The sequence below is a fragment of the Erpetoichthys calabaricus genome, chromosome 12 (assembly GCF_900747795.2).
Source record: "Erpetoichthys calabaricus chromosome 12, fErpCal1.3, whole genome shotgun sequence".
Lineage (NCBI taxonomy): Eukaryota > Metazoa > Chordata > Cladistia > Polypteriformes > Polypteridae > Erpetoichthys > Erpetoichthys calabaricus.
This window is the reverse complement of record NC_041405.2, coordinates 30,938,277-31,010,365: the sequence shown is the minus strand read 5'-3', so window position 1 is coordinate 31,010,365 and position 72,089 is coordinate 30,938,277. Positions and strand designations below refer to the sequence as shown.

At 39.5% G+C, this 72,089-nt stretch overlaps 2 protein-coding genes across 2 annotated transcripts in view; one reads left to right on the top strand and one right to left on the bottom strand.

Moving 5' to 3' along the window:
- Positions 1 to 36,969: 36,969 nt before the first annotated feature.
- pane1 (proliferation associated nuclear element) lies at positions 36,970 to 47,929 on the bottom strand. Its single transcript, XM_028816995.2, has 6 exons — positions 47,668 to 47,929; positions 46,593 to 46,672; positions 40,280 to 40,378; positions 39,970 to 40,049; positions 39,359 to 39,450; positions 36,970 to 37,208 (listed from the first exon to the last, which is right to left on the bottom strand). Exons 1-6 carry the CDS (start codon positions 47,722 to 47,724, stop codon positions 37,050 to 37,052), a joined length of 567 nt encoding a protein of 188 aa, XP_028672828.1. The 5' UTR covers positions 47,725 to 47,929; the 3' UTR covers positions 36,970 to 37,049.
- Positions 47,930 to 64,236: 16,307 nt separating this feature from the next.
- LOC127529865 (uncharacterized) overlaps positions 64,237 to 72,089 on the top strand; it is a 30,365-nt gene continuing 22,512 nt past the window's right edge. Inside the window, exons 1-2 of the mRNA XM_051934926.1 lie at positions 64,237 to 64,491; positions 69,619 to 71,295. Of these exons, the coding sequence (XP_051790886.1) occupies positions 69,624 to 71,295 (1,672 nt within the window). The 5' untranslated portion in view covers positions 64,237 to 64,491; positions 69,619 to 69,623. The remainder of the gene's footprint in view (positions 64,492 to 69,618; positions 71,296 to 72,089) is intronic.

The window sequence follows — 72,089 nt, the reverse complement described above, 5'->3', positions numbered from 1 at the left end:
GGCTGGGCTGGTACACCACTAATAAATTGCTGAACTACGGACAGTTGAGGACAGGCCATTCAGCCCAACAAAGCTTGCCAGTCCTATCCTAACATCAAGTCGAGTTTTGTAAGTCGCTAAAGTCTTACTGTCTGCCGCACTACTTGGTCATTCATTCCAAGTGTTTATGGTTCTCAGAGTAAAGAAAAACTTCCTAATGTTTGCGTGAAATGTACCCTTAACAAGTTTCCGACTGTGTCCCCGTGTTCTTGATGAACTCATTTAAATATAACAGTCTCGATCCACTGGACTAATTCCCTTCATAATTTTAAACACTTTGGGATTTGGGAACTTTCCAAGTCTCCTAATAAAGAAATTGACCGATGAGATCTTGCCATTATGTTTGACTGAACACTTATCTTATTGAGGATCACACAAATAATCAAGTGTCATGTCTAAGCCAAGTTTAGAGACTATACAGGAGATCTAAAGAGTGTGTCAGGAGAAGCAGGTTTCAGGAAGGATTTGAACCTTCATGTTTATCATCAAGTTAGGTGGCACACCGTTAGGGGGTGGATGGCCAGTTGGCCGAGGTCTCACAGGACTGTGACTGTGTCTGACTTTGTCCATTATAACAGGGATGTCGCTGGATGCACAGAGAGTCATAGACACTTGAAATGAGCTGCCAAGTAGTGTGGTGGACAGGAGGACTGTAGGGCCTCTCAAAACTCAAGTGGATAGGACTGGCGAGATTTGTTGGGCCTGTTCTCAGCTGTTGATGGGCTCCATTTATGTTACTCAGTTCCAAACTACTTTGATTTCCAGTCTGTTTAAACAAGCCTGTGTACTCTTTATTTAATTAGTAATTTGTAAAACTTTTAACCTGAGCACTTCATACAACGCCCTGCACCCGTACTCAGTGAAGCGTGCTATACAAAAATAAACTGAATTGAATTGAAGCTTTGTAATTGGAGCCTTGGTGATGTTTCCCACCAAGAGAAAAGAGTATCATTGTGAGTTTTCCAGTGGAATGTTGCAGTAGCAAAAAGAGGTGAAGGTCAAAGTCCTGTCATTAGTTTGTTCAGCTCAGATCAAATATTTGGCAACCATAATCAGTCCAGCATAGCTGGCAGACAGCTTCCTTAGCCCTTAGGGCACTTGAAAGACCACTGCGCCACTATAATCCACTCAAAACTAATTTAGTTCCTCCAGAGCCTGTCAATCCATTGTGCCGCCTACAGCAGCATCGCCTGAGGGGCACCATTTATGAAAGTGAAGGATCGCTCACTCCAGACACCGAGAGAGAGAGAGGTTGTCTAATTCTGATGCTACTGAGTGGTCGCTGTTACCCGCTGGGCAGCCTTTTATGAAGGTAACAGTGCTCTCCTAAAGGTCAGTGGTATATGTGCTACTGAAGGGGCACACGCTCCAGACACCAAGGGGGGATACACAGGTCATTGAAGTCTAATAATACAGTTCCATATAGCATGACTCTCATGTGCTATTGACACTGACTCGCTGGTGGATAGCTCACACCAGTTCATCTCAGAGTGGTTCAAATGCTTGAACACAGATGACTAGGGAGCTAACGTCATTAATCTGAATTCACTCTTCTGTTCCTGTCACCATTTAACAACTTCCATTGAGGCTGTGGAACTTTATTGTGAAAAAGTTCATCTACTGATTACTATACCAATGCCATAAAGGTGTACACTTGAAACCGCACATAAAGGGACCTCACGAGACATACCACACAATATTACTACACTGCCATTAACTATAAGGATGGCTATGGACTTACTGATATTTCTCCAGATTTGGTCTTTTCATCAGCACGACTTACAAAACTGCTGATTTTTCTTCCCAGTCCCTTAATGCCCACTGTTTTTGTTCTGTAGCCAACATGCAATCACACTTTCTTTAATCCTGTGTTCCCAAACCCCACCTATCAATCTTCTGATGTTCCTCTTTTGGCTCTAACGTTCCCACACAAGTGTCGGCCTTTGCTTCTTTTCACAGCCTGTTTCTTTGCATTGGCCTCTCAAAGGCTGCATGAATGTTTTGCAGTGGACCATTCAAGCAATGTGTCATGCTAGCTTGGTGCCGTGCCATATTCAAAGCCACTTAAATCTTCACTCATGCTCGTTTTCTCCCTCTGAACTGCACATAATCTCCATTCACTGGTAGTCTTCTACTTTCTTTAAGGTGCTCATAATTATTATTAGTGTGAGAGTGTCACTAACTGAATAGTCGATTAGGTGGGCTGTTCAGTGTATACACACACACACGCACACACACACTGAGAACAGCTCAGAACAAACTAGTTTTTAAGGTAAGACCCTAAAAAATCAGACAAACAATGGGAGACCATTGAGTCCATCGGGCTTGTTTGTTTAGTTAATAGCTAAGCTGTCCCATTAGCTCATCCAGATCCTTCTTATGTTGTTATGTTGTCCAGATTTCTGCTTCAGTTCCATTACTGGGTAGTTTGTTTCAGGCTCCCATAACTCAGAAGACTGGACTCCTTCAGTACTGTGTCTCTTCGGAGAATCCTTGGGTACCGTTGGTTTGACTTTATGTTGAATGAGCGGTTGCTCGTGGAGTCCGAATGAGCCACATAACCTGCATTGTGAGGAAGTTCCAGTTACGGCACTAAGGCTATGTGGCACGATTCCCTGCGGGTGATCTGGCATGCAGGATCCTCATTGTTGGGGACCCGAGCATCTGAACCAGGCCAAGGGGACACCCATGGCAGATAGATGGTTATCTCCGGAGGGTGGGACTGAACCGCATGTCTTCCTCAGGGGGTTGCCAACTGGGATCCTGAGCTGTTTTGTCCCCCCCATCCTAACTGACCAGACCTATCCACAAGTATGCGATTCAACAGTTGAAAGAATTCTTCTGTATTTATTTTATCAATGTCTTTGAGGATTTTGAAGACCTGTATAAGGTCCCCATGCAGTCTCCTCTGCTTGAGACTAGACAGTGTAGGAGACGGCCGGCAGCTCAACCCGGCCAGGACTCCCCTGCAATGGAAGGAAGGAAGGGGGAAAGCATCTTTTGTAGGACACTGCCTCCCCCAAGACACTAGATGACAGCTCCACTAGACTGCAGTGGTGACCTGGATTCCCGCAGGGCACTATGGGACATGTAGTGTAATAAGACAGCCCTGCTGGGTACCGTGGGTGCTGCCAGGGGATGCTGCAAGAGGATCGGAGGAGTTGTGTTTCTTCCATAGCCCGTCTTGAGGACAGAAGCTCCGAAGTACTTCTCCATCCAACCCAGAAGTGCTGGCAAGTCACGTGGGAGGAAGAACAGAAGCACTTCCGGGTGAAAGACTATTGAAAGGACTGCTGAAGACCCAACTGGTGAGACAGAGTCGGGTGGTTGGTGGATGAAGCTTGCTGGGAGGTGTGGAGGAGAGAACAGTGATGTGTTTAATTGTGTTTATTGATTGTGTATTGGCAGCTGTGATGATTTGGGAGCACTGTGGAAGACAAAATCTTATTTATAATTCGCCAGCCTACTCACTCACTCACTCACTCACTTACTCACGTCTGTCCGAAGCCGAATGCACAGTCGCCTTCTGCACAGCTGCCCGAAAAACCTTACGAGACCGACATTGCGGCAGGCGGCGGATTTACAGCCGTGAAAATTCAAAGAGAAAGGCAACTTCGATTAAAGCTCTAGAGGCCTGAAAGGCGATTTCGACCACAGCTCAAGGCCTAATTACGCATTCATTCAATACACCTATATCAGGTTTGTGGTGCTTATACTTATTACTATTCCACTCGTGCCCGTTTCATCTTACGTTGTTGAAACGGGGTCTTTGTCTAGTATTTAATAAATATCTTGTGGGTGCTTTTAACCTGTGTCCTGTGCATCTGTCTGTTGGGTTTAAGGGGCAACAGCGACCCCTAGTGTCCACAACAGGCTTAAATCTCTAAGGAATAGGACGTGTCCTTAAGTTCTGGGATGTACCTGGCTGTTCTTGTCTGCACAACTTCAAGTGTTGCTATGTCTTTCTTGTAGTGTGGTGACCAGAACTGCACACAGTACTCCAGATGCAGTCTCACTAGCGTATTAGGGTAACGCACATGATTTATATTCAACAGTTTTAACAATATAACTTAACATTTTAATTTTAATAGTCTCTGCACCTTTTAAACAATGAAAATGTTGCGTCAAGATAAACCCCTGAATCATTTTCCTGCAGGACAGTGTCTTCAATCTTGTATCCATAATTGATGTTCCTGTTGCCCACAAGTAGCTCTTTGCACTTTTTCTACATTAATCTGCATTTGCCAAGTGTAAGCTCTTTGAATTTTAATTTACTTAGGGCGACAAAACTTCATAGAGTTCACTCTCAAGCTTTGACTGAAAACCTGCCTTATTCAACACAAACATATGATGCAAAAGTCTTACTCCTCTCTAGATTTTAAAAGGTAGGTAAATGAACAGTAAGAGCTCTTTTGCTTATGAAAATATTATATAACATTAGCATAAATACAAGGGTAGATCAAAAAAATAATTGCAATTTGAAAATTATGCGGTAACTGCAACAGATAAAAGCTGACACAATACAACATGTTCATGATGATGTACACAGTGCTGCACTCTGCTATTAGTCTACTTGAAGCCAAGTTCAAATGAACATGGACACTCACATGCCGGACTGGACCCTTTAGAACAACTTGACATAGTGAGACCTCTTTGGGCCGAGGCAGGGAAGCCTGCTGAAATTCACCAAAGGACGTTGGCTCAGTAGAGAAGTGAAAATCACATGACTCACCGAAAAGTTTATGCATGTGTAGAAAGGTTTAAAGTGGGAAGAACAAGTGTAGCCACTGAAGCTTGACCTGGTCAGCTGACAACATCATGCTCACGAGCCCACATCAATATGAAGTAGGCCTTCCTCGGAGATGACTGACAGATTACGTTGTCCGCATTTGCTGCATATCAGCTAAGGGTCTGCACATGCCATTTTGCAGGATGAGTTGGGGTACCGTAAAGTTTGTACAAGATGGTTTACTGATCTACACAAGTCAACATCCTTCAGTGAATTCCAGCAGATTTCACTCCCTCCTTCACTTTGGTGGATTGCTCAACAATGGTGTAATCCCACAGTGTTCATCTGACCATGGCTTCTACTAGACTGTTTTGTCTTGGTAGAGTTCTATATTACTCCACTTTCCCCTTTTGTATTCTTTATCAGAATGCCTCACATCCCATAGACTTATCTCTGTTTATAGAGTATTGTACCATATAACTTCACCCCACCTTCCCTTCTACATCTATAACATCAGGCAATGAGATAGAGTAAAAAGACAAGCAGGAGTTAACTTACAACTTTAAATCACCTATTATTGATAATATTCATAAAATAACAATAAGCAAAGTACATGAGAGTATTGGCAAACCATACAACCTGATAAATACTGCATGTGTAGTTTCAGGCAGCACACTGACTTGTAGTTACTTAAATGTCTCTGGTCAAGTCATCATTTCTAGTCAGCTTTCTTCAGGACAAGCCTCATGTCTGTCACAACATGGCTGTCAAGTTGTGCTTTCCACTCGTGTTCTTCTCTTCATGGCCATGGTGTGAGAGAGGGAGAGAGAGAGACCAAACTTATAGATTCTCTGTCCAAATCCTTACACCAACAGGGCATTCCAAATCAATCTCAAACAGCCATACTACAGAAGAATGGGTGCCCACACTGCCATTCCACACCTGCACCTAAGACCATTTGTTGAGCTGAAGCTTCTCGGCTACTGTAGGTTTATGGCCTTCATGTGGGGGTTGGCTTATTAAACTGGTTTTCATGTGCCTTCCCTAACTCTACCATAAAATTCACATCCTGAGTCACTCCTAAACACTCGGGGCTCTTGGTTGGTTAGACATGAAAACATTGCTGTTCTCATCAATGACATAAAACAATTCTCCTGAAACACTAATATTACATTTGCTTTGTCTGACATTCAAATAAAGACATACAAAATATTCATCAACTCCCCTGTACATACAAAATTTCACACCACAGCATTGACTAACAGCAGAGCACTGAGTTATGCGAGTTCAAACTACCCATAAGCCATCGCAAACGTGTTGTACTGCATCAGCTTCCATCCATTGAAATTGGCCTTTTGATTTACCCTTTGTCACAGGAGGTTGGGGGACAGACCTGGCCGGGACACCTGGAAGGACCGAGAGGTGGCGCATTCGTCCTCCGAGCCACGAGGGGGAAACTGCCCTGGAGCTAGAGAGGTCCACAGGCGAGGAGCAAAGAGGCTCAAGCCCATTGGGGCCTCTGGTCATCGCCAGGGGGCGCCCCGAGCCTCAGAGAGCCCAGGAAACGTCTACTTTCGCCACACCAGGGAACATGGACAACGATCCTTCCAGGGACACCCGGAGTGCTTCCAGGTGCTCTCCTGACACTTCTGCCACACCAGGAGGTGTCGTCAGGCAGAGCACCTGGAGCTCATCTGGGTGAGAATAAGAGGGGCTGCCTCCCTCCGATCAGTGAGCTGGAGTCGGGAGTGGGAGCAGAACTAAGCTCCCGTGGAGAGAGGAAAGGCGGCCCACGGACAGTGAGAGAAAGGCCTGTGCTGTGCTGTGCGGGACTGTGTATGATGGAAAAGAAAATAAACGTGTGTTTTATAAAGATGCGGTGTCTGTCTGATGGTGTCCGGGCTTGTCTCACATCTTAAACAAATAAACACTGACACAATAAAAGGTAACAGGAATGGCTTGTGCTTTAAAACAAGTCAGTATCCTGTGTGGCCTCACTTAGAATTCAAAACCACCACGCCTCTTAGTGGAAGCTTTTGATGTTTTGGGTCCATCTTTACTCGCCATTATCAATGGTTCTATTAGTGAGGGGGCTGTGCCCTCATTTTTTAAACATGTTAAGGTGCGTCCCTGTCTAAAAAAGGTAGAATTAGATCCTGGAGTTTTAGCCAATTTTCGCCCGATTTCGCAATTGCCATTTCTGGCTAAAATATTAGAAAGAATTATTTATAATCAATTGGTTGATCACCTTAACTCCAATAATTTATTTGAGATCTATCAATCTGGCTTTAGGCGTTATCATGGTGTTGAGACGGCCCTCCTGAAAGTATTCAATGACATCTCTAGTATTACTGACTCGGGTGGCACTGCAGTCCTTGTCCTCCTTGACCTGTCCGCTGCCTTTGACACTATTGACCATGAGATATTGCTGTTGCGGCTTGAACATCTTGTTGGGCTTAAAGGGGCTACTCTTAACTGGTTCAGGTCATTTCTAACTGGTCGACACTTTTCAGTGACTTTAAATTCCTCGTTTTCGTCTACTGCTCCTCTTAAATGTGGTGTTCCTCAGGGATCCATTTTGGGTCCTATTTTATTCTCCATATACCTTCACCCTATTGGAGCCATTTTTTAGGAAATTTAACATTTCTTTTCACTGCTATGCTGATGATACACAGGTTTATATTCCTGTCTGCAACTCTGCAATGAATCAACTGCACAACTGTCTTTTTGAACTAAGATCTTAGATGGCTAATAATTTTCTTGATCTGAATCAAAATAAAACGGAGGTGCTTATAGTGGGTCCATCAGCTAAAGCCCAAATTGGTCTTGGACTTCTCGGCTCTTTCGCTGTCTTTTGCAAACCTCAAGTCCGCAATCTTGGTGTTATTACTGACAGTAACCTCTCTTTTGAGAAACAGATTAATTCTGTAGTCAAAAGTTGCTTTTTCCAGCTTTGTCTTTTAGGTAAGATCGAGCCTTTTATTATCTTCTAGGGATCTTGAGAAAGTTACTCATGCTTTTATCTTTTCTCGTCTCAATAACTGCAACTCGCTGTATTCTGGGATTAACAAATCCCTGATACGCAGGTACCAGTTGGTCCAGAATGTTGCTGCTTGCTTTCTCGTTGGGGCAAAAAAGTCTGATTTTGTTTCTCCAATATTAGCTTCTTTACACTGGCAGCCTGTTAGTTTTTGAATTGATTTTAAAATCTTGTTGCTAGTTTTTAAATCTTTACATGGGCTTGCTCCTGCCTATTTATCTGAATTGTGTGCTTTACACCAGCCATCCAGAGTGCTTAGATCTTCTGGTCAGTTGTCTCTTGTTGTCCCTCGCATCAAGTGTAAAACTAAGGGAGACAGACAGGGCTTTTGCAGCTGCTGCTCCTCGCCTTGGAACTCTTTACCTCATCACATAAAGGAGTCGTCTACAAGTCAAAACGAGATTAAAGACTAATTTCTATTCACTTGCTTTCCGTGACCTTCAGTAATACTGATGGTTTCCTCATTGTGATTATGTAATCTTACTTCTGTTTATTATTTATTTTATTTATGTTCATTTATTTTATTTCTATTTATGTTGTTTATGTTAATTGTATGCTTTTTTCTTCTTTTATTGTAAATCCCTTTGGCCACAGCATTCCTATGTTGTTTTAAATGTGCTATATAAATAAAACTGAGGCTTTGTTGCACTGCTGTGACATTTTTCAAGTAGCCCTGTTGTAAACCCTCTGGCTGGTCTTACCATGACTCTTCTTTTAATTTTAGCTGCTTCTTATTTTTTCCCAGTCAGAGTGTCCCCAAACAGCCTTTATGGCCATATAATCACTTACTGCCTGGATAACAAGCTTTAAAAATGCTTTACTTAGGTGGCAAAAGATTTTGGCACAGTACGATATGTACTGTATATTACTGCGTGATCATAAAAATAAAGATCTGCGTAAAAAATAAACTAGGAAAGAACAAAACATATAAAAAATAGAACAGACAGAAAAAGAAAAAAAAATCAGTATTACGTAGCTCAGGGCCTGTGTGGATTAAATTTAATTAAAAAGGAAGCTGTAATGACGCTCTTGCTTGCAGAGTTATCCACCCCTGATAAATAACAAATTGCTTCTATAAAATGGAAAATAAAGTGCACAAGCTGTATTCTTTAACAATGTAACGTGTTTTGAGTTGAGCATAAAAATGAACAAACAGCACACAAACTCCTAAAGGGATAAAAGAAATCATGTAACATTGTCAAACCAGTTTAATCCAATTCAAGGACTTGGGTGGCACAAGGCAGGTGCCATCTTTGGATGGGGTGCTAACGCACTGCAGGGCACACTCACACCAGGTTCGGCTGTGGGGCATCTGTGGGTGAAGAAGGGTTCACTGATCTTGACTTTGCTGACGATGCTGTGATCTTCGTGGAGTCGATGGAGGTTCTGATTGGGAAACTCGAGAGACTGAGTGAGGGGTCTGAGTGTCTGAGCTTGTGAGTGTCCTGATAAAAACCAAAGAGCCAGACCTTTAATGACCTCTTTGGCACAGCCATCATCAGCAGTGTGTCTGTGTGCGGTGAGAGTGTCGACCTTTACTTACCACGGCAGCGACATTCATGTCTCTGGTGACTCTACCAATGAAGCCAGTGGATGGATTGGGAGAGCATGGGGGGATCATGAGGTCGCTGGAAAGGGGTGTGTGGCGCTCCTGATATCAATGCAAAAGGACGAGGGCCCAAGCCTCCCTGTTTTGTTATATGGTTACAAGACATGACCATGACCTTAGATGAAGACTGGACTCCTTTGGTACTGTGTCTCTTCAGAAAATCCTCGGGTACCGTTGGCTTGACTTTGACTGTAATGAGCGATTACTCACAGAGTCCCAAATGAGGCACATTACCTACAATGTGATGGAGCGTCAGTTACGGCACTACGGCCAAGTGGCGCGATTTCCTGAGGGTGATCCATCTCACAAGATCCTAACTGTTGAGGACCCAAGTGACTGGACCAGGCCAAGGGGATGCCCCCATAGCACATGGCTGCAGCAGATAGAGGGTCATTTCTGGAGGATGGAACTGGTCTCCCCGGGGGGTTGCCAACCGGGATCCCAAGCTATTTCGTCATGTGGTGAGTGCAGCAACGTGCTGTACCAGTGCATGCTCCCCAACCTGACCTGGTATTTCGGTCTCTGAGACCCAATTTCAATGTTTACTAAATAAAAACAGAAACAAAAACGTATGAGATTCAATGTCCCAGACTCATTTTCTTTCCGAAGGACATGTTAAGGGTCAAATGCCCCTTTCCCTTTCACTCACAATACCTAATAACCATCAGACCAATCATTCTAGTTTCTTTTCAAAATGGAATGATGGAGGGAGATGTATATGTGGCTTCTTCCCAAACCCAACCTCTATCACAAAGAAAATCTCTCCTCAAATGGCCTTACAAATCATTTTTGAAATGGGAGAAGCCCATGTGGAAGGAATGTCCACTTTGGAAGATTTCTGTCAGTTCGGGGTCTGACGGGGAGAGGATTGACTCTCAGACTGGAGAAGAAATATGGATGTCAAACTGAATGATGAAAATCGAATGGTATTCTTGTCAAAGAATGGAGCCACCCTGCCTTGCTGCCAATGTGCTAAAGATGCAACTGGGGACAACTGTGCGAAACATCAGGTGTTCTTTTGAACTTATTATTCCAGACGCCATCGGCAGCTTTGTAAAGGAGGCATGTTTTTGGAGAGGGGTAGAACGAAATTGACCAAAATTAAACTACAAGCCAACTTTGGGCTTTCTTTACACTAGCCGGTGTTTTCAGATCCCACGGGAAATCCAATGAACTCCTGTGGAACGCATGCAACAATTGAAGATGTGAGTTCCAAAATCTGCTAATTACACCTTATGGTAAAATTTAGTGAACACGTGATTGTGACTTTTCATGCAGTTGGTCATGCGCCGAAAATATGTTTGAGCTTCAAAATCTGCTAATTGCAACAGTGTAGCACTATAGTTTTAGGGATTTAGTTTCAAAATCTGTCTTACGGACCCAGATTTTCCTATTTATCTCCAAAATTTATCTTTTGTACTTAGCTGATTTTGGAACTGAGCTCTTCAATTTCTCTGAAACTTTTTCACGGTATTTCCAGGGTAGTCCTCTGTGATAACCGTGGCACCAGATCGGCTCGATGACAGAGACACAAGCCAGCTGCAGTCACGTCCTCTGAGTGACAACCCTTGGATTTGAATAGCACTTTCATTACTAAACGTGACCTAGCCTGTCAATGCTGTTTGTCAGTGAGGTTAAGGCAACATCGGGTAAGAAGTTTGAAATGAACCCCAATTAGCTGTGCTACCCATCTGAGATAGGTTGAAACCTAATTAATCAACACAGACCTCGGCGTTAATGTGTGTAGTGGACCATGCAATGCGTATGTCCCTGTTGTGTGCCATTTGGCATGGGATTCATAAAAGCAGTGTTAATGTTTATGATGCACCGTCTGTTGGAAAGCAAATGCAATTCATTGTATTACTTAAAATGTATGTGATGTGGAATGACCAAGACACAGCAGCCGGACAGGCACTGATCTTTATTAAGGTAAATAATGTCTTTTTTTTTTTTTTAATTCACCTTATACAATTTCATGTATTAAGAATTTGTTATTTTTTCGCATACCCCTTGGGATCAGAGTGCAGGGCCAGCCATCGTACACTGCCCCAGGAGCAATTGCAGATTAAAGGCCTTACTCAAGTGCCCAATGGAGTAGGATCCCTTTTGGCAGTAATGGGATTTGAACCGGCAACCTTCCAGGTACCAGAGCCAGCACTTGGGATCAAGAAGACCCATGAACACCACCTGAGCAACAAAAATACGAACTCCACACAAAAGTGATGCCATTGGGATGTGGGAGGAAAAGTAGAATATCCAGAGAAAACAAAAAAACATAACTGAAACCCAAGACGCTGAATCCTGCTGACCACGGCACAGTCTGCAATGAAGACATTCCATTGAAAATGCTACAAATAGCAATATTTTATAAAAGTTACAGAATTATAGATAGACAGATAATTCTGCCTTCTCATTTACGTCAGACAGCAGAAACTGTCCTTTAGTATCATTTAGTTAAAAGAAGGGAGGAAGTACTCAGTTTCTATTTAAGGCAGCAGACAAAAGACTGTGAGCGTCATGAAGGAAGCGCGCTGTTTTTACAAGACTTCAGACTCCCATTGATGGAAAAAAACACTTTGATGGCCAATTCCCTCGTTAGCACAGGGAGGACGGGCGAGGGTGACACAATCAGCACGGACTCTTACAGTTGAATAAAACAGACAGAATGCTGAAAGGTTCACCTCCTGTTTTCATTTTTTTTTTGTAATCCTTGTGTGTTTCAGGAGGGTTTGATCTTTCCATATTTCTTGAACTTCTGCAAAAGATAACTTTCCCTTTGGGAAAAACAAGATGCCTACTACGTGCATAGAGCGGATTCACAAAGTGTGCACACTTCTTCACTCCTTCCATACTATGTTATGTTGCAGCCTTGCGCTTAAATCATTCAGATTCATTTTTCCCTGCACTCAATGTCCCAGAATGGCAAAGCAGAAATAGGATTTTAGAAATTTTTGCAAATTTAAAAAAATTAAAAACACTAAATCTTCCTGAAGATTTTTTTTTTTTTTTTGCCGTCAAATGGGGATTTTTAATTTATCTTCCTAACAATCTAACTAGCACTTCTTTCAGAAGGTTTTTTTGGTCTTCCAGACCTCAACTTGACCTCCACTGTTCCTGTTAACTGCCATTTCTTAATAACATTACAAACTGAGGAAACAGCGACCTGAAAACACTTTGCTATCTCCTTGTTGCCTCCTCCTGCAATTCTTTTATTTTTCAGAGTGCTTAGAGGATCCCATGGCTGCTGATTGTTGAGATGAGGAGTGAGAAGTCAGAGAATTCAATTAGCTTTGACATTTGCGTCCCTGGGGTTTCCTAATGGAGACTGTGAACAAGCCAGAGCCCTAAAGAGCTGATGAAGATCTGAGACCTTAGGAAAAGTTATGAGACCTCAAATGTCTTGGGGTACCCAACCCTTTAAATGGTGCTCACTATACAAAAACAATATGCTAATCTTGCATAAAATGCTGAAAAGAAAGGTGTCATCTTTCACTTTATGCCTTTTGGTGTTTAGTTCATTTCTTGCTCACTTAAATCTTCACAGTAACAGACATTTTAAGTGAAGGGTATGTACGTCCCTGCGTTGGGTTGGCACCCTGCCCGGGATTGGTTCCTGCCTTGTGCCCTGTGTTGGCTGGGATCGGCTCCAGCAGACTCCCGTGACCCCGTGTTCGGATTCAGTGGGTTGGAAAATGGATGGATGGTATGTATGTCCACAACGCATCACTCTGCAGCACTCTTGCTTAGCCCAACTCAACTCTCTGAGAGACTGGAGGCCTCTGCCAAGCCTCGCTTTATAATAATCGACTCTCTGTAGCCACACTGAATTGTCAGAGGGCTCGGCAAGCCATGCATTGCCTGTGTCTCAGGGACATGCGTCATGGGAGGCATCATGAAAAGTTAAAAAACTAATAATGATGACATAAAATAAATGTTTCCACTGATCTGTCTTATACATTTGTTTTCTGTATGATTCCAATAATTTTGATCATTTTTATAGTCAAAATCACTGAATTGGCACATTTCCTGTTCAAATACAGGGGAGAAATGTGAGGTGCGGCAGTGACGAGCCTCACCTCACCTCGGACTGCGCTCTCCCTCACACACGGGGTTGAGGCCTGTAATTGGCGTGTGCCTGTTGCCGTCTCTCTGTATGTAGCCAATATAAGGTTTTCAGACACGTTTATTATACACCCTGACTTTCTAATATCTTTAATGAATGTGTGGGACATATTCAGTCTTGCTGATCAGACATAAAACCGCAGTGAAAAGGCACAAGGTGAGGCAGACAGTACCGTGCCGCACTGAAGGGGACGCATGTGAGCCCAACAGGTGCTCATTGCTGCTGTTCTTCTACGCAGAGGTGCCAATAAGTTAGCGATATCAGAAAGTCAAGTGCACTGCAGCAGTCCTTTTTTCAATGTTTTGTTCCGACTGACTGCCAAAATGGAAGAGTAAGAAAACACTGAAGGAAAATAAGGAGGACTTTAACAAGAAAGTGAAGGAGATTTTCATGGATAAGGATAAGCACACGAACTTCATTTACAAATAAAGGTAAGACCTTAAACAGTTTTCAATTTTATAAAAAAATGGGATCAGACTAAGAAAAAAAAATCCAATATTTAAAAACTAAATTTTTACCTTAAATAATATATTCTTTTGTTTTTCTTGTTATGCATTTGTTCAACTGTCTGTATTAAATTTGATCAAAACGTCATAATTAAAAGCTTTTAAAAACAACTAAATATTTCAATTAAGGTCAAAACTGAAATCCGTTTTTCTCGTACACCTCTCTATACTTTCATTTGTATTGAATGAGTACGAATTGTGGAATTGCAACAGCAAATTTAGAACACATGGAGGGTGAGGAGCAAATGCGCTTTCTATAAATGTAACGTTCTTTCTTAGCCCAATATGTACCTTAATTATGTGTGTGTGTAAAGAATGCTGATGAGATATGAAACATAACCAGTAGTCAATGTGCATGCTGCCAGTTCAATAGTGAATCAGCTACACTTTGGGGTTCATATGTTTCTAAATCTGACTCTGAAGGAGTCCGTGCCTCACCAGCCATGAACCTCACCACACGTCACTGCTGTGTCTGTGTGTCCATTCAGGTCCTGCAGAGGGCTTTAGCACATCCAAGATATCTAGTGGCATATGAAGCATACAATTCCATTTTTATTTTCTTTATAAAAGCAACCACAAAGTATCAGATTGAGATGAACATTTCAACGGAGATTCGCAGGACTTGCCTGTTTTAAGTCTCCCGAATGCCATTGCACTTTTTCCAGTGTGACGTCCGTGTGTTGTACCTTCATGGTGTAAAGCTCAGGCGTGGATCCAACAAGCATGGTCAAATCTTGTGATCTTATTACATTTCTGAAAGGGAACAACTATATTACTTTAAAACAAAATTGATTCACAAGACCTTTTGTTTCAATAAATGCTATTTTTCTGGTTTGCTTTTTTATTTTTATTAAAAATACGCTGTAAAAATTTCCTGTTGAAAAAAAAAATGTAGACAAATGTCAAAACAATTTTGTTTGAACCGTTTTACGGTGTTTCCTGCTAGCCCTGATCTGCCATCACTTCACATTTACGTCAAAAAAAAAATAAGGGTTGCTGTCAACTGCCTCATGGCTTCATTTTTAGGAAAGAAGCACACAACGCCTGTACAACACACTGATTCCCTCGGAAGTTTTCGCATTGTTATACAAAATTGAAAGGCAGTGGATTTCATTTGGCTTTTTCCTACTAATCAACAGAAGATGACTCTGTAATGTCAAAATTAAAACATACTGTATCTTTGCAAAGTAGTCTAAATTAATTACAAATATAAAACACAAAATAACTGATTTCATAAATATTCACCACCTTTAATATGACACACCTAACTCATCACTGGTGTAACCAACTGGTTTTAGAAGTCACACTAGTAGTCACCAGTCTGAGGTTTCAATTGACTGCACTCCTTACCTGGAAGACCCAACGTGTCAAAGACAAAAGAACACTCCGAGCAACTCCGTGCCAAGGTGATTGAAAAGCACAAGCCAGGGGATGGAGACAAAAAAATATCTATATACTGCTCAAAAAAATTAAAAGAACACTTTTTTAATCCGAGTACAGCATCAAGTCAATGAATCTTCTGGGCTATTGATCTGGTCAGTTAAGTAGCAGAGGGGCTTATTAATCAGTTTCAGCTGCTTTGGTGTTAATGAAATTATCAACAGGTACACTAGAGGGGCAACAAAGAGACGACCCCAAAAACAGGACTGGTTTAACAGGTGGAGTCCACTGACATTATTCCCTCCTCATCTGTTTTCTCACTAGTTTTGCATTTGGCTACGGTCAAGGTCACTACTGGTAGCATGAGGAGATACCTGGACCCTACAGAGGTGGCACAGGTAGTCCAACTTCTCCAGGATGGCACATCAATATGTGCCATTGCCAGAAGGTTTGCTGTGTCTCCCAGCACAGTCTGAAGGGCATAGAGGAGATTCCAGGAGACAGGCAGTTACTCTAGGAGAGCTGGACAGGACTGTAGAAGGTTCTTAACCCATTGGCAGAACCCACCGGTATCTGCTCCTTTGGGCAAGGAGGAACAGGATGAGTACTGTCAGAGCCCTACAAAATGACCTCCAGCAGGCAAGCCACTGGTGTGAATGTATCTGACCAACCAATCAGAAATAGACTTCATAAGGGTGGCCTGATGGCCCGATGTCCTCTAGTGGGCCCTCTGCTCACTGCCCGGCACCATGGAGCTCGATTGGCATTTGCCATAGAATACCAGAATTGGCAGGTCCACCACTTGCACCCTGTGTTTTTCACAGATGAGAGCAGGTTAACCCTGAGCACCTGTGACACACGTGAAAGGGTCTGGAGAAGCTGTGGAGAACGTTATGCTGCCTGTAACATTGTTCAGCATGACCGGTTTGGTGGTGGGTCAGTGATGGTCTGGGGAGGTATATCCATGGAGGGACGCACAGACCTGTACAGGCTAGACAACGGCACCTTGACTGCCGTTAGGTTTCGGGATAAAATTCTTGGACCCATTGTCAGACCCTATGCTGATGCAGTTGGTCCTGGGTTCCTTGTGGTGCACGACAATGCCCGGCATCATGTGGCGAGAGTATGCAGGCAGTTCCTGGAGGATGAAGGAATTGATACCATTGACTTGTCCCCACGCTGGCTCGCCTAACCTAAATCCAATAGAACACTTCTGGGACATTATGGTCCAGTCCATCCAACGCCGCCAGGTTGCACCTCAGACTGTCCAGGAGCTCAGTGATGCCCTGGTCCAGATCTTAGAGGAGATCCCCCAGGACACCATCCATCATCTCATTAGGAACATGCATGGAGTTGCTGCAATGAAATTTCGGCAAAATGGATTAGCCTGCCGCATCATTTTTTCACTTTGATTTTCGGATTGTCTTTGAATTCAGCTCTGTGTAGAGTTGATCATTTTCATTTCCATCAAACAATGTGGCATCCTTTTCTTCCTAACACATTACCCAGTCCACATCAGTATAGATATTCAGCAGGAATTTTTTCCCATTGAGATCTGATGTGTTTTCAAAGTGTTTCTTTTAATTTTTTAAGCATTTTATATATATCCAAGTCATGGAGTATCCCTTGGAGTCCAGTTAAACCAGTCATTAAGTAATGGAAAGAGTAGGGCACAGCTGTGAATCTGCATGAGCAGGCCATCGACAAAAACTGAATGAATGCACAAGAAAAGACAAGTGAGGGAGGCCACCAAGAGAGCTTTGGAAGATTAACAAGCTACAGCAAAGAGACTGGAGAGAATGAGCAGACAACTGCTGCCCGGGTGCTTCACCAGTCAAGCATTACGAGAGAGTGGCAAAGAGAAAGTTACTATTAAGTAAAACTACTGTACATCGAGTGTTCCATGGTCTGATATGACCCAAATTGAACTTTTTGGCTATATGACTAAACCTCATAGTGGGCATAAGCCAAACACTGCACATCCTGAAAAGAACACCATCCCCACAGTGAAGCACGGTGGTGACAACAACATGTTGTGGGGATGCTTCTCTGCAGCAGGCCCTGGAAAGACTTGATAAGGAAGTAAAATGAATGAAGGAAAATTCAAGGAGATCCTGCACCTTGGAAGAATATGTTTTCCAGTAAGATAACAACCCCAAGCAATAAGCCAAGGCTCCAAATGAACAGCTTAAAAACAACAACGTGAATATCCAGGAATGGCAAAGTCAGAGTTCAGACTTCAGTCCACTGGAGAATTTGTGGCTGAACTTGACAAAAGATGGTCACTCACAATCATCATGCAACCTGACAGAGCCTGAGCAGGTTTAAAACAAGAACGGGGAACAACTGCAGTGTCCAGATGTGCAAGACTGATAGAGACCTGAGCACACAGACTCAAGGCTGTCATGGCTGACAAATGCACATCTACTAAATACTGACTTGAAAGGGGTGAAGACTTATGGGATCAGTAGTTTAGTATTTTATATATGTAATTCATTCATATCACTTTGCAGAGATTTGTTTTCACTTCGATATTAAAGAGTCTTTTTCTGTTGATTAGTGTCAAAAACGACAAATAAAATCCACTGTGAGTAAATGTTTTGTACCAATAAAAAGTGGAAAAGTCCAAGGAAGTGAAGACCTTTTATATCGCTGCATTAATATGAATTTTTTTTTTTATCTCAGTCATTTTCTTGAAGTTTTTTTTTTTTTATATTTTTATTTTATTAATTTTCATTGTAATCATTCCATACAAACAGATCCATTTATAACCCAACAAATTTGAAAACAAATCAAACCCCATCCCTGAGAAGGAGAGCTTAGCTAAAGGAAAATTTCTTTAAGCTTTTTAATAAGGCAACATTAGACAAAAGAAGGGGAGAAGTAAATATCTATATAAATAAGAGATGGAGAAGGGAGTTAAATACAATAATAGTTAATTCTCTTATTCTAAAATAATATTGATTAAATCCTGCCAAGTTTTGAAAAAGTTTTGTACAGATCCTCTAACTGAAAATTTGATTTTTTCCAATTTCAAATAATATAAAACATCAGTTTCCCACTGACTTATAAGAGGAGAATTAGGATTCTTCCAATTTAACAAAATAAGTCTGCGTGCCAAGAGTGTAGTGAATGCAATCACCGTTTGTTTGTCCTTCTCCAATTCAAGTCCATCTGGAAGGACACCAAACACAGCTGTTAGTGGGTTAGGAGGGATTGTGATACTAAGGCTGTCTGAGAGGCACTTAAAAATCTTTGTCCAAAATGATGTTAGTTTGGTGCAGGCCCAGAACATGTGACCCAGTGAGGCAGGAGCTTGGTTGCAGCGCTCGCAGGTCGGATCCTGGCCTGGAAACATTTTGGACAGTTTTAAGCGAGACAGATGAGCTCGATATATAATTTTTAGTTGAATAATTCTATGCTTTGCGCATATAGAACTCGAGTGAATTCTCTGCTTTGCTACCTTCCACTCCTTTTCTGATATATTGATTAAGAGATCTTCTTCCCAATGTCCTCTTGGATCTTTGAAAGGTAGGGACTCTAATAAGATTTTATATATTGCGGAAATAGTGTTTGTTTCCTCGGAATTGAGCAGTATTTTTTCCAGCATTGTGGAGGGTGCAAGGTGGGGGAAATCGGGCAATTTCTGTTTAACAAAATTTCTAATTTGAAGATAGTAAAAGAAATGTGTAGCTGGGAGGTTAAATTTTGAACGTAATTGTTCAAAAGATGTAAATATGTTGTCTATATAAAGATCTCTGAGCATTTTAATCCCAAAACTTTTCCAGGTATTAAAAACTGGATATACTTGCGAAGGTTGAAAGAGGTGGTTCCCTTGCAAAGGTGCCACTGATAAAAGATTTTCCATCTTAAAATGCTTCCTAATTTGGTTCCATATTCTGAGTGAGTAAAGCACAATTGGGTTATTAGTATATTTGCGATAACTTTCATTTATTGGAGAGCAAAGCAGGGAATATAAAGAAGTACTACAGGATTTTACTTCTATTGCAGACCAAGCCTGTGTATGTGCATTTATTTGTGTCCAGGTTTTTATGGCTTGTATGTTTGCTGCCCAGTAATAAAACTGAAAATTAGGTAAAGCCATGCCACCTTCTGCCTGAGGTCTTTGTAGGGTCGCTCTTCGGATACGTGGGTGTTTTGAGTTCCAAATGAATGAGGTTATTATTGAATCTAACTGTTTAAAAAACGATTTATTGATATATATTGAAATGTTTTGAAATAAAAAGAGAAGTTTAGGAAGGATATTCATCTTAACAATGTTAATTCTTCCGGCTAGAGTGAGATGAAGGGTTGACCATCTATGCAAGTCTTGCTTAATTTTTTCCATACAGACGCCAAAATTTTGTTGATAAAGAGCTTTATGTTTACTTGTGATATTTACCCCTAGGTATTTAAACTGATCTGCTATGGTAAAAGGTAGGGTGTCTAATTTAATATTATATGCTTGTGAGTTCACTGGAAAGAGTATACTTTTATTCAGATTAATTCTAAGACCAGATATCTTTTGAAATTCTGTTAGTGCTGTTAAAACAGCAGGGACAGTGTTTTCTGGGTCCGATATATATAAGACCATATCATCTGCATATAGAGAAATTTTCTGTTCCAGTCCTTCTCTGACAATCCCCTTTATCTGATGAGAATTTCGGCAGTGAACCGCCAGTGGTTCAATAGCGATTGCAAACAACAGTGGCGACAAGGGACATCCTTGTCTGGTACCACGTTCTAGTTTAAAGTAGTCTAAGCAAATTTTATTAATACAAACTGAAGCTTCTGGACTGGTATACAGTAGTTTAATCCAAGCACAAATATTCTCTCAGTCATTTTCTTGAGGAATAGAAAAAAATTATTAAATTACCTGCTACACGACTTAGCAACAGATGACAATCTCTCATCCGTTTATAATATCCTGTGCATAAGAAAACTTCATAAGTTTAATTCTGCCACATGAGCTCTGATTTTGGTTTTTCTCTTTGCAAGTTTAGACCATTGAGCACAGATGTGCAGAGTATTGGGAAAGCTACCTGACCCCGAGATTATTTAGCACCCAACATATGCAGGTGTGATGAATTGTGACTTCAAGTTAGAAGTCTGCACTCCTCCAGGACTCCTGTGGGACCCATCACCCCATTGCTTGTGATATGGCATTTGGTTTTCAGTATTGTAGGTGGTCGACACCCATGTGCAGGCGAGAGTAAGAATCTGGGAAATTAAAATTACATTTAAAACAAAAGATACATTCATTCAAAATGATATATATATACTAGCCATCCCACAGCAACTCCGCCAGCGTAGGAATGAAACAGAATAGTGAGGAGGGCCCTGCCCGGCTCCCCACACCTGACGTCACGCTTCTCCCTCCCCTCAGTCCGCAGCCTCTGTCTCGGGTTATTGCGAATATGTCACTCCTGGAAGTAAACTGTGTTTGGTGTGTGTGTGTGTGTATGTGTGTGTGTGTGTGTGTGTGTGTGTGTGTGTGTGTGCGTGTGCACTCTGCGGTGGGCTGGCGCCCTGCCCGGGTTTGTTTCCTGCCTTGCACCCTGTGTTGGCTGCGATTGGCTCCAGCATACCCCTGTGACCCTGTAGTTAGGTTATAGCGGGTTGGATAATGGATGTTCATGCAAATTCTAGAAAAAAAAAAGTTCTAAATCCATTAAGTAGTTCTCTCATTCGCTAGCTAAGTGAAGGTAAGGTATGCCCTGATGCTGGCATGTGAGTGAAGAGGGCACCACCCCCCTCCCCTTGGCCCGCTGCAACTCTCTCAGAGTTGCGCAAACAAATTGGTACCGCAAGTGAACTATAATAGTTAGCAGAATGGGAGAAGTCGCAAAATCAACCGGAATGTTCAAGAAAATTATTGAAAAGAAAACTATCTAAATCCATTAAGTAGTTCTGTCATGAAAAGTGGACAGACATATTTTATATATATCCATCTATCCATTTTCCAACCCGCTGAATCTGAACACAGGGTCACGGGGGTCTGCTGGAGCCAAACCCAGCCAACACAGGGTACAAGGCAGGAACCAATCCTGGGCAGGGTGCCAACCCACTGCAGGAAACACACAAACACACCCACACACCAAGCACACACTAGGGGCAATTTAGAATTGCCAATCCACCTAACCTGCATGTCTTTGGACTGTGGGAGGAAACCGGAGCGCCCGGAGGAAACCCACGCAGACACGGGGAGAACATGCAAACTCCACGCAGGGAGTACCCAGGAAGCGAACCCAGGTCCCCAGGTCTCCCAACTGCAAGGCAGCAGCGCTACCCACTGCGCCACCGTGCCGCCCTTTTATATAAATATATATATATATACACTAACTGTGTAAGCCCGTGCTGTAAAAAGCCTGGGGTCCTAGAAACTATTGAAATTGCCAGAAAAACAATTGAAATGATGAGATGTCGGGTAGTTGAACGGAACCACTCTGGGCATCTCTCTCCTAGGAGGATTCATTTTGCCGACATGCTTGTATCGCTTGTGCATTAGCGGCAGGAGGAAAAGTAAAAGGGAGACCGTTTTGCTGATGTTAGCAGCTAAGCTAGTTTTCTGTCTCCTCGGAGGTGGAAGCCTTACCCCGACTCCACTTCTCACTTCCGAGCCAGACAGACACACACACTTTCATGCATAGATGTTTATATATAAGAAATATATATACTGTATATATATATACTAGACATTAAGCCCATTACAATAACGGGAGCTAGAATAGTAGTGCATAAACATTAGTGGGAACAGTCTATATTAAATGGCAAGGGACCGTCTATTTTCTGTTACAGTAATACTGGCTTGTATGTGGCTGTAATATGCATCACTCTATTGTGTGCCTTTAATTTTCTCTCGCAGTAATACGTCTCTCCAGCAAGTACTGTGCAGTTCCCCAGCAAGTATTTTAATCTGTGCTGGCATGCAGCTGATTATTGTATGTGTGGCATCTCCCCAGCAACGGATTTTTTTGTGCGCAAATATAAATCTACTTTAAAAGTCATCCTATTGTAATATCATCAAAATTCATATATTTAGGAAAACCGCTTCAACGACTGACACTTTACACTTTACCGGGCCAAGTTTGTTAATCGCAAATCTGACATCCTCAGAGTGAACACTTGCACAACAACAAACACTAATCCCACCTCTTTGGGGAAGCTGGTCTCCGCGTCTCAGTACCTGATCGGATTTTTTTGTGTTTTATGTTTTAGGTCTTACCTCATTTACCTAAATCCGATTGGATCGGCTGTGCGATATTTTATAGGTCCCGCCCTCTCTGTCTTGTGTGACATGTCAGGCGGTCTTTGAAGCATCTGCTTTGAAGCATCGCACCGTGCTCCGCGCATGCGCACTTCACCATAAGACACCCACACACGGACACATGGACGCACACAGGAGTTTTATTGAAGAGGATATACACACACAGAGTATATTTATTTGCCTAAGAAGTTAGGACACATACATATACTGTCAGTTTTCTCAAGTTGGCAGAGCATGGAGACACTCTTATGGGAAACAGCGTTAAAAAAGAGAGTACAAGACTGCAAGACTCACTAAAGCAAAGTCTGACATTTGGCACTCATTTTCAATTATTATCGATGCTGATGGCAATGATTTCACATTTATTTGCTGTAAATGTACGAAAGTGCTAGCATGCAATGGACTGGCAGCAGTGATGGAGAAAACGCCCGAGGTTGCACAGCTTCTGACTAATGTAAAGTCAGGTTAGTCAGGTATGGACAACAAAGCAAGCTTACAAGGCCACTCAAACAGCCCATGGAGACAAAATGGAACTCTAATTTCGATATGCTGGATTCAGTGTTGTACCAATTTGACGAATGGCTGCATCAACAAAAAGATACAACTGTAGTCTTGTGTCTGAAACCGTTCAAAGATACGAAACAGATGATATGTCAGTAGACTCCAGGAACACTGAAAGGCGGTGACAACCGAACCTGTACTCAGTGAAGTCACATCCATTTGTGCACGACGTGATAAAACTGCTGCCAACTAACTCTTTGAAAGTGGGGAGTGTTTGTTAACGGTAATATGCAAACTTGAAAGGCTATTGTTTTAAGCCAAACTAATATATATATGTGCAGCTTGTATTGTATGTAGACAGCACCTACGTTCCGGGTCAGAATGTTAGATTTTTGTGGGATGAAAAGCAATTATGAACATGTACTTTATTTCTATATGAGATAATAAATGATTACCTACTTACAAAGCTATAACAAGACATGTTGCTTACACTACTGTTTGTTGTTCTTTCTGTTGAAAAGACATGCAGACTTGTGATCAGAAGTAATTAGCTAAGTCCTATTGTAAGATCTGTATTAAATATGGATGAAGCAGAGTTCATCTTAAAGATAACAAAAGGACAACTGGGCCAAAGAGGAGAAAGCTTCAGTCACCTACTTGTACAAAATCATGTTAAACAGGCATATCAATAAATGCAAGGTATCAGCAATATACTAATAACCCAATTGTGCTTCACTCACTCAGGACATGGAACCAATGTAGAAAGCATTTTAAGATGGAGAAGCTTTTATCTGTGGCTCCTCTGCAAGAGAACCACCTCTCTCAACCCTCGCAAACATATACAGTTTTTAATATCTGGAAAAAATTTGGGATTAAATACTCAGAGATCTTTATATAGACAACATCTTTGCATCCTACGAACAATCCATCCATCCATTTTCCAACCCGCTGAATCCAAACACAGGGTCACGAGGGTCTGCTGGAGCCAATCCCAGCCAACACAGGGCACAAGGCAGGAACCAATCCCAGGCAGGGTGCCAACCCACCGCAGCCTACGAACAATTACATTCCAAATTTAACTTTCCAGCTACACATTTTTTTCACTATCTTCAAATTAGGAACTTTGTTAAATGGAACCTGCCCGATTTTCCTCATCTTGCACCGTCCTCCATGCTGGAAAAAATATTGCTCAATTTCAAGGACTTAGACACCATCTGTGAAATACATAAAACTATTTTACAGTCCCTCCCTTTTAAAGATCCAAGAGGACAATGGGAAAAAGATCTCTTAGTCAATATATCAGAAAGGGAGAAGAAAGTAGCAATGCAGAGACTTCACTCGAGCTCCATATGCACAAAGTATACAATTATTCAACTCAAAGTTATATATCGAGCACATCTATCTCACCTAAAACTGTCCAAAATGTTTCCAGGGCAAGATCCAACCTGTGAATGTTGCAACCAAGTCCCAGCCTCACTGGGTCACATGTTTTGGGCCTGCGCCAAATTAACATCATTTTGGACCAAAATCTTTAAAGGCCTATCAGACAGCCTTGGGGTCACAATCCCTCCTAACCCACTAACAGCTGTGTTTGGTGTTCTTCCAGATGGACTTGAATTGGAGAAGGACAAACAAACGGTGATTGCATTCACTACACTTTTGGCACGCAGACTTATTTTGCTACTGCGGTGGGTTGGCACCCTGCCTGGGACTGGTTCCTGCCTTGTGCCCTGTGTTGGCTGGGATTGGCTCCAGCAGACCCCCGTGACCCTGTGTTCGGATTCAGCGGGTTGGAAAATGGATGGATGGATGGACTTATTTTGCTAAACTGGAAGAATCCTAACTCTCCTATTCTAAGTCAGTGAGAGACCAATGTTTTATACTATTTGAAATTGGAAAAAATCAAATATACAGTTAGAGGATCTGTACAGAATTTTTTTAAAACTTGGCAGGATATAATCAATAAAATTTTAGAATAAGCTCTTAAAGCACCGAGGAAGCAATTATCTCCGCATTTCTTTTTCTTCTCCATTCATCTCTACTGGCCTATTAAACTCATCAATTTAGGTATGTCTACAAGCCTTAAGGTTTACCCCGTTGACCATGCTCTCTCTCTCAGGGGTGGGGGTCGACTTGTTTTTCAATCTTATTTTTTGTAAAAATTTATCTATTTGTATGAATGATTACAATAAAATTATAAAAAAAAAAAAAAAAGAAACAGGCTTATCACTGGAAGCAATGGGTTTCTGCAGGGTGGGAGTGGGACAAGCGAGAACTGGGCAGGCATGGGATGGAGTACTGCAGGAGCGGACGGGTGTGAGTTTAAAAAAAAAAAAAAAAAAAGGCCAGGAGAAGTAACCTATGAGGGGTCATACAAATCCACTAATCAACACTCAGCTCTGTAGATCGCATATACAGGTTGTGCAAACAAGTCTCAATTATCAAAAATCAAATTGTGATCAATTATGTTACTTGATCCATGTCAAATGCAACACATATTATGGGACTATTAACTTGGCCTTTACCTTGTGACTTACAAATAATGATGAGTGAACCCGAGTGAATTCACTTCACCTCGAGTTTGGTGAAATCACGAATATGTTCAGGAACTTAAGCGAACCTGGCAAAATGCATTAAAGTTCATAGAAAAGGATAAACTGAACTAATTGTAAGTGGACTATAATGGTGCAATTGTCTTTTAAGCACCTGCCAACTATGCTGGGCCGATTATTGTGGCCAAATATTGACCTAAGCTGTGAGGCAGCAGTGCTAATCACTGCAACACTTTACTTCCCTGAGATAAAGTGAATTAAATATCAGCACATTAAAATATCTTGCAGACAGAGGCAGGCAAGAGACACAAAATCACTAATGCTTGTCCCTGACAGATTTTATAGGAAGTTACTCACCTTTTTAGAACTGAAAATCACAGTTTGTTGTTATTGTTGCGTTTTTCTTGCCTGATGCGCTCGTTCACTGCCACTGCAACCAGATAAGCACAACACTAGAGCATGTGGATTTTTCCCTTCTTTCTATTTGAATCAACTGTTCAGCACTCTGAGTAAAACTATTAAAAGGTTAGACTAGCGCAGCGTTTCTCAACCTTTAAGTATTTGCGACCTGAGTTTTCATAACAGTTTTAATCGCGCCCCCTTAACATTTTTTTTGAAAGGAGCCCACTAATACCAATTTGTTCTTCTTTAATTAATGATATACAGTATCATAGATGCATATTTTATTATACCTACTTAACTTTTATCGACATTTACCTAACTCTATATTTATTTTTCTAGTATCAGAATGTAGTTTAAGTTAATTTGTTTTGGCTTCAATAGATGTATTTTTCATATTTTCGATTCTTGTTTTCTTTTTTTCACATCTTCGCGCCCCGTCCCACAGTTTGAGAACCACTGGACTAGTGTATTACACATCTGGTCACATACAAGTTGTTACAAAAAGACACTGCCTTTTAAGACACGAATGCACCAACACATTTCCAGTTTCCTTCTGCACACAAGTTCTGTGTTTCAATGTACTTGCACTAATTTTTAGCATGCCAGTAAAATGGTTCTTATTAAATCCATACTGGAAGATGAATTTCATTTGACCTAGCGGTCGATCGGTTATGGAACAGCGTTACATACTCGGAGGGCTGTCCCGTCTGACAGTTTTGTGATATCACTCTGGCTTTGCAAAGCATCAGGGGTGCTGGGAAAAAAAAAAAATTATGGTGAATTTCCAGGAAAATATTCAGTGAACAAAGTCACTGTCAAACACAGCATATTTGTTGTCAAAAGCGACATTACTTGCAGGGTAAGGAAACAATATAATAACACTCTTTAATTTTTTAACATTTTGTAGGACACAAGTGAGTTAAAGAACTTGCTAAGGAGCCCATAGTGATTTTGAGCAGCCATGTGTCTTAAAGTGCAGCGTCCAAGCTGCCACACCATCTTACCTACTATTAGCACAGATGAAGCCTTCATTCACTCGTCATTCTCCCCAAAGGATTGATGATTTTTGAATACTGAGAAGGAAAAATGATTTTAAAAATATACTCTAAACCAGACAAAACAATGAAAGCAGCTGTGTGTAAAGGGACATGTACATCAAAGAAGTAAAAGACGGCAAGCACGAGCTTGCCGAATTAAATACCCAGGAGAGCCTGAATGTAAACACAGCCCTACAGTAAGATGGAGCCTTGATAATCTAACATTTTCTCAAGCTCTGTTCACAAACTATCCAAGTCACACAAAAGAAGAAAGCCGAGCGCCGCCACTTCTGGCACTGGAAAGATTTAAAGGTCAACTTGTCAGTGGTGGGACTAGCAGAGATAAATAAAAGCTGGGCAGACACTTTGAGATCTGCTCAGCAGATGGAGAATGAAAGATTCAAGGTCAGATTTGAGGACTCAAAGTAGGCCTCCAAGAAAAACCAAACAAGCCGGAAGACGTCCAGCAGAAGGACGGTCTCTTACTTGATTTGTTGAGGATTTGCTGTGCAGAATTAAGACTATTTACAAGTTACTCATTTCTTTTATTCAGACTTCTGTCAAAATTGCATTTACAAACTGAAATAACAAAACTGTTTTCCCAGATAATGTGGACATATATAAAAAGACATGAAAATGTGTGTTCTTTTGTTTTAATAACATACTAAAAATAGCTAAATTGCATACTCTTTATTTTTATACTCTCGCACATACCATCTAGCGGCCCCTTGGTGATCTGCCTACAATGCTGACCCGCCCAGCTATCAATCACAGCCTGCTTAACACACGCAGCAAAACAGGGATATGCTGCCACCTGCTGGTTGATTGAATGAACTTCACCCTCTGACACCATCGTCAAATTAGAAAAGCCTTATCTTTTTAGGTACGATTTCTTTTTTATTGTACATTTTGATGTGACCATTTTTATTACAGCATGTTAATGACATAACTCTTATTTTTTAAATGCTTTTGACTGTCATTAGAAACCTTGCACTGTAAAGGCTGAGCCCCTTTAAATGCTGGGTCCTTTAGGTCAGTGGTTCCTGGGGACCCCCTGTGGCTGCAGGTTTTTGTTCCAACCAGATTCCAGATAATAATTGATCTCTTTTAGTTTGCTGCTCTTTTTTTTTTCTCTTCCCTTAATCTTCATTTAGAAAAGCACAGCAGTATGATTTTTACATTATACGACATTTAGAAATACTTCAATTTTTTGCAATTGCTTTAAAACTCTTTTTTTATTGTTTTCCTATTACATTTCCCTTATTCTGCGTGGTCTGCTCTCTTCATTGTATCCCAATAGTGACAATTAGAAACAAGCAAAGCAGACACTCAGGTGAACAACACTAAATGATTAAAGGCTGCAACTGCTTCAACATCAAACCTGCTAATTCAAGGGTGGGCAGCATCGGTCCTGGTGGGCCACAGTGGTTGCTGGTTTTTGTTCCTACCTAGTTTCTTAATGAGAAGTGAATTATTGCTGATGAAACATTAATTGCTCAAGTGAGGCTTCATTTTAGTGGTCTCACTTGTTACAAAGGTGGCGCAGTGGTAGTGCTGCTGCTTTGCAGTAAGGAGACTGTGGAAGATTGTGGGGTTGCTTCCCAGTTCCTCCCTGTCTGGATAGCGATTTGAGTACTGAGAAAAGCGCTATATAAATGTAATGAATTATTATTATTAAGTTCCCCACCTTTAATTGCTTATTTCAGTCTTAAATAGCTGCATTCACTGTTTTAATGGCTCCTTATTATCAATATGATGCAAATGACAAAGGAGCCAGCAGTTCGCCATCTGTTTTGTTTCCATTTACACTTTTGTGGATTCATCATGCACTATTTGGTTTAATAAAATTGTAAGAACTAATCCTAAAAAGTTAGTTTTAAATTCACATAGATAGATAGATAGATAGATAGATAGATAGATAGATAGATAGATAGATAGATAGATAGATAGATAGATAGATAGATAGATAGATAGATACTTTATTAATAAGTACTTGTGTACCAAACAGACGGCACTAGAACACTAGAATGGGTAGAGGGGAACCTTATGCAGCCTCCTCTCTTCAATTTGGTGTTTTGTATCCCAATATATATGTTATGAATTTGTCAAAACACTTCTGTTTTCCTTTGTCCTGCCATCCATCCGTTTAGTACACAAGAACCTTCATATAAGTGTTTGCTTAATTTCAATAGAAATTTCTCATAGTTTCTTAGAATATGGTATAGCCATTGACTCCCAGTAAATTAATAATAATAAAAATAATAATAATAATAATAAGTTGCACTTATAGAGCATCTTTCACAAACCCAAGGTCACTTTAAATACAGAAGACAAAAGTTCGTAGAAGAGGAATGTTTTCAGTTGAGATTTAAAAGTGCAGAAAGAGCAGCAATCTCAGAGAGACTGAGGAAGAAAGTTCCAGAGTTGAGGGGCCATAGCACTGAAGGACCTGCCTGCCTCCCAAGGTGGAGAGTATGGTGTGTGGGACAGTAAGGAGATGACTGCTTGAGGACCTGAGAGAGCGACAAGAAGTGTAAGGAGCCGAGTGAGGTAGAGGGGGGCAAAGGTTATGAAGGGCTTTGTAGGTGAGAAGCAGAATCTTGATGTTAATCCTTGATGGAACAGATAACCAATGAAGCTCAGAGAGAGCAGGAGAGATGTGAGCAGGACGCTTTGTGTGGCTGCGGAGTTCTGAATATACTGTAGCTGCTGTATAGATTTTGCAGGGAGGCTAATGAAGAGGGAATTACAGTAATCAATATGAGACATTATAAAACAATGAAGCACAGTTTGAGCATCAGACAAGGACAGAAATGGACGGAAGCGGGCAATGTTACGGAGATGACAGAATGAAATTTTGGACAGAGACCTAATGTGCAACTCAAAGTTAAGTGATGAATCAAACAAAACACCAAGATTTCTGAAAACAGGAGCAGGTTTGACAAATGTACTGTCAACAGAAACAGAGAAGTTGGGTGCCTTAGAAAGTTGGGAGTTTGAGCCTACCAGTAACACTTCAGTTTTATTGGCATTTAGTTTGAGAAGATTATTTTCCATCTATAGCTTAAGTTCAGTGATGGAGTCAGTGAGTGTGCTGGGAGGCGAGTCTGTACTGATATAACTGTATATCATCTGCATAACAGCGGACGTTAAGGCCATGTCTGTGAATAATCTGACCCAAAGGAAGGATATAAAGTAGAAAGAGTAACGGCCCACTGAGGGACACCACGCGACACACATGAGGTGGAGAATTTATATCGGCCGAGTGTGACAAACTGTTGCCTATTAGAAAGATATGATGTGAGCCATTGAAGGGCATTGAAGGGAAATTAATATGAAATAGGACTTTCTTAGCTATAACTGTAAAACAGAGTTAATTAAGCCAGTTAGGAAATAGTCTCACTACTAGCATGGACTATTAGATATGTCTGCAAATAGGAGAAGGCATACAGCTTTCGGACCGTGCTTAGCATACTTAACGTGCCTCCAAATGTAGAGAAATGAAAACAGATATTTAAGCCTTAAACAGAACTTGTCTTAAACAAGAACCTTTCTTTAATATCAATTTTTCTCTATTTTTGTGTGAACCATTTTGTTTTAAATGTTTTAAATGAAGATAATTGTTCTGTGGAATTATTTGAACACGCGTCACACTATTGCCAGAAACATCCTATGAAGCAACTAAAAGCTGCAGAGCTTTGGTAATTTGGGACAAACGCAGCTACAAAAACACTTTATAGAGAAAAATGAGACAAACTGAAAATGATGGAAAGGGAAAAAATCTACAATAGGAGAACCTAACATGCAGACTGATTGGCAAGGATTGGTTTGTAATTAAGCAATTGAGTTGGAATGAAAACCTGCAGAAACTGCAACCCCCCCGGGACCGACACTGCCCACCCATGAGGGCTAATTAATTAATAATGAAAAGCAGAATGGAAATCAAGAAGAAGATTAATAAAAAGTAATAAAGAAAATTACGTTATAGACAAATGACAACTTAATTGTTATTAAAATATATTAACACACATACTTTTGTCATTTCTTCATTGACCTCAAAACACAGAAACTGGGAAATAACAGCTGACTTACATAGGCCAGGAGTCCAATTAAAAGAAGAAGTTGGTTGGAACAAAAAAAAACCCAGGACCAGGTTTGGGAACCACTGCTGTGGGTAAAAAACATTTTTATAATACTTTATCATCTTGGACTCTCAGGCATTATAAGGTCTTTTCAATGTCTTAAATAAGCAAAAGTCTGAATGAGCATAATGCTTTATTTACTTCATGCAGTAGAAGTTCATCATAAACAAGAATAGCTGTGTCATTTAATTTAAATGTTTAAAGTCTACATATTCTCAATTGTAATAGAAATCTGTCATCTGATAGAGGTCCAGAGAGGGTTAGATCCCTAGTAAAGGATCAGAAATCAAAAATAACATCACATTCATGATCAGTGACTTTGAAATATTCTAAAATGATATCCAACATGCATATGTTTCAGTTAGTCATTGTCAAAACCCGCTATATCCTAACACAGGGTCACGGGGGGTCTGCTGGAGCCAATCCCAGCCAGCCCAGGGCGCAAGACAGGAACAAATCTCGGCAGCCGCAGGGCACACACACACTAGGGACAATATAGGATCGCCAATGCACCTAACCTGCACGTCTTTGGACTTTGGAAGGAAAGACACGGGGAGAACATGCAAACTCCACATAGGGAGCACTACCACTGTACTACCGTGCCGCTCCTGCATATGTTTCAAACGTCTGGCAGTGTTTCTTAGAGGGCTAGGACCACCAGTAACATGAGCACAATCGGCAACCTCGAAATAGCAAACAACGACCCTCCACATGCTTATATTATCAATACCCTTTTTTTTTTTTTAATTTTGTAAAATGGACTAACTTTGACACCTTGTATCCTATTAGGGGGTCAAGTCCTGGGGTCGGTTGACGTGGCCTGCACAACTTTCATTCTTTCTGTTCACGTTTGTTGATGAAATCTATTGATTTACTCTTTATCATAAGGGGGTAACTTCCCACACAATTCAGGGTCCAAAAATGAGGGTTTTATCAGGTCTAGAGGGTCCCAAAAAACCAACACTCGACAAATGCCTTGGACAGAAGTTTTTTGTTTATCTTTCCAGTGGTGCCCCATGTCCAATTCACCTCCACTGTAAAGCACCAGAATGGGCGAGATTTGTTTCATATTTTTTTTAGAAAATACTTAACTTTAGCACATAATTTTGCATGGCAAAATGCATGAATAACATGTTTGTGAAGAAATTGCTTTGCCTTGAAAAATACTAAAGTTACAGTTTAAGGCGCACATTTCAGGCATGGCTTGTCTCCGACAGTGCTTTTATCTGTGCTTTTTTTGTAGAAATGCCAAGATACTACTTCCTCCTAAGCTGTTGACAATATTGTCAACAAAAGCTTGCTTGATGGATGGATGTTTAGAACACAACATAGATGTGACATACCCCGTCTGCTGTGTGTGTCACAAGGGTCTACACTAGTTTACCACATTCTGCATATTCCGTGTCAAGCCTGCATCCTCCTCAGATGCTGAATCCATTATACAGCCTTAAAGGGATCTCAAAGTCACAACACTACTAAACACATTAGAAAAGGTCTGCTTGGTGTAACATTCAGATGCATTTCCGGGGTCTGAGTTAACTGATTTGAAAGTTGGAAAATTTTATGTTTTTTTTTATTTCTTCATTAAGTATTTTCCAGAGTGAGCCATTCTGAAGAAACAATAGTGATAACAGAATGAAACCACATGCATTATTAGTCTGCACTACATACAAGGTTAAAAGTTATTTCTATGCTAAAAAGGGAAGAGATTAAAAAATAAAATATATTTAAAAAAATTTTTAAGTGAAAAGATTTTATTTACTTTTGTTATAAATTCACTAAAAAAGTGAAAAATAGATTTTTCTTTAACCACAATTTTTGTGGTTATATGTGACTAAATAAAATTGTGGGGCACACATAAATTAATTAATTCAATCAATTAATAGAATAGCTACTTTCATCATAAAATATATAAAAACAGCAACATTGTAATTTGCCACCATGCTAAACAAGTTTCAAAAATTGTTTGAATGAATTAAGTGGAGAAGAACAAACAAACTGTAACTGCCTTTACTACACTATTGGCACGTAGACTTACAGTGCATCTGGAAAGTATTCACAGCGCATCACTTTTTCCACATTTTGTTATGTTACAGCCTTATTCCAAAATGGATTAAATTCATTTTTTTCCTCAGAATTCTACACACAACACCCCATAATGACAACATGAAAAAAGTTTACTTGAGGTTTTTGCAAATTTAAAAATTAAAAAACGGAGAAATCCCATGTACATAAGTATTCACAGCCTTTGCTCAATACTGTGTCGATGCACCTTTGGCAGCAATTCCAGCCTCAAGTCTTTTTGAATATGATGCCACAAGTTTGGCACACCTATCCTTGGCCAGTTTCGCCCATTCCTCTTTGCAGCACCTCTCAAGCTCCATCAGGTTGGATGGGAAGTGTCGGTGCACAGCCATTTTAAGATCTCTCCAGAGATGTTCAATCGGATTCAAGTCTGGACTCTGGCTGGGCCACTCAAGGACATTCACAGAGTTGTCCTGAAGCCACTCCTTTGATATCTTGGCTGTGTGCTTAGGGTCGTTGTCCTGCTGAAAGATGAACCGTCGCCCCAGTTTGAGGTCAAGAGCGCTCTGGAGCAGGTTTTCATCCAGGATGTCTCTGTACATTGCTGCAGGCATCTTTCCCTTTATCCTGACTAGTATTTTTGAAAACACCTTCTTTTAGCTCTTTTGTACATTTTGCTCTATTTTTCTCTTTTTGAAAATTCTTTATAAATAAAGATTCTTGGTTTGCCCTTTTGTGGACAAGCCAGGGGTTTACAGTCATCCTCCTCCTTGCAGAGTTATGCCATATTTTGAAACATTTTGTGGACAGCTTGCTCTGGCAGATGTACATCTGTGCCATATTCTTTCCATTACTTAATGACCGATTTAAGTGGACTCCAAGGATATATCCAGTGACTTGGATATTCTTCTTCTTTGTGCCTTTCAACCACCTTTTCACGGAGTTTCTCTGTGTTCTTTTGCTTTCATTGTGTAGGTTAGGCTACCATAGTAATTCAACACAAGTTGACCCTTCATCACACAATCAATTGAAACCTCTGATAAATGATCTCCATTGAATTATGGGACACTGAAAACCAACTGGCCGCACCAGTTGTGACTGAAGCGTATCATATTAAAGATGGTGAATAGTTAACAGATTCATTATTTGGTGTTTTATACTTGTAATTAATTTAGATCACTTTACAGATAACTATTTTCACTTTAACAGTAAAGAGTAGTTCTGTAGATCTGCGTAAAAAAAAAATCAAATGAAATCCACTGTGATTCAATGTTTTAAAATAACAAAATGTGAAACCACCCAAGAGAGTGAATACTTTTTATAGTCACTGTAAATATCTGAGTCGCCCTCAGTCTTTGAACCTCTCATTTAGAGTCACCAATTAACCTTATCAGCCCCAAACCATACCCCCATTTATTTTGAAATTGTCATTTATTAGACATAACTCATTTCTCATTATAGCAACTTATGAATACATTGCTATACACAGCCCTACACTTAATTATCATTCAAATCAGGTATATTCAAACCAGACATCTGACTACCCATGATGTTTTCACCTTGCAACATAAAGTTTTAAATTAAAACGTAGGCTGTCAGAGAGAAGACAAGCAGCCAAACACCTCCAGTTAAGGATTAATGCTATGAAATTCTGGTTTAGTAAATCATAGTTGAGCAATGAGTGATGACATTGGCAAGTGCTTTGAATATTAAATTGGAGTTGTTGGTTAGTGATGTGCATACTATGAGGTGGTGTTTTTTGCTGTCATTGTTGGTTTGACATGTGTTAACACTGCATTAAGTGCAATAACAGTGTATCCCCGTGGAATGTAACTGACTGTCATGGGTGTCATTCTGTGTTCAAAATGTGTTAACATTGTTAAAAGGTACGAGTCTGTACTCTAACATCAGTACTATAGCAAAGAATTGGAGAAAAAATAAGTAATTACGCATGAGCAAAGTGTGCAATGCTCACTTTTGACAATCAGAAAATACACAAAGCACTGAAGAATAGCTCTGGAATAAAGGGAGAAAGAAAAGATGAACAATTTAATGACTGACATCTGAAGAATGAAAAAGAGCAGCCACTGTTTTCACACAATGTTCAGCTTAAAAAAAATAAATTATTCAGCTATTGGAGTGTTTTACTGGAAACAGGTTGACTAGTGACAAAAAGGAGTTTGTCAGTTTATTCCTTTACAGTTTGATAAAGCAAATATGTATACTCCACTATACATAAAAGTTATAGTGCACTAAATGTAAGGTTTGTTTTTTGCACACTATGGACAGGACAAGATTAACATTCAGATACTTGGTAAAGGGCAGAGTTTAAATAGTAGTATTGGCAGTATGCTGTACACCCACACGGGTATGTACTTACAGGAATCGACATGCAGCAGTTATTTTTAATTACCCAAACTAAAAGACTGCTATTCTTCATTGGGAGCTCAGATTGACAGATACTTTAGAATTTTCTTTTGCTCCTGTAAATCAGTCTGGTATAGCAGCATTTCTGAAGTGTAAAGCCCATGTACAACAGTTGTATGCCAAACCATATGGACTGCTCAGCGTGGCTGCCACTGAGGGTATAAAACACAATTTTCTGATTTGGTAACATCGGTAACATTTAACGCATTCCTTTTCCTTTTCACCAAGAAAAGATTTGGAATTCCAAAAATGTATATTTTAAGAGTTTTCTTTGCAGCCCTCATAACTTTTCAGCCATATTTTTACCTATTACTGACTTCCAAACTACAAGCTCCCGCAGGTGTTCGTCAATGCCAAATGTTTTGTTTTTACTCACCATGATAATTTCATTACATTAAGCATTTTGTTATTTCAAAGGGGTATCATTTCTCTCCAAAGCATAAACATTGATGAACTACTAAGTACACTGGCAATTTCCGACCTTTACTTCCTCTGATAGTAATTTAATGAACAGATGGCTGCTGGGGTGGGTGGAATGAGCTGCAATATTTTCTACTCTCATTTTCGCTATTGCAATAAACAGATCTTTTAATGTTGGGAGACAATAGCCAATGATTTTCTCAGCTGAACAAATCAGCCACTGCAACAGAGTCTTAGAAAGAGAGGAGGTGGTAGAAACCAAAATGGCGATGGAAGAGGTCACAACACTCTCAATGATGGCCAAGTACAAATTTAACAATACATGAATTGATATGACAAGCTTAAGCTGGCAAAGGAAGAACAATCTCTGCCTGGATTTCTTCATGATGTAGGTGATGTGCTTGTCCTATTTTAATGTACTGCTGAAAGTAGTCACCAGGAATTTAAATGACTGAACCACAGACACAGTCTGGCCATTAATTTGCAAAGGGGGACAGTTAGTGACTTCTTGGTGTAAACCAATCCCTACTTCCACTGTCTTAATAGCACTGAGCTTACACTACTAGAATACAAGCTCTCCAGGGGAAAAAAAGGCAACAGGTACTTAGTTTAAAATAATTTCTATTACTTTATTCACAAATATGTACAAAATTAAATACATATATTGACAGATATATACACATACATACACATACACTAAACATAAAAAAAATAAAAATATAAAGAGGAAAAGTTAACATTATCCATTTGCAAACTAAAACAAGTATAGACAAAGATCCAAAACAGAAAGGAAGCGTGTAGTTTCTTTATGAAGTACTGCAGAAAACAAACATTAGAAATCTGTCAAGATTTAGTCTGTATCAACCAATGTATTAGAAGAAGACTCCATTGGATGAGAACATGATGTGAGTGTATTTAGAAACAAAGAGGACACCCCTGGGACAAATCCAGCAGACACCTTTGTGAAAACCAACAGACGATCAGCTGCAGTGGCCAGTCCTTGCTCGGTCTGACATGAAGGAAAAAAAAAAAAAAGACTTTAGCAATGTCATAAAACAGACCTCTTAATGATATCAACTACACTATTTAAGTACACTATTGCCTAATGCAATAGGTTTGCCCTATTCAAATTGTGGCCCACGGGCCACATGTAGCCCAGAAGCAACCTCTAAGTAGTCCAGCCCATGGCCCTGCCAGAAAACACATTTCAAGAGCCTTCAAAACCTCCTACAGTAGTACAGACCATGAATGCATAGCCTAGCACCATTCAACCCACAATGCAGCTCATTGTGTCTCTACAAGTTGTGGCATTAGTCAATGATATTCTGATGACTTATCGAAGGAGCTGCTTCTCCTGGGGGAATCTCTTCCCGCTCTTTTACCATTTGCTCCCCTCTCTCCCTGATCCTGTCACTCAGCTCTCTCTAGGGAGATGCCCCGAGTCCACGCAGTGCTCCACCAAACACATACCATGCAGTAGTGAGACACGTCACAATATCAACACACGTGGTGATTTAAAACCAATCTGTATTCCCTCAATGATCAATAAATGTATTATGTGTGCTAGTTACTGTTATCACTTAAGGGTTTGTGCACTTATAGCTTTGATAGCTCTGAATTTTTTTTTTTATTCTGTTAAATGCACTTTGTGATGTAACTGGGTCATATATATATATATATATATATAGGTAGTGATGCAATCGTAACATTGCTGCCTCACATTAAAAAGATCATGGGTTTGCATCCCACATGGGGCACAGCGTTTTCAGCAGTGAGAAAAAACACCACCTAAATATAAAGACATTTAAAAGGGAAGCAATGACTAACCATTACTTGTTTTTCAATACATTCATTTGTGTTGGTTTAAAATATATCATTCCTGCTGCTTACTGGCTGCTGAAAATGTCTGGCCCAGCTAAATTTATTGGTTTGAAAATCTGGCCCAACTGAATTTGTAATTGAATAGCCCTGCTTTTACTCTTAGTGCCCTCAATTCTGGCTTTAAAAATGAAATCACTTTATTGGAACATTTTTAAGAATCTCCATCATTTCCACTTCAACACAATTTAAATGTTTTGTTATTATTTTAAGTTATACATAAAGATGCAAACACAGTGGTATGCAATCATGACAGAAATACGGTAAATAGTAGCAAGACGACCTAATAACAGAAGTACTGACCCATAAAACATGAGGCAACAAGCAGAATACCCACCACACGTTTACTGTGTGATCCAATGAAGATGGTGGTGGTGATATAAATTTATTCCTGTATGTATTAGTGAAGGTAAGCAAGCCATTTTGTTTATTTATTAATTTCACTTCCATTGTCTTTACAAATTAACCAAGTTAAACCCTTTCACAGTACTGAGCATCAGTAAGCAGTAATTTACATAATTTGCTAATACTGTACATGAACATTTCTCATTTCTAATCAGACTGAAGGGACTGTTAGCCTACTTTTCATCCATGGCGAAAAAGCTTTGTGCATACCCTGAATAATCTTTGATCAAACTACTATTTCAGTACAATGATTAATTATTCTGATTGCAAACAACTCACTGAAAACAGTTTAGAAAATGTTAGCACTATCTGAGACATACATTTTACACAAAAATGGAGGTACCCTAACTACAAAGAGGACCATTTCATTTATGTTAGGTAGAATGCCCAGAGGGGACTGGGCGGTCTCGTGGCCTGGAACCCCTACAGATTTTATTTTTTTCTCCAGCCTTCTGGAGGTTTTTTTTGTTTTTTCTGTCCACCCTGGCCATCGGACCTTACTCCTTTTCTATGTTAACTAATGTTGTCTTATTTTAATTTTGTATTTTGTCTGTTATTTTTCTTTTCTTCATTATGTAAAGCACTTTGAGCTACTTTTTGTATGAAAATGTGCTATATAAATAAATGTTGTTGTTGTTGTTGTTGTATGACTAAAGTAATGAAAATACACAAAAATGACATTACAGAAAATACAATTGGGACCATTAATAAGCAGGATAACTTATGTAGTCTTTTAAACTCCTTAAAGGCAACGAAGTACAGAATTCTGCTGGAATTTTCATTTTCCAATTTAAAAACAGCCAACTACCACCAAGTAGAAGTGTAGGGTGTATAACTAGAAATGAGAACAGACAGAAAAAGGCAAGAAGGAGTTACCTGAAGTTCTGTAAAGAGTAATGGACTGGAATACTTTGCTGCCATTTCCCTCACAGCATGTAACTTGTCTGGGTCAGACTTTGCAGATCTAGCTAAGGTAATTGATAATAAAATATAATGAGGTACTTTCAATATTCTCTTAGCTTCCAGCATTACATTCATCTTCAAAACAAATTATGGCATTTTAAAGAGAAAAAATGATGCACAGTATAAGGATCTTTATTAGCATATCTTAAAAACTAAACATTAAGTATTTTCAATTACAAACATCATAAGCTAATGAAATAAACTATCAAATACACTTTTTAATTAGATATGTGGAGTGACAAATACACTAACAATTGTTTATTTAACATAAAAATACAAGCAGATTAAAAATCACATTCCTGATTATAAACATGTCACCTTCCGTTAAAACAGATAGCAAGCTATTGTTTTTTTATTCCTCATAACTGGACTTCTAAATCCTGGAAATCGCAATGGCAAGCCAGCTATTTTCTGAAAACCTCAAAGCCAAAAACCATTAAATGAATGCACTACAACTCTGTTAAGTATCTATCTATCTATCTATCTATCTATCTATCTAATAGCAAAAATAATATGCTACGCACCATCATTCACAAGAAAACAGAGCCTTCCTAGAAAATACATCACATCCAAATGTTGGAGATAAGATTTAGTGAGCTCTAAACTGCAAAAGAAAATTAAACACATTCATTAAAAAAAAGAAAAAAATGTGATAAAAACTGCAGCCATTTTATACTAATGTGATGCTACATCATTACAAAGAAACCATAAATATTTTACTTCTTCATGTGGAAAAGAAAGAATGAGACAAAAACTTATTTATGGATTTTTTTTTTTTTTAATAAACAGACTACTTTGTAAAACCTAGCTTTAATAATTCAAAAGTAAACTTACCTGCGACTGCTGAAGTGATTTACAATAAACACTACAAGGTCAATTCTTGGTCTGTTTGCTTCATTTCTGGTGGGCAGAGGAAGAGAATCAGCTAAATGCCTGAAACAGGAAAAAGGAATAAAAACAAATTAGATTTGATACTTTTCATAACCAGTTAACTTTAGCATTCTAAAGTATAACCAAAGTATTTACATTTTCTTTTCTTCATTCCCAGCTGACTTTATTTTCAGATACAAGACACTGTATTATGCATGTATAGTATATACTACTGTAGTGTTCAGGTTCCATTTTTAAACATAATATCCTTCAGTATCATTCCCACTTCATCCAATTTAAGGTCATGTAGGCAGCAGCCTAACTACAAAACAATGGGCACAAAGTATGAATCAACCCTGGATGCAGTACCAGTGAATAAAATATGTAATGCAAAAAGATATGTACTTGTAAAACAAACCCTTGTTTATGGTCTCAAAATAATGTACTGCATTCACAAGCTAGATGACAACTGGGTCAATTTAACCCAGTCACAAACACATTTTTGTATATTTTCACACTTCAACTTATGAATCTTATTCTCAACATTTGGTCATCTGATTTGCATGCATCTTATATATTACAGACTACACTGCTAAAAAGATTTTTGGTACAGGATTACAAAAAGAATATTTTGTAAAATTTACAAATATGGTAGACACTTAGAGGATTACATTTAATGATGTTCCACAGTAAAACACCACTTAACACTGAAAGATGCTTCCCAGACAAATTACTTCAGTAAAATGGTACTCAGATTATTCAGCTTCATGTTTCATCACTATTTTATTCAAAACCCACATTATATTTTTACTATGTCAATGCAAAACACTTAGACTGTAAAACAGTTTCATCCACCTATAGATTAGTTTGTGTTTTAGTCTATACCAAAAAACAGAAAAGAAACCAAAAGGAGAAAAAAAAAACTTTAAACTGGATCACTGGAGTACTGTTAATGTTCTTTTTTTTGGGCATTCATTTCAATTTTGCATATTTTTAAGGGGGGGGGGGGGGGATAGGGGTGAGATTCACTGTGTACTATGTGAAAACTAAACTGTCATTTTATTTAATCCCAAATCTCTCCCCTAACCAAGGCTATTCAGTACTGAAGCCAACAAAGTTGGACTGCACTACATAAACATCCTACAAAAATATGTAAATTTGCTCTACCTGTGTCAGTGTTGCACAGTATCTAGCACTGCTATCTCAATGCTCTGAGACTTTGTTTGGTAAATTTCCCTGAAACAAATATGACACCTTATCACTTGTCTGTGCAGACTTTACATCTTCGCTCCATGTCCTCCTGCATTTACCCCATCCCAGTGCCCCATACCTTAAAGATGGGCAGGTTAAAATGACTGCCAGCTCTAAATTGACCTGGTATGAGTTAATGTGCCCTTTTAAGGACTTTTTGCCATATTCAGAGGCTTGTATCAGATATGGGAATTCAGCTCCCTGTGACTTCGAATCCATGATGAGTGACTGACTAACTTAATACAACTGAAGCAAGTTAAAAGGAACCTACTTTGTAATACCACTGAAATAAAATGTCAAGTTTATATAATAGTTGACATGCCATCAGCATAAAAAACACCTATACTATTTCTCGGCATAATAAATTCATTCAGCAATTCACCTTAACACAGTATGCCACTATTCTTGTACGATTTACAGTTTAACACTTGCTACCATTCACTACAATAGACAATTATTTAAATTAAGAGGTATGTCTTTATTTTTGATATGAATATAGGATATGAAAGCTGCCAAGAATCTCAAGTTTTTTTCATGTGTCTGTGAATACATCACACACTATTATTTTAGTGATCATTATCAGGAATTTCACTTTCATTCTGGACAATCAATTTGTAATATACCTACCAAGTGGCAAAACACATTTATGCCCCTTTCAAATGTAAATAAATTCAGCAAGACTTAAAATTCCAAGAATGACCGAGGTTTGTTTAATCTGTAAGCAAAGACAGAAAATTGTATGGTTCTGAATGCAAAACTACACACCCACTCTGATAAGTGTGACTCAATCACAAAAAAAAACTCTCTACCAGCATGATTATTTTACATACAGTACATTGTTTCTCCAAGGTTAGTCATTTGAAAAGTGTCAGTAAATTAGATTAATAAGTGTGGGAGATATTCTCCATCAAAGTCAATAAGGAAATTATTTAGCTAGGTTACCAACAGATGATGTTCTGCAATAGTGAAACATGATCCAATTGCCACTTGTCAGGTAGAAACTGCATTTTACAAAAAACATTTATTTTCATACTGTTATGCTATCAGATATGGCTCTTCAGGTTTTCTCTTTCCTCATCTTTAACTCAAATGTGTTTGTTAATTACGTTAAGTGATAGTGACATGGTCCCATTTACATTCAGGCAGATTTTTGATTATTTTCTCATATTTTAAAAATAGGTATTAACTATTTTTAGCATAGCACACAATTTGTAAATGTCAGACAGCCTAGAGTAGAGCACAGTTCCCCACCATTTTGGTAAATATCATTAAAATACATCAAATATATTTTTCCTGGGACATTAAAGGTGTTTTGTAATGCTGCATTGAAATTTCAAACCTTTAGCTCACCAGTTCAAAATTGCACTACCATGTCTGAATTTCCCTGGTCCACTATATGTTGATTGTGTGTGCAAGCCCTTAGCTCATTATTTGAAATTTTTCTTTTAATATTCTTAAATTTGTTTTGTAGTACAGTGTACTGCAATCATGAAGTCATGAGATAAAGAGCACACAGCTTGTGAGAAGGAGGTCAGTAAACATTTGCCCTTTTCAGTGTCACACTTCAGGGCAAAATGATGCTTGCCTTCACAGCCCTGCAATATACTAGCTTGCCACACTCAAAACCATCTGTATAATGAAACTGAAATGTTGATCATCATTTACGAGTCCAGCAGTTCGGTTATTTACAATTTTAAAAAAAAAATGGATGGCTTCATGCATTTACAGAAAACAAGCAAGTATTGTTGAGCATGAATTTGATTTTACACTTTCTAGACTATGATCATATATTCTCTATAAAAAAAAGAGAAACATTGAAAAAATTGGTATTTGTTTGTAAGCACACCAACCTCCAAGTTTTTGTTTGTTATAGAATGCTTACATTTCCTGTCACATCTGTCAGTTTTATTAGTGCCTTACAGCTTGTAGTTTTGTATAATCCTTTTGGTGATCTCTAATTTGATCTGTGCTTACCTTTGTTTAACTCTGACAAAGATTTTAATAGACATTAATGTAGGATGATGATATTAAATAGCATGGTCACAAATGAGGGTAAGCTGAAATAACTCATCATGTGACCTTACTTTGCTTTGCTCTCACCACGCTGAATAGCCAAAGTTTGGCTGCTTGAAAAGTACACACCTGGGATGAAGAGCAATGAACTTCGATGATAAAAGCTAAAAGCTGATTAAAACAAAATAAAAGGATATTTCACATGGAGCATCACAAAATGTTGTTACTCTATTGTTAATTAACATGGACGTTTAACCAGTATTTGAGAACTGAGGAGCATTTCAAATTTTTTATTTGTGAACAAAAGCTTAACTATTTTTATGAAAACACATTTGCGGTCTCTGAAGCTTATGAATATATTGATAAAAGAAGATTTTAAACATGAAAAATGTAAACTATTGTTTGAGAGTTCTACTATAAATCTAACCGGACAATGACTCACCCAGAAATAAGGTTAGATAATTTACTAATGTTAGTTAGGTTCTTTTAAGTACAACTAAAACATTCCATTTCCAAAATTAAAAGTAGTTGAGGAGAACTGAAACAAAGATTTTTCACATACAGTAGGTATTCTAGACTGGCACATTTTTGCCAATATGGGAATGATTTCAACAAATAAATATATACAGAATACCAAAATATTCTGGATACTTGAATATATTAAAAAATATAACATCATGACCCAAGTATCCTAGTATCGTATTGTGGTGTTGCCATCAACTCTCACTTATAACATATGGACACTATTATCTGTACGATTCAGAGTACATATTTCTTGGTGTTTTTGTTCCATTAGAAATATGTGTGTTTTTTAAATGTGGACAGTGCCCTGGGAATGTAAATGGAAGAGTCATACAGAGATAGATTGAACTGAATTACTGTTCTAGTTATTTAGTTTTGTCTATGCAGAGCCAATAGGGCTTAACATTCCACTGTACTTTTCATCCATTATTTTTCATTTTAGGAGCAAGAAACTGATAATCATTTTAGAAAAATGCAAAGAATCAACACTAAATCAAAAATGACACCCCATGTGAAAATGCTGAGCTAACATCATGGGAAAAAAAGTTGAAATCTGACGGATGAAATGGTGTAACACAATCAATAAAGTAAACTCCTTTTGCTAAATGAGCACAATGAAATGTTGAAAAAAAATTAATAACCTCACAAGCATTCATCCTTAATGACAAAAGGAAATTATATTAAAGTCATGTCAGCATTTGGGCAGTAATGTATTGTTCACTGACCTGGAAAAAAAACAGAGCAACCTGAAAGACAAAAATATTAGCAAGCCTGTAAATCAGAGCTGAATTATATTTATGCTTACACTGCACAACATTCTGCAGTATGTATCCATCACTAAACTGATAAGCTCCCCACAAGGTGTTTAGCTCTATTCTGCTTCAGTCAGCATTCTGCCATAACTCTTACAGTTTTTGTCTATAGAGTAAAATGCAAGGGAGGTTTCTCAGTCATGAACATTAGATATAAAAAGCATGTAGTTCAAAATTAAGTGCAATAAATTGTAATAGACAACTGATCAGATGTACAAAGACACCAAGAGTCTACTGGTTATGATGTATATCACTTACTGATTTTGCATTGTTCACTATTTGTGGGTCATCTATTGACTATCAAAATAAAATCCATTTCTCAAAAAGGAACTAAACAATACATGTTTACGTATATTAAAGATAATTCAATTTGTGCTCATTTTCCTCAGAGTTGGCACATTTTCACCCCTCTGCATGGGACAGCAAATACTGCAATAAGTCTGGAGCCTGAAGCTCTGCATGTTGGATTGATTCACTACTCAAAATCGGCCCAGCACTTAAGTCTGCTTGAGAGTGCTCTATTAGAGATGTGGTCTAATACAGGGGCACTCTGGGGGGAAAAAAAAAATTCTACAAGCATCCAGCTTTTAAAATAGACCATGACATTATCATGAGGTAATTTTTTTAATGAAATTTATTTAACATGTATTCACCAGAGCCTCATACTTAGCACATTTAAAGTCATAACACAAATGAGTAAATGCACTGTGAATTTATTAGTTAAATACTGTATACTCTTAAGAAATGTGCACAAATACAGTACAGCTTCTGTGGTAGTATTTAAGGCATGAAAATTTAAGCCACAAGGCAGCTTGTACATGTTTTTCACCATATACTGTACATTATATTTAAATATGATAGACAAAAAATGTACAACATCCATTCATCTTCTAAACCCACCTATCCAGAACAGAGTCATGGGGAAGATGGAGCCCGTTAAAGCAAGCATCATGCACAAGGCAAACACAAAACCTGGACAGAGCATCAGCATATCGCAGGGTGAACACGCACACACACAAATCACGGCCAGTTTAGCACCCCCAGTCCAGTTAACCTGCATGTCTTTGGACTACAGGAGGAAACCAGAGCACACTGAATAAATCCACATGGACACAGGGAGAACATGCAAACTATATGTTAATTGTAATACATACAGAATATTAAGACATGGCTTACATAATCCAGTGAATATAAAATTAGGAACAAGAATATTGACAAGATCTGTATGCCAGCAAAGTTAGATAAATGAGTATTAGGTAAGATTTGGTGGAATTCTATAAATTATGGATGTTAATAGCAAGAAAGATGCAGTATTTGAGCACACTGTGACTAATGGCAGTCAATGAATCTAAAAACATGTACATCTTTTATATTTTACATAACTTGCTCACTCTAGTCTGTAATATAAATGTGCAAAGTACCAAAGAGTCACAAGAAAACAAAAAAGTATTACTTAATAATACATCCAATGAAATTCACATTGTACTTTTACGGTGATTTTGGGGTGAAGCTAAACAGTAATTTCCTGGGGATAACCATAATGGTCACCAGAGGTAATGTCAAATGCTGCAATATGTAATGCACAAAATAGACTCATGTATTATAAACACAAGAATCTTATTTCCTGTAACATTTTTTACCAAATGGCATTTTGCAAATAGTCGTGTTGTGCAACTTACACATTTACATTAAAAGATCGCTGTGCAGCAAGAATTGCTTCAGCCAACTTGTCCTGGTGCTGTCTTTCAGTTTCCACAAGCTGAAAACAAAACAGTGTATTAATTTTTGAATCCCTCAAAAACATACAAGCAATTTATTTTTTTTAGTTATTTCAATTAAATTTGCATTCCAAAACCAAAAAGTAAGCAATATTATTAGCGTTAGGAGTTTCAAAGTTTTATACACACTACCCTATAGAATATCAGTCTTTGAAATAATTACAATCTTAAAAGATTAAGTTGCTAGTTTAAGAACAGATATTCAGAAACACAAAGAGCCAAACATGATGCAGAATTGGACAAGATTTTACAAAAGTTACTAAAAAATATTTTCTTCCCAGACAGACACAAGTTAAAGTATGGATTTGTAAACTAGTTATGTTTAAAAAAAAACTAAAAAAAAAAACTTCCGAGTCCACAAAATAAACTAAATAAAATTAACAGTATGCTTAAACAAGAAATAAACGACTCATCGGAATGGTTTGCCTTCAGAAGCACCACTGATACGTATATAGTATATGTACAAAACTGTCCAGTTTAAACTTTAAATTGTTTAAGGTATAACGCTTACTCGCAAACTAAATGCAGAACATGTAGTTAATAATCAAAAGAAATTTTATGTCAGGGGGTTAAAATGTTTGACTGTCGGATTTCACTTTTGCAAAAATCAAAACCCGATCTGCTTAATTGCTGTTCGATAAAGGTTCAAATTGCACTGTAACAGTTTTTCCAGACTAACTTATCCGGGGTGTATCCAGTATTAGCATTTATACCATAAAACATAATTGCTTTATATGTATGTAACTTTAAAAATTTGAATATCTAATACTTTTCTCGTGAATGTAAACTTATAACGAACTGTTTCGGCTTTGGGCCTAGACTGTATTTGTATTCCGTTTGCTCTAAGAAGGAATTTAACTAAACGGAATTATAAAAGCACGTCGGTGACATCGGGGGACAGTAATACTCTGAAGCATGTAGGAGCTCAAGACGACATTCCGAAACGCAAATTCTATAAAACCACATTTTTACTCACCAAAATGCTAGCCGTATTTAGCTCCGGGTGCTTGTGAAACATATTCAAAACGGACATTGTTGCGTATAAATGCACAAATAGTCTGCATCCATCTATGAAATTCTTATAAGCAATCAAATGATACCATAAGATTTCCAAGATATTGGGTAAAGGTGTTTAGAAAACAAAAACGTTACTCTACGTTAAAAACAAAACAGAAGCTCGCGCCAAGCCGTTCGAAACACGTCACGACCGCAGGCGTCGACGGGTGTACGTCAGTCAGGGTGGAGCCGGAGAGAAACCGCCTACTTCTTCTTCTTCTTCTTCTTGGATACTCTTAGTATATTACCGCCACCTACTGTACGGAGGAAAAAAACCCTCATTCCATTAAATAGGTTATAGTATTTTTCCCAGTCTTGTATTTCTGATGAATTTCACTAGCTCATTGCATTTAATAGCTCTGTTCTTTATTTCCTCCAAAATATCCTTTAATGATATCGTGTCCATTTAAGTTTTTCCGAGACATTTAATTAGTGATCGCCTTTGATTTTTATACAGATCACAATGGGGTAACACATGCTCATTTGTTTCCCTTGAGCTGCATTGCACACAGTTTCCATCTCCGTGTCTATTTATTAAATACAATCCCTGATTTAAGGTACAGTGACCTAGCCTTAATCTACTTAATATTACTTTTTTTCTTCTGTTTTTACTTGCATATTGAAAAGAGGTTACATTATTATGAACCGCATACCAGTATCTTTAACTGTTCCTTCCCATTTATTTTTCCATAATTGCAAAACCTGTTTTCTACTCTACTTGTAATTTCATTATAACTCAATCCTGGTTCAGTTTCAACTCTTTCTGTTTCCACCACTTTTTTTGGTTAATGCATCAGCAATTTTATATTTTTTTACACCAGCAAGTGCTGGAGCCCATAAAGATTCGCAATTGTCTTATATTGTTATATAAATGCAAGATTTCTTCTTCTTCTTCTTCTTCTTCTTCTTCTTCTTCTTCTTCTTCTTCTTCTTCTTCTTCTTCTTCTGTTTAATGATGGTTGGCAGACCAACTTAAGGCGCATTACCATCACTAACTGGACTGGAGTGTGATAGATAGATAGATAGATAGATAGATAGATAGATAGATAGATAGATAGATAGATAGATAGATAGATAGATAGATAGATAGATAGATAGATAGATAGATAGATAGATAGATAGATAGATAGATACTTTATTAATCCCAATGGGAAATTCACATTCTTCAGCAGCAGCATACTGATACCATCCATCCATCCATTTTCCAACCCGCTGAATCCGAACACAGGGTCACGGGGGTCTGCTGGAGCCAATCCCAGCCAACACAGGGCATAAGGCAGGAAACAATCCTGGGCAGGGTGCCAACCCACCGCAGGCATACTGATACAATAAATAATATTAAATTAAAGAATGATAATAATGCAGGTGAAAAACAGACAATAACTATGTATAAATGTTGAATGTTAACGTTTACCCCCACGGGTGGAATTAAAGAGTCGCATAGTTTGGGGGAGAAACGATCTCCTCAATCTGTCAGTGGAGCAGGACAGTGACAGCAATCTGTCGCTGAAGCTGCTCTTCTGTCTGGAGATGATACTATTAAGTGGATGCAGTGGATTCTCCATAATTGATAGGAGCCTGCTGAGTGCCCTTCGCTCTGCCACAGATGTTAAACTGTCCAGCTCCATGCCAACAAAAAAGAAAAAGAAAAAGAAAAAAATAACTGTGACTAGAAACACCAATATTCTCCAATTAAATGTCTTCTAATAACCCTATAGTTTTTAAATAACAGAATATGGATCTATGAATCCATTTTAACTCCTCTCCATACCTTGATAATTGTTCTAATGTCAAATTACAATTTCCCATGGATTTAAAATACTGAACTCATTGTAGGTTATGTGCCACACACCCTAATAAAATATGCTCTACTGTCTCTAATTGAATACACAATCTGCATACTCCAGGCTGACCAGTGTATATTTTAATCTAGTGTGCCCAATTCTGAGGCGTGTTAATATCATTTCTTTCCTTTTAGTTTTGCCCCCTTTTCCAATTGACCCAACTCTGTGTTGTATTCTGTACATATTGTATGTCTTCCCTTACCATCAGTGTCCCACATTTTTTGTCACATCTCACTGATTTTCAATCTCACCAGACTTTTAATTTCTAATTTACTAAATATCACCTTTAAATCAATAAAAGGATGTTTAGTGACTTTTTTTGTCAAATCATCCACTATTTAATTTCCTTTGACCCCTTTATGTGCTGGGATCTGTAAAAAAACTAAGACACAGACCCATATTCTGCATTCGATACAATGCTTGAATCACTTTCAGTAGCAAGTCTGGCCTTGCTGAACAATTGCCCATTTTAACGCTCAGTACGACAGCAAATGAATCAGAACAGATACAGTAAGTATCCTATTTGGACAAAGTTCTTCTATCCATTGTAAACCTAAAATAATGGCTATCAGTTCAGTTATAAATACTGACATATAATCAGACAGCTTTTTCTTTATATACACTCGTAATTTTGGGACTCAAAAAGCTGATGTTGTATTTCCTATCAAGTTATCTTTGGATCCATCCATGAACATCCTTAATATTCCATAATAGTTCTGAGTATTGTTTTTATTGGTATTTGGTAGTAATATATGTGTTTACTATCATTTTCTCAGAAACATCTTGACTATTTCCTTTTAATAAATCACATATTCTAAAGTCTACTAATGTCATTGAAAAAAGCCAAGGTGGGGTTGCCAGGAGTACCACTGTGGGACTAGTCTGAAATCTCACTAACCTCATTCTGTGCTGAATCCACCCACCCAACAGTAACAAGATTTTTTTAGGTAGCTCCCAACAATCTCTCAATACACTGACTACAGGGTGATCATTCTTACGGCCTTTAAGTTTTACTCAGCACATTAAAAGTAATTAAAATCTGCAAAGGTTTAGTGCCATTTGTCCCATCTCAATTTGTACTGCAGAGGTAGGCAAGGATTTAACAACACAACACCACAGCACACTTTCAAAGCCTGACTCTGAATAACATCCAGTGTTTTTTTAAATTTGGAGTGAGATGATAATTCGTAAGCTATATGGTCATAATCAAGGAACAGCCTTCTGTTCACAGTCAGATTTAAACTGATTTATTGGCACGTCATTTATGACATTGCAGTTTAGGTTTGTTGAGGATCTCCAAAGAGGAAGGCAACCTTGGACAGGACCTTATGAGAAAGAGTAGTGGATGCTAGATTAAGAAGTGAGGTGATGATTAGTGAGCAGCAGGATGGTTTCATGCCAAGAAAGAGCACCACAGATGCAAAGTTTGCTCTGAGGGTGTTGATGTAGATTGAAGGCCAGAAGGAGTTGCATTGCGTCTTTGTTGACCTGGAGAAAGCATATGACAGGATGCCTCAAGAGGAGTTGTGGTATTGTATGAGGAAGTTGGGAGCGGCAGAGAAGTATGTAAGAGTTGTACAGGATATGTACGAGGGAAGTGTGACAGTGGTGAGGTCTGCGGTAGGAGTGATGGATGCATTCAAGGTGGAGGTGGGATTACATCAGGGATCAGCTATGAGCCCTTTCTTATTTGCAATGGTGATGGACAGGTTGACAGACGAAATTAGACAGGAGTCCCTGTGGACTATGATGTTTGCTGATGACATTGTGATCTGTAGTGATATTAGGAAGCAGGTCGAGAAGACCCTGGAGAGGTGGAGGTTTACTCTAGAGAGGTGAGGAATGAAGGTCAGTAGGAACAAGACAGAATACATGTGTGTAAATGAGATGGGGGGTCAGTGGAATGATGAGGATGCAGGGAGTAGAGTTGGTGAAGGTGGATGAGTTTAAATACTTGGGATCAAAAGTACAGAGTAATGGGGATTGTGGAAGAGAGGTGAAAAAGAGAGTGCAGGCAGGGTGGAATGGGTGGAAGAGTGTCAGGAGTGATTTGTGGCAAATGGGTATCAGCAAGAGTGAAAGGAAAGGTCTACAGGACAGTAGTGAGACCAGCTATGTTATATGGTTTGGAGACAATGGCACTGACCAAAAAACAGGAGACAGAGCTGAAGGTGGCAGAGTTAAAGATGTTAAGATTTGCATTGGGTGTGATGAGGATGGACAAAATTAGGAATGGTACATTAGAAGGTCAGCTTAAGTTAGACAGTTTGGAGACAAAGAGAGAGGTGAGATTACGTTGGTTTGGACATGTGCAGAGGAGAGATGCTGAGTATATTGGGAGAAGGATACTAAGAATAGAGCTGGCAGGCAAGAGGAAAAGAGGAAGGCCTAAGTGAAGGTTTATGGATGTGGTGAGAGAGGACTTGCAGGTGATGGGTGTGACAGAGCAAGATGACGAGGACAGAAATATATGGAAAGAGATGATCCACTATGGTGACCCCTAATGGGAGCAGCCGAAAGAAGAAGATATACAGCATCTGATTGACTGACATTTAAATCACATTCAGTGAATACTTCCCAAAAACTGTTGAACTATCCATCCATCCATCCATCCATTTTCCAACCCGCTGAATCCAAACAGGGTCACGGGGGTCTGCTGGAGCCAATCCCAGCCAACACAGGGCACAAGGCAGGGAACCAATCCCAGGCAGGGTGCCAACCCACCACAGGACACACACAAACACACCCATACACCAAACACACACTCGGGCCAATTTAGAATCGCCAATCCACCTAACCTGCATGTCTTTGGACTGTGGGAGGAAACCGGAGCGCCCGGAGGAAACCCACGCAGACACGGGGAGAACACGCAAACTCCACGCAGGGAGGACCTGGGAATCGAACCCAGGTCCCCAGGTCTCCCAACTGCGAGGCAGCAGCGCTACCCACTGTGCCACCGTGCCGCCCTACTGTTGAACTACTTAAATGCAAATTTAACGATATACCCTGTACACCCCAGACTTTAGATACAATACTGAGTCACGTCATCTACAGAAATCTTCCGATAACACAGCCATAGTCGGATGTGTCAGTGATAGGCAGAAAAATGAAAACAGGGCATTAGTGAATGGTGCAAACAGAACTACTTGCAGCACAACACCAATAAGACAAAGGAGATAAATGTAGACTTTAGGAGAGTCATACCCCCTCTGCCCCCCGGTTCTCATTGAGGATGAAGATGTGGAGGGGGTTAGGACATACAAGTACCTCAGGGTGCATCTGAACAATAGGCTTACAATACGGTGGCTTCATCCAAGAAGGGTCAGAGTCAACTCTATTTCTTGCGGAGGCTGAGGTCGGTTAGGATATGCAGGCCACTCTTATTTGTTTTCTACCAGTCTGTAGTGGCCAGTGTATTTTTCTATGCTGTGATGTTTTGGGGAAGTGGCATCAATGCAGGTAAAGTCATCAGACTAAATAAACTGATTAAAAAGGCTGGTTCAATCTGGGGAGTGAATCTGGGGAGTTTCCAGCCGGACTCACTGGAGGAATAGTATAGTATAGTATAGTATAGTATAGTATAGTATAGTATAGTATAGTATAGTATAATAATATGTAGAATAGAGGTCACTCAGGAAGGTGCTTACTACTCTGGAGAATGACTCTCGTCCCTTGTATGAGGTCTTGACTACAGAGAGGATCAAATTTACTCACCGACTGAGACCACTGTATTGCTTCAAGGAGTGCCATGTGAGGTCATTTCTACCCTCAGCCATGAGACTGTGATGAGTCACCCCTCAGCCAAAGTGGCATTGTGCCCTGTGAGCTGAATGGTATTGAGCCACATCTATCTATCTATCATATAGTGCCTTTCACTTCTATCTATCTATCTATCACAAATAACATTCTCAAACCCATTTAATCCAATTCAGCGCCAAGTGCAGAGCTTACACCAACACCTTTGGACATTGGAATCAATCCAGGCTGGGGTACCAGTCCAGCCCAGCCACTACATAAACACTCATGCAAACAAATCGAGAACTGGCAATGATTCAGGATGCAGGAGGAAAAGAGAAATACCTGTTGAAAAATTTTACTGTAAAAATGTTAGTTACAATTTAACAGGTAAATGACCAGCAGCTGAGCCAGCAATCATTTAACCGTCAAGAATCAGAAGTCAACATGTGTAATTCTATCATCATCTCTATATACTGTATATAAAATCCAATGTCTGTCTGTTGTCTGTATGTCTGTCCTCTTTTCACGAGAGAACTACTTAACGGATTTAGATCAGGTTTTTTTCTATAATTTGCTTGAACATTCTGGTTGATTTTGTGACTTCTCTCATCATGCTAAGAATCATATTTCGCTTGCAGGAGCAATATATTCGCGCTAATCCAAGACAGAGGTTGTGGGCCAAGGGGAGGGCAGCGGTGCCCTCCTCACTCACGTGCCAGCCTCCGTTCGAGTCAGTCTACTTCTGGCCACGTTTTGGAGCATATCTTACATCTGCTTAGCTAGCGATACCTGTTTGTTTAATGATTTTTAAAGTTTGTCCTGTTTCACTACTACATGGCCAGAGCTGCAGGGGACAGCTAGTTAACATAAAATTGAACTGTCTCATTAACATCATAAAATTGTCAAATCAAACCAACTCCAGCTAAACAGTTCAGAAATGTAACTTTTAACCTTATAACATACCCACAGAACACAGTTCATGTATCTGAATGAGATTAACAATATCACTTAAACACTCAACTATGAGAAAATGTAAACACTGTACAGTGTGGACAGTGGAGGGCACCAGAGAGTGTCCAACCCCAGACACAACCTCCCAGACACAAGTCCCATTTCAATAAAACCAGTTTAATACTACAACTGCCTTCCACAAAGGTTCCAGTAGTGCAATAAACACAATTCTCTCCACTTTTTCTCCTAATTTTCTCCTCCTCTGCACCTCGCAGTCGAGCTTTGTCCCCTTCCACCTGACTCTGACTCCCCTGGATGAGGTCAAGCAGCTTCATATCTCAAGGTCCTGGGAGTACTTATGGCACTAGTTCATAGCCTTATGGAAGTACTTTGCAGTCACACAGAAGTCCCACAAAGCAGGGATGAGGAATCCCTGTAGCACTCCTTGGCAGCCCCCAATATCCAGAGTGCCTTGGGGGTATCCGCAGAGGTAACATCTCCCAAAAAAGTTGTCTCCCCCTGTCCTTCCACTATGTTGTCCTCCCAGCTGGGTATTAACTCATGGTCCACCCCAGCTGGGATGCCAGTGTACCCACTCTGGCACTGCTATCTTTGCCCTATTTCTTGTGGTGGCATAGGGCTGGCCTCCCGTCGACTTAAGGAACCATGCTCCATCATGACCAGGTTTCCCACCCATGTATGTCACCCATCACAACAGACAATTGTTTCAGCTTTCAAAGAATGAATTTCAGGTTGTCCAATGGAAAAAGATACATTGATTTTTTGATATAGGTTGGGCTACAGTTTTGTCATTATACCGAGAATCACTTAAACAACCATAAAAACATTTAAATTAACAATTTAATTTAACATTTAAATTAACAATTTCACAATTATTATGCTAAGCATCATTACATTTTTGATTCTCTCACTGCAAAAACATGGAGGATATCTACAAAGGGGGCATTCCCTTATGCAAACATGCCAACTTTATGCAGATTTAGAATTCTGTACCTTAATGGCAAAGCAACAGATATTCAGTTTTGCCTATTGAAGAAATTCATTAACATTGAAAGTTAAAACACTTTTTAAATGTAACATTTCATGTGTTAATCTATCCATCCATCCATCCATTTTCCAACCCGCTGAATCCGAACACAGGGTCACGGGGGTCTGCTGGAGCCAATCCCAGCCAACACAGGGCACAAGGCAGGAACCAATCCCGGGCAGGGTGCCAACCCACCGCAGATGTGTTAATCTAGTTAATATTATTTTAATAGTTTATTGTATTACAGCTTCTTTACTGTGGAAATACTGTATACGGTTAGTGGATTTTTTAACAGTGACATTGACACGGGTAGAAAGTCCAAGTCACGCGTTGGCATCGCCCCAGGACACTAAATCCATGCTGCAGTAAGGCCAACCTGCGTGACGAGTCATTTAAGTTTCATCATTACTAATAGAAGATGTGCTTAAATTATTTTGTCACAATTCTATCACTCCTGTCTGTGACATCAATGGAAATCGACGTCTCCTTCTACCTGATTGTCATTTATCCATTGCGTTACAATCCTTTAAATCAACTATTGTACATTTAGAAAGATAATCTTTCACTTTGATCCGTATTTAATTTTATGTCAGAGCTGACATCCTGAGTCTAACAATAAGATGCAACCCTCTCAAATTATTTTAGCCTTTTTATAAGCGATATCTCGATATGCTTACCATCCATTATCCAACCCGCTATATCCTAACTACAGGGTCACAGGGGTCTGCTAGAGCCAATCCCAGCCAACACAGGGCGCAAGGCAGGAAACAAACCCCGGGCAGGGCGCCAGCCCACCGCAGTCGATATGTTTTAAGTAGCCTAAATGAAAATCGTTTTATTCTGATCATTACAGAAAACCTGTAACAGCTGACACAAGAAGAGAAAAACACTGGTATGAATTGGATAAATTTAGTTTGTGTTATCTATTATGATGAAGATGCGCCGGCGGACAAACGGATGACGTACAGGACTCAAAAGTGTCAGGCTGTGAAAACGAGTATAAGTCGCCCGCCAGCGCCCTGCTTCTTGTCTTAAACCATCAACCAAAACTGAGACGAGCTCTAACATCCCTGGCACGTCTCCATAGTAACTGCATCCCGGGAGAACATGACGTAATGCTGTCATTACCAGATGGGAATTGGGGGCGGGGAGGAGAGAAGGGGGGCAGCTATCGTGGATGATTAAAATTCATTCCAGTTCAACGAGGAGGCGCCTCACTCCGACACTCTCATCTCACCCACAGTCTCCGAGACCAGAGGCATTCTGCGTCGCCTCCCTTTCTTATTCAGAGATTTTGATTGTCCGACTGCGAATATTCACTTGAACGGCTTGCGATCAGAAGCTACACCTTTAGTCCTGTTAGGTTTGGTGAGAAAAGCAGAGGAAGCGAATCTAAAAATTTATTTGGTCTGCAGTAGGACCGATAGGGGGCAGCACACCTCTCCTTGGAGAAACACCAGGTCAGTGACTAGAATCCTTAAAATCGTCATTGATGATCCATAAGAACAAATAAAATTAAAAGAGAACGCGTCGATTAAAAATTTTACAGGGCCTCATCATTTGACATACTGATAAAAACAACGAAAGAAGAAAGACAAGCGTGTGCGAGCGTATTGTGTGGATTAGCATTTCTGACTTGCACACTTTTTTAAAACTCAGTATTTTAAAAAAGTGTTTATGCATAAAATCACGTTCCATAGTTGTGAAAATAAGATTTAGGAATATAAAATGTATTGAGATTATTTTTGTCCATGAGTAAACTATAAAATAGCGTTCAGATACTACGTTTAACTATTATTTTGTCAGCATATTCATCGTTTTTTAAATACTACTTGGTAATATAATATCCAGTGTAATATAACATCATATAGTATAATGTACAATGCTAAACTGGATTATACTCTTCGAGAATACTGTACTACAATGTAGCAGAAGATCAGCCCAATTCTTACCAGAAGTAGCCTGAAAAGCGTTTGATATACTGCACCAGTATTATTATTATGGGCGTCTATGGTTTATAAAAGATAGAGAGATCGTTTATTTTAGATATTGCAGCATTTCTTTTAATAACTAATTCATTACACAGGAAAAATTATATTAACTGATTTAAGATATATAAGTGCCCTATGTAACATTCCCATGAAAAACATTCAACATTGTATACATAGCAAATAATTGATATTGATTGGATTAACTGGTTTAATATATATACCTTTATTATTGTCCTATTAATGTCATAACTGTAAACTGTTGAAAAATTATGTATATATAGTGTGTAGTCTGTACACGTGACAGTATTGCTAATACCACCTCTATAATACTACTGCTGCATTTGTATAAAGGACCTCTAAAATATGCAGTACTGTATATAAAATCTCCATTTAATTAATACTTTTCAAATTACATTCTCACATACAGAACTTGCATTAACAGTAATGATGGAGTGCTACAGTTCTTCTTCAGTCCATCACAATAAATTAAACTTTGTTTCAATAAAGATCACTATTCTCAAAGTGATTCTGTGCTTATACTTTAATATGCTTTAATGATTATAATACATGTAATAATGCAAGTAATTGTGTATTATTATATATTTATACTTAATATAATGGTAGATATATAACTATCTATAGCATAATATTGTCAAGTTTTAAAACTAGTACTTGTACTACCTGTCTAAAATGAGTTGAAGTCCAACTAATCACCATTGTCCTCAGGATATTCAACAGTAACATTTGCTGTAAACCATCTACTGGAGTGTATTTTGTAACATAGTAAGCAAATGCATTGCATTTTTCATTCTAATGTATAACACATCTCAAAAATTGGCACTGCTTTTATGAATGCAATATCAACTTTTTGTAATGCATGTAGTAATAAAAGGCATCTCATTTTTCATTCCAACAGATGGTGAGTGAAATCTATAAGAAATGCTTTTACGAATCCCATAGCAAATAGCATATAACACAACATAGCAACTAAACAGACACGGGTCCTTTTATTAAAGTGGATATCTAATTATATGAATGAAAATAAATAATTGCATGCACATTTTTAAATAATTGCATACTACCACATTCATACTGTATCTTTCACCATATACACTGTACAATGTTAGATAAATCAAGGAAGTAATGTGTTTCTTATCCTTCCACAGCCCCCACCATGCCGCACTTCTTAGACTGGTTTGTCCCTGTGTATTTGATGATCTCTATTCTAATTCTGGTTGGATTTGGAGCCTGCATCTACTACTTCGAACCCGGCCTACAAGAAGCCCACAAGTGGCGGACACAGAAACCTCTGGTTGAAAGAGAGACTAACAAAGTTTTAATGATGCAGGACAATTTGGGTTTCCGTGCTCCGGATGTATGACAGCAATTTGGGAGGCTGCTTGCCTTGTCCTTGAGCTCAACAGCATCTGAAAATTCTTTTCTTTTCTTTTCTCAGTTCCCCCACATCTAACAAACATGCTGCCATTATCTAGAGAGGAAAGAAACGATGGACTTAGTGTTTTATAGCACTATACTCGTAGAAGGAACTGTTCATCCTTAACTGAAGATACATTTCAGAGTATTCTCTTGGTGCCAAAAAATTATTTTTACCTCTTAAGATTTCATTTGGTCCTATCTACCATTCTGAAATTTTTACTGCACTTTAATAAGACAATCTGCTTTGCAATAAAAACCCCATTTCTAAATCAGTGGGGAGAGCCACTCAGTAATGTGAATTGAACCTTGTTGGGTGATCTGACAACCCATGGCCTGTGAATCAATCCAGCTGCTTCAAATGATGTAAGTGTCAGCAGTTTTACACGGGAATTCAAACTGTAAGACAAAAGGAGAACCATTAAAGTTAACAAAAGTGTCAATCAATGTGTGTAACTTGCAGGAGTTCAGCAAATCTGCCACCATATTCAAGACTCATCAAACGCTGCACAGTCTGGAAGTCAATGGAGCCACGCAGATTAATCAAAAAGTCTACACTGATAGTGTAGTGGTCAGACCAGAAGGCTAACAGCAATCAAGTGACACTGTCGTCAATGAACTGACGCAGACACGGCCTAATGTTACATTTATTCTGCTGTTTTTAATTCCCAGTCTTCATCTCTGTTATGTTGTCAACTGTGAAATACCTATCAAACGGTGTACTGTAAATGGTAAAAACATATCATATTGTAGTCATCCATGAGTGACCCTTTTGTAGAGGATTTCATTAAATTAATAAAACTCAAAGAAACTGAGTAAATGGCTTAATAATGCAATAAGCAGCATTTCAGTTTCCAGTTCTTTCTATCCTCTTGTTGAAAGTAAATCTGAGGAGTGCACGTGGAATTCAACAAGCAAAAGCTCATATGATATTCTGTTTGAAGAATTCACTTCCTTCTGTATTGACATGGCCAGAAGTGAGATCCCCTGATCTGTTAGCAAGTCCACTTTACAGGTATATGGCTCCTTTTTTAGTAAGCAATAACTCACCGCCATTTCATTTCAGAGTTGCACAGTGACACAGTGGTTTATGCTGCAGCCCCACAGGTCTAGGAGACGGGATTTGAATCCTTTCTTAGACCATATTTTACATTATCACATCCATCCATCCATTTTCCAACCCGCTGAATCCGAACACAGGGTCACGGGGGTCTGCTGGAGCCAATCCCAGCCAACACAGGGCGCAAAGCAGGAACCAATCCCGGGCAGGGCGCCAACACATTTAATTATAGTTTTCAATACTGTACAGCACCACCCAATGCTCAAACCAGCCAACTCAGTCCTTTTTTCCCTCTCTTCTTCTCTTTCTGCCACCTTCACTCCTTCACACACAAGCTCTGTCCTCTTCCTCCCGACTCCGGCTCGACTAATGGAGTGAGGCGGCCCCTTTTATAATGTCCCAGATGTGCTCCAAGTGCTTTGCGATGATCTTCCGGCAGCACTTCCAAGTGCGACGGAAGTGTTACAATCCAGTGCTCTACAATCCTCCAGACGCCCTAAGCATGTGCTTACTTTGCTTATATGGTTAATCCAGCACTGCCTGCAGTAATGGGGCTCTGATAACAGCAAGATAAATACTCTACTCAGTGGATTTTTGGTAGTTGGGGGTCCTGACATTTTCAGAGCTGATCGAATGTTGATGCACAGGCAGCAGATAGCACACACATGTCTATGGCATTTGGGAGGATAACTGGAGCACAGATACACAGGGAGAACGTCCTGATGCCAGGCATGAACTGACCTGGATAGAATCTCGTCTGGCCTGTCAGCATCAGGACAAAATCATGAAGCCACTGTTGGACAAAGGAGGGCGAAAATCAAGGATTTGAAAAGGAAACCCTAACAACTGCTCTGGACATCCTGGCTGTTAGTTAACCAGACGTGCTGGGCAAACTGAATGGCCACCTCTCGTCTGTTCCTACTTAAAGTAGTTTACTCATTTACTAACGTCAGTATGATACTTCAGCTTTTAATTCTCAATAAATGTGTGTAAATTCCTAAGATCATGTATTCGGAGATACTGAATGTTGTTAGATGAGAGAAAAGTTAAATTTAGCACAAGGTCGCAACAAAGCACAATATGTGAAAGTGAAGATGTCCGAATACTTTCTGAAGGCACTTTATATACACTAATGTTCAAAAGTCTGGAATCACCTAGAAACTGTCATTTTTTTTATAGAAATGAATATCTTTTTTAATAAAGATGACACTGAATTGATATCATATTATGTGATATCATCTACTGTTAAATTCTGCTCCGTACTTGTAATATTTTTATTTTTATACTGTATTGATTATTTGTTCTGTTCTGTGTATTGTATTGTACTGACACCCACTACATGCCCAACCTGCCTGGGAAGGGCTCTCTCTTTGAACTGCCTTTCCCAAGGTTTCTTCCATTTTTTCCCTACAAGGGGGTTTCCTTGTCTTCTTAGACAGTCAAGGCTGGGGGGCTGTCAAGAGGCAGGGCCTGTTAAAGCCCATTGCGGCACTTCTAGTGTGATTTTGGGCTACACCTAAATAAATTGTATTGTATTGTATTGTATCATATATAAAGATACAGCCAGGACATTACTGGTGATGCTAAGTTATTATTCACATATGACTGCAAAGCCCCAATTTTAGAAGCCATTCCTTCAGTGCCCCTCAGCTTATCCTTCATCATTCATGTTGAAGTGTTAATTGGCAATTAGAGCAACCTTTGTAATTGCATTAGCACTGCCGAAGCCTTTTGTTCTCTTTAATAACGCAAATAAAATGGCCAAAGTGAAACAGCTTTCTCAAGAAACATGTCAGCCTATTGTCTGCTTGCAAAGTGAAGGCTATTGCGAAGTGACAGACTGCCATGAAACTGAAGATTTCATTCAAAGTTATCTATTACTGTTGTGAGTGAAGAGGGGAGACCGGATCTGACCAGGATAGCAAAAGAAGGGAAAGGCTCAGATGCAAAACTTCATAAGAGGATAAGAACTTGAGAGTCTGTGTGAGAGAAATAAATGCCTTACCGGTCTTCAGCTGGCTTCTTCCTTAAATACACAGCAAACTCCAGTGTCACCTGCAACAGAGAAAAGGCGACTCCCAGATGCTGGCCTAACAGGCAGAGTTTCAAAGAAAAAGCCATACTTGAAACTGGCAAATAAAAAGAAGAGATTAGGGTTAAGGTGGCACCACAAAAAATTTTCATGGCCGAATTTATCACATAAATTATTAAATTAATTAAATTTATAACCATTATCAAAATGTAATGAAAAATGAATAATGCCTCCCTGTGCCTCCCTATGCCGCCACTGTTCGTAGATGGCGCATACTGGTGCCGTCTACAATGGGGAATTCCCGTTTCATGGTGATTCCCTTAAACGCCATGTTATGTCAAAATATTGTGAAAATAATTTGATTCAAAACAATATGTTTTTATATTTTAAAGTAATAGTGAATAGTTGATTAAAAATTATTATCACGTAATTGTTGTGTTTAGTGAATTATCTGTTATTTAACTTAAAATAAATTTCTAGTGCGTAGAAAGCGTTATTTTCTGTTTTAAGCAAAAACAAAAAAATCGTCCCAGTTTGAGGAAAAAATATTCTGGTAAGTCTATTTAATTCTATTCTTGGATATTTTTAAATTCATTTACATTATGTAAAAGTGAAAATCGTACAGCTGATTACTATTGGATAAAATTGTTTATAACTTTTTTACTAATAAAGATTTGTTAACAAAATTTTCACAAAATATTCTTCAAATCTTGTACTAAGAATATGTGTAAATAGATTTGCTAAACTGACACAAAAGCCATAAATAAATTAAATAATCAAAATGATAAATCTACGGTTTTCATCCATTTTCCAACCTGCTATATCCAAACACAGGGTCACGGGGGTCTGCTGGAGCCAATCCCAGCCAAGACAGGGCGCAAGGCAGGAAACAAACCCCGGGCAGGGCACCAGCCCACCGCAGGGCATGCACACACACACACACCAAGCACACACTAGGGACAATTTAGGATTGCCAATGCACCTAACCTGCATGTCTTTGGACTGTGGGAGGAAACCCACGCAGAGAACATGCAAACTCCACACAGGGAGAACCCGGGAAGCAAACCCAGGTCTCCTAACTGCAAGGCAGCAGCGCTACAACTGCTACGGTTTTCATGTCAAAATGAGAAACATACATTTAAAAAAAAAAACTTTAAAATCGACCCCAAGCATTAAAATTTGTAAAATTTCGGATGCCAGTTTCTCTTCAAGTAATGATATTAAAAATCCATCCATCCACCCATCCATTTTCCAACCCGCTGAATCCGAAGACAGGGTCACGGGGGTCTGCTGGAGCCAATCCCAGCCAACACAGGGCGCAAGGCAGGAACCAATCCCGGGCAGGGTGCCAACCCACCGCAGGATACACACAAACACACCCACACACCAAGCCCAATTTAGAATCGCCAATCCACCTAAACTGCATGTCTGTGGACTGTGGGAGGAAACCGGAGCGCCCGGAGGAAACCCACGCAGACACGGGGAGAACATGCAAACTCCACGCAGGGAGGACCCGGGAAGCAAACCCAGGTCCCCAGGTCTCCCAACTGCGAGGCAGCAGCGCTACCCACTGCGCCACCGTGCCGCCCATATTAAAAATCCTATCAGAACATCTATGCATCAAGGCAGGCTGGATGCCTTAGCTCTATTATGTATAGAAGCAGATGTGTTACGTAAGATTGATTATGAAGATCTAATCAAACAGTTTGCAAGGAAAAAAAGTAGGAGAAAATTATTAAGATAAAAATAAAATGAAGCATACAAAAATAAATATTATTTTCCTACTTACTATAAGTATGTTTTGTTTAATTTCGAATTTTCAATAACAAAATAAAATTTTATTTTCTAGTTTGTTATTGTTTTAATATTTTGAATTACTAGTGTAAAGGGACACCAAAATTACTTAGTGCTTAGGGCATCTAAGGGTCTTAATCCGGCCCTTACTGCAGGCCATGGCCACAAGATGAGAAAAAAACCCCGGATAGCGACACTAAATAGGCAGCCTACCAGACACAACTCAGCCGGTATCTAATGGGAGTTTGGTTTTCAAGAGCTGTTGAAACTCATTCAAGCATTTTGACAGGTAATTTTAACCAGCCATTGCTGTAACAGTAAACATGAGGACATACATGGGATCAGTAAAGTGTCTAATGCAAAATTACTAGCTAAACAATCAAATGGAAATGAATGACAGCCCCAGTAAAAGACTCCACAGTAAATGAAAGATTCATCCATCTCCAAATTTTCAAACCGTTTTATCCAGTCTAGGGTTGCAGAAATGCATAACTTCATTAAAGCTTTGTAAAGCACAGATATCACATTAAATTGTGACTTGGCAGGGGGCTCAGTGTTTGCTGGGAGACTGGAGCGCATTGTAGAGGACTGCAGAATGCTATTCATTGCCTCCTTCTTTCTTGCTCAGCCTTTTCCACCAGCCTGAAACAATCGGAGCTCAGAGCAGCCCGCGTCCAAGTGGGAGCGACGAACAGAAGACGCTTTAATTCTGCTCAACAAAGGCAGCCCTCTGTGCTGTTTATAGCCCACTGGGTAGCTCAAGTGAGCGCATAGCTTCCATGAAATCTTCAGTAATACTCAGCTCAGTCATGAAGACATGTTTCAAAGCACACACATAAAAAGTATTGAGAGGTAAGTCATTTTAATTTCTCTTGTATTTTATTATTTATATTCCCATGTGACTTCAGTGTAACGGAGTACTCTTTTGCAAATGTTTACTTTTAGCTAACAAAGAATAAGGAGTTACTTCTAATTCCTTCCTTAGGCTAAACAGATAAAAATTATGCCACTAAATCTGTCTATGCTGTAGATATGTTAAAAACGTCCCTGCAAATCAGGTGCGAAACCTTTCTGCTGTCACCTGAATGAGCTCTTGAAAGCTGTAAATGTGCCTTTCACGAATTTCTACCCGATTCCACCAGGGGGCAGTGGTTCTCCACTCATTTACTGTAACGGTTTACTTTGAATTTGCAGGCGTGGTGAGCTGAACTTCTTTCTATTTATCATTTACACTTGGATTAAAAAATACATTAGACTGTAAGTTTTTTGCATGTATTTGTGACATTAACGATTTAAAAATAAAATATAGGAAGGGTCGATGATGAACTTGTGTTGCATTTATTGTAGGACATATCACTACAAAAAGGTAGCTTAGATTCTCAGCAATGGTAATGTGTAACGATTTTCATTACTTTTAAAAAAATCATAGCTTGGATTTTATATTTACCCTAAAAAGAAAAAAAAATCGCCCATCCATTTTCCAAACTCATCTAATCCAGTTATTAGGTCTCAGTCTATCCTGGTGTCCTGCTATCTCATGTCGGTCGCCCTGTCATGTTTTGCTGGCGTTATAAGCAGAAGAAGCAACTTGTGAAAGACATGGCTGATGGATCACACTGCCTATCAAATTCTGGTGCCTTCACATTTAGTAATGAAAAACTGTGTAAAGCAAGAAATCAAGAGAGGAAAATAGGGGAAAAAAATTTGAAATTAACACCTTAAAAGGACTATGTGAAAATGACATTTGAGAACCGTGGTGTAAATGGGTACAATCCGGAGACCACCCCTGGACAGGGCTGCAGTCTAAACCATGGGATATGCAGACACACCCTTAAAATTATTAAGCATGGCTCAATTTAGAATCGCCATTTTACATGTTTTTCAGGTTAAAGGAAATCTACAAAGTCATGGAGAGAATGTGCAGACTCCACTCATGGGCAGATAGAAGGTCAATGGGTGTGTGTGGTAGCAGGACATGCTGCTGTGCCATCTTAAATCTAAAAGCAGTAATTAAAAATAATTTCCACTCCTTTGTTCTAGCAAATGGTGCAGGACCACTGACTCTCACACCGGTAGACTCAATGACAGTTTCTGTCATTTACTTATGTGGTAGTTTCCCAGTTGGAGTAGAGGCAGATCAACTGACTTGCTCGTGGTGTCAGTAGTGGGATTTGAACCTGCAACCTCAGGGAATGAAGTCCAGAGCTTTGACAACTGTGCCACACAGAGCTTGTTCGATAAACAGCATGTTCTTGTGCCTATAAATAAATATTGTTGTAGGTCAAGGGAATAACAGGAGTCAAGAAGAAATGTTGGGTTGACAGATGGGCCACCCTGTATACATTAAAAATAAAGAAAATGAAATAAACAATCACTTCACAGTGCAGTATAGCAACAAGTCAAATTTCTAGCCTTTGGCTGTGAATTTACAGGCTCTGGAGTGTGGCCCAGTCTCAGGGTAGGAGCTCCGTAGTGTGGGTGACTCATTTCATTAACGATACGTCACTTTCAGGAAGCACCTTGCTTTCACAGCTCCTGGAATGGAAGGGACACGGTCAGCAGCCCTCAATGGCCATCTTCTCTGAGCTGGGGGTGACAAAAGAGATAAGGGAGTCAGCGATTGCACCCTCTGGTGTCTCAGGGTGGAAGTGCTTACCTCAGATGAGCCTGGTAGGTGACCCCCTCGACATGAATGGCTGACTATATATTGTGGAGGTTCGGCCCTTTAACACAGACAGACAGACCACAGAAGTCCAAAATCACACACATTTAATATTCTTTATGGCTTTACAGCACCACACAATGCATTAATCAGCTATAATTGCCCACAGTCCCTTCTTTTCTCTTTCCTTTTCTCAATTCTTCTGCCGTCTCTACTCCTCTCCTTGCAAGCTCCATCCTCTGCCTACCCGACTCTGGCTCATCTAATGGAGTGAGGCGGCCCTTTTTATAATGCCCCGGATGTGCTCCAGGTGTTCTGTGATGACCACCCGGCAGCACTTCCTGGTGTGGCGGAAGTGCTGCAGTCCAATTAGTAATCATCTGGGCGCCCCCTGGAGGTGGCCATGGGCCCCAACAGGGTTGAGCTTCTAAGCTCCGATCCTGTGGCCCTGATGCAGACCAGGGCAGCTGCACTCTCATGTCCCAGCAGAGGTATTGTCCCTCTCCCAGTCCTTCCACCTTCCAGGTGTCCTAGCTGGGGAGGTTCCCCAGCCGTCTGCCACAATATGACACATCTGTGGCGCTCTATATAAATATATAGATAATAGCAGACCTTGAGCCAAAAACGCTGTGGGGAACCAGCAGGCCCCTGTTTAATCCAAAGGAAATGAGGAAAAATTGGGCAAAATAAATGGCGTACAATGGTGCTAAAACAAGAAAAAGAAGCTGTGCCTCTGAACATTGCATCTCAGTTGCTGGTAGTGAACAAACTAACTGACATCTTCTGGTCCCAGTTGTTTTTGTAGTGCTGACTCCCAGACAGGAGGGTCATAATGACATGACCCAGAATTAACTTCTTTCACCTTCCGTTTGAGCTTCCCCTGAACTGTGGATGAAAAGAGAGATTGTGTTAATAAAAGCACCCTATCATATATATATGCAAAGGTTGAAATCACAGTCTGATTATTTGGGTGGACACCTAGCAGGTAATGTTGGTGATTGGTCGACCAGTTGGCAAACATTCACCACACCCTCTCAGTTGGCGAGAAGCAGCTCTTGGGCATGTTATAGAGTACCTGTCAAATAATACAAAGAGTACGCAACATGTGTTTCACCCTGATTGGAGCGCATCATGCATACGTTCCTTTGCTTCTCCTTGCAAGGATCAAACCTTGGATGTCAGTGCCTGAGGCAAAGCCTCAGACGTTGTGCCATGGCAGAGAACGTGCTTCTGGTGATATGATGCTGCAGCTCCGAAGCACTTCCAAGTGAGGTTGGAACGTTATGGAGTAGGGACTCCCAAATCCGGCAGCTCCCTCGTGGTGACCCATGCAGAGATCTAAGCCAGGGTTCGCCTTGTCATCTAGAATCCTGGGGGAGACAACGCCCCGTGTAAGCTGTCTCCCCCTGTCCTTCCACTTGGAGGGGGTCCAAGCCAGGTATGGATGTAGGCCATGCCTCACAATAAATATACAATACAATACAATACAATTTATTTTTGTATAGCCTAAGATCACACAAGAAGTTCCGCAATGTACTTTAACAGGCCCTGCCTCTTGACAGCTCCCCATACATACATACATACATACATATATACATACAAGGGTGGGCAATAGTAGGTTTCCAGTTGTCCTTATGGAAAAAGACATGCAGGTTGTGATTATTACAATGGCTTTTTTAACTTTATTAACTCTAAAGAATGTCAGATTTATCACAATGGCAAACTGTACCTACTGCAGGTGCTCACAACTGCAAACCTACTGTCGCCTACCCTAGTATATATATATTTGCGTCTGTGTGTGTGAATATATATATATATATATATATATATATATATATATATATATATATATATATATATATATACAGTATATATATATATATATATATATATATATATATATATATATATATATATATATATATTTTTTTTTTTTTTTTTTTTTTAATTCTACACGTGTCATGTTTATGTAGGTGTGTGTGTTTTGTTTTTCTTTGTTGGTATTATATTACTTTCACTATTCTGAAGAGACACAAAAGTAAGAATTTCATTGTACAAACCAATATTGATGTGTTTTTTAAAAGGTGACCTTTTTATCATTGCTGGCTGAAAAGCAAGTGTCCCATCTGTCATCTTCACTACTTCTCTATCTTTGCCCTAATGAGTTGAAAATTTCTTCTTTCTTCCATTTGACTGGATTCCATAACTTGTTCCATAAGCTTATTAAATAATTGAATCCAAGGACCACAGAAAGCAACTAGAGTAGAGGGGGTCTGAGGGGATTAGGGTCCACAGACATCACTTCAGTTTTCTGTATTGTTACTGTATGCATTATGGCTGCATGTGTGAGTGGACACCCCGTCCTGGGCTGTTTCCTGGCCTTACACACAATGCTACCCGGCTCTGGCCCCTTACAACTCTAAAAACTGGATTAAGTCAGCTAAGAATGTGACATACTTTACGGTCAGGGTTAACACTGTTGCTTCACAGCTCCGGGAGCCTGGATTCAAATACAAGCTCAGTCTTTGTCTGTGTAGAGGTTGCATGTTCTCCCAATCTCTCGATGGACATTCCATTCGCAGCGAACGCTTTGTGTTTGTGGATGCTGTGATGGGCTGCCCCCCTGCCCAGGGCTGTTTTGTTCCTTCCAAAATGGGTTCTGCCCCCCTCAACCCTGAATTAGATTACATACATTTGAGAAGGATAACATGTACCTTAGTGTCTTTCATAAAATTATATGCAAAATAAAACTTGCCTGTTTCGCTCATCACTAATGCTGCTACGTCATGGGGTCAGAGTCCTGGGTTTGACTCCTGCATCCCTCTTTGACCATGTGGAGTTTGCATGTTCTCGTTGAAGTCTTTCTGGATTTTTCTAAATTAACTCGTGCTTCTAAGTTTGTCCCCATGTGAGTGGGCTCTACCCTGGACAAAACATTTCCTGTCTTAAGCCCAATGTTACCTGGGTAGGCTATGGCCCTTTCATAAGCCTGAACTGGAATACAGTAAACTGGTTTGAGAAGGTTGTTTTTTGACACTTTTAGCATTGCTGCCTGGGACTGTCAGGAGTCTGAGTTCAAATCCAAGTCTTGTCATATTCTGTATGGAGTTTGCATCTTCTCCCCATGTCCATAAAGGAATATCTCCCAGCTAACCCTGTTTGTGTTTGTAGGCCCTGCAATGGACTGGCTCCATGTCCTGGGATGGTTTGTAAATTAGATGAAGTAAATTTTAGAAGGACTAATTTTTTGACTTACTGAATAAACTCTTGATAACGTATACCTTACTGACTTATGGTTTTCCTTTCTGTTCATAAAGTAAGAATGTCAGGCATGAAGAAACAACTTCCTTCCCCAACGATTTCAACTAGGAAGCCATTTTACCCTACAGACTCTTCACTTCAAATGACCAAAGAAAGTCACCTTTCCCCGGGACCTCACATAAGGAGTCCTTTTGCCCCTAGAACAAACCCTACAGCAACATCTAATTCAATTCCACTAAGCCCAGTGGTGAAAAAGAAAATGGGGGTCTCCTCATTCAGTCGCTCAGGTAAATTCCTCAACAGCACTGAACAATTGCCCTCATTCCCAGAAGCAGAAGATGTTGGCTGCAGACCTAGGTCTTCAGGCTCTAAGGCTGTTTCTAGTCGAGTGCCTGTAAAGTCTCTGACAGGACACTTTGAAATCCTGGATGCAGGTCAAGAAAAGAAGTCCTCTGAGACCAATTCAGCATCTTACATCTTGTCATCTTCAAAGTCAGAAAGTAAGAACATGAACACTAGTGGCAGTCATAGATCACAAGACTTCCAAAAGGTGTACAGTCAGGTTGTTACTGGCGTTGATAACAACAGTCAGGCAGACAAGTTATCTTTAAAGGTTGCTAACAAAGACTGGAAGGTGAATTCTCCAGAAGTCATTCTTTCCAAAAGCTCATGTCCTCTGTTTCAACCTCTATGTACAGACCCCACCGTCTCCAGCTGCTTACCAAGGCCGAGAAGCAGAAGCATGCAAAGATCTTCAGATCACCATATGAAAGATATTCCTCCAAGTGAGATTAACCCCACTTTTAAATTCAACCCAACAATCTCCTATTCAAAGCGCTCCAGCAGTCTACCTAGAAGTTCCTTTTCCAGGTTTCTGCCTAAACAAGATGGTGCAGACTGTGAACTCCAAGTCTCCATTCCTATCATCGATGATTCCAGTGCACGCCGTCCTCTAAGCCTTATAAAAAAAACAAACTTGATGAACTCACCTCTACCGACTGCCAGTGATGGTACATCCCAACAATGTCCTCGCTCTCAAGACTGTGTGGAGAGCTACACTCAGAATTTCTCATTCAAACATAGACCATCTTCTATTGCACAGCCTGGTATCTCCCAGGCTTTAAGCAAGGAAACAAATGTTTCAAAATTATACAGCCATAAAACAGACTGCTTTACTGGGATTCAAAATACTAGCTCTGGGCTGCCAGGCTTTCTTAGATCTGAAGCAGTCAAAGAGCAGTATCAGAGCTTGGCTCCTCAGATGTCTGAACCTGAAAATGAGCAGTCTTCCATGTTTCAAATGGGGTCACTTTCAACAGAGTTTGAAGACCTGCAGACCAGATGGTCTTCACGACCACTTTTGGTAACCAATAAAGGAGAGGGCCACTCTGCATCTCAGTCATTGACTATCAGTGATACAGAAATAGGATTTCAGGCTAAAACTGAAAACATATGGCAATCAAACAAAATCTCTGAGCTGACAACTGAGCCCTGGCCAGACAACTTGGTGGAAGGGTACTGGGAGCAGCATCTGGAAGAGTCCACTTCATCCCCAGTGCCTGATTCAAATCAAACTGAGACATATGACAGTCAGTGGATACAGGGTCCAGAATGGGAAAACACAAAAGGGGATATACCATTGCATAGAGTTTTACAAAATGAAGAAATGCTATTGGAATTGGACATGGTGAGCATCCTACCAAGGAAAGACTACTGTGAGGCTGCAGGGGCTGGTAAGTGTGCATTGGTGTGTGATGAGAATAAGTTCACAGTGTCGGTAAGAAATAAAAAGAGCTGTCAACATGATTCATGTTATAGCATATAAACTTGATGAAACCAGGAAATCTATGAACAACTTAAGATAGAGTGACCGTAAATTCTATAGTAGGGGAAGAAACCAGCTGGTTTAAGCATGTTAAAGGTAGACCACCACCTTAGACTGCTACTTCCTAATTTGGCATTTGAGACACTGAGGATCTATCACTCCCACCTATTCATATCTATCTATCTATCTATCTATCTATCTATCTATCTATCTATCTATCTATCTATCTATCTATCTATCTATCTATCTATCTATCTATCTATCTAATTGTGTCTACTACACTAACATCTATCTATCTATCTATCTATCTATCTATCTATCTATCTATCTATCTATCTATCTATCTATCTATCTAATTGTGTCTACTACACTAACATCTATCTATCTATCTATCTATCTATCTATCTATCTATCTATCTATCTATCTATCTATCTATCTATCTATCTATCTATCTATCTATCTATCTATCTACCTATCTATCTATCTATCTATCTATCTAATTGTGTCTACTACACTAACATCTATCTATCTATCTATCTATCTATCTATCTATCTATCTATCTATCTATCTATCTATCTATCTATCTATCTGTCTGTCTGTCTGTCTGTCTGTCTGTCTGTCTGTCTCTCTGTCTATCTATCTATCTATCTATCTATCTATCTATCTATCTATCTATCTATCTATCATGTGGCTTTAGAAA

What these genes read in the sequence shown, in the direction of transcription:
- pane1 (XM_028816995.2), bottom strand. Translation starts at nt 47,724, where the DNA reads ATGTCCGTTTTGAATATGTTTCACAAGCACCCGGAGCTAAATACGGCT. An exon ending in TAAATACGGCTAGCATTTTG is followed by an intron (nt 46,673 to 47,667) that starts GTGAGTAAAAAT and finishes TTTTGTTTTCAG; the next exon opens with CTTGTGGAAACTGAAAGACA. An exon ending in TACTCTTTACAGAACTTCAG is followed by an intron (nt 37,209 to 39,358) that starts GTAACTCCTTCT and finishes CCTTCATGTCAG; the next exon opens with ACCGAGCAAGGACTGGCCAC.